The sequence below is a fragment of the Nuphar pumila genome, chromosome 5 (assembly GCF_984573655.1).
Source record: "Nuphar pumila chromosome 5, dmNupPumi1.hap1.1, whole genome shotgun sequence".
In the NCBI taxonomy this organism is placed as follows: Eukaryota; Viridiplantae; Streptophyta; class Magnoliopsida; order Nymphaeales; family Nymphaeaceae; genus Nuphar; species Nuphar pumila.
Window position 1 is genome coordinate 94,965,084 of NC_143253.1, and position 72,089 is coordinate 95,037,172.

At 37.8% G+C, this 72,089-nt stretch overlaps 1 protein-coding gene across 1 annotated transcript; it reads right to left on the minus strand.

The window, feature by feature from the left end:
* Window positions 1–2,872: 2,872 nt before the first annotated feature.
* On the minus strand, window positions 2,873–51,352 carry LOC149837845 (vesicle-associated membrane protein 727-like). The gene is made up of 6 exons (XM_090006221.1): window positions 51,232–51,352; window positions 49,814–50,171; window positions 49,234–49,429; window positions 49,014–49,134; window positions 3,234–3,296; window positions 2,873–3,147 (listed from the first exon to the last, which is right to left on the minus strand). The coding sequence occupies exons 2-6, from the start codon at window positions 50,001–50,003 to the stop codon at window positions 3,004–3,006; spliced, it is 714 nt and encodes a 237-aa protein (XP_089862347.1). The 5' UTR covers window positions 50,004–50,171; window positions 51,232–51,352; the 3' UTR covers window positions 2,873–3,003.
* Between the last annotated feature and the right edge of the window lie 20,737 nt (window positions 51,353–72,089).

The window sequence follows — 72,089 nt, forward strand, 5'->3', positions numbered from 1 at the left end:
TGATACCATACCCAAAACCGGGTCCAAGTCTGGTTTCACCTGGGTTCGAACCAAACCCGACCAGTTGACACCCCTACTAAAAATGGCTATACAGTAGGTTGTCATCCTCTCTCAAGCTCCGCCACCTGAACTGGGGTTTACCCCCATTAAATATCAAAAAAGTGCACCGGGACTTGCCAGTTGCAACCACCAGGGGTGCCACTTGCATGTCAAGTGCCTGCATAGGACAAGTTTTTAGCTGGGTGCATATCAGAGGCAGGACAGCACCCGGGCAGGGACTGGTGGGTCCCTGCACGGGTGTGTCTCGTGTATCAAACACACTCTTAGGGGTGCGTTTGATTGCATGGGAAGCGTGCCACATTCCGGGAACGATGAAACACCATTCCACCACCACACCACCCTCGAACGGCCGTATCACTTTTTTTAAAAAAAATGAGAGGGATGGAAGTATACCCCGACTCTCTCTCTCTCTATCTCACACACACCTGCGCCGAGACAGTTAGGCTGTGACACCACGAGCTCTCTCTCTCCCCCATTTTCTTCTTTCTTCCCCTTGTTTCTTCTTCTTCTCTCTCTAGAATTAGCGATTTTTGAATTATGGTTTGAATTAAATATAAAAAATAAGAAATTTATTTTATTAGGGTTTTGAATAAAAAAAATTAATTAGGATTTTTTTATGTTTAATTTGATTAGGGCTTTTTTTCTTTGATTAGTGTTTGAAATAAGAAATTTCTTTGATTAGGATTTGAATCAAATTTTTTAATTAGAGCATTTTATGTTTAATTTGATTAGAGCTTTTTTCTTTGATTTTCTTTTATTAAGGTTTTTATATTTAATTTTATGGTTTAATTATAGTTTATTTGGTTTTATGGTTAACTTTTTCTTATAACTTAAGGTTTTTTTGTTTATTTATGATTTATTGTCTTATAGATTATGGTTTATTTATGTTTTATTTTTTTGTAATTTATTTATTTTAAAATAAAAAATATGATTTTCTATTTGAGTCGAAACAAATGTTGAAGAATAACATATGTTTGTTTTGTTCTATTATTCTGTCCAATCTTGAACTACACCCTTAGGGTACCGGATCATTTGCTATATTATAATCTTTGATAATAGGTCACCGTACATCATTAGTTAAAAACAAACTTTGCACCACGACTGACCACGGACGTGGTAAAATATACATCAGTAAATGCACTTGGTCAAGAATGACCTGCCTTGATAAAACTGCCGAACTTTTTAGAATCACATGGACAAGATAGAAGATGGGAGATGATTTTTCACACATTTCTCGATAGAAATTTTTTAATATGTAAGATTTCTTTAAATTGATTACAGATGCAAGAATATGTAAGATTATAAGATGAACTTAGGGGCGTACGCTCGTGGACAGGACAGCACATCCTATCCTGTACTGTCGACGGACAGGACAGGACACACTGTCCTGGCCTGTCCACTCACTCCATTTTTTTTGTTCAGTGTGTCTGTGTCTGTCCATCCTCATCTGTTCAATGGGGGGGGGGGGGCACAAAAGAACAAAACAGCAGCTAACACTGTTTTGGCATCCACTGGACGCACCAATCTTGCATCCGCGCATCCCACGTTTGCGTGGGCTTGCTGACGTGTGTGGGGCATCCCACAGATGCACGCAAATGGGGTATCAAACACCCCCTTAATGATTTAGGAAGACATTGGACCCGATATGCTTTTAAAGTGAAGTTGAGAAACTGGTCTACAAAATTCTATGTTGACAATCATTAGGCTTCAAGCCCACAAATTAAGAGGGTATGCTAGCAGATAGAACCAACTTTGTCGAGGTTGCAAATAACTTCAACGACAGAACCATAAGATCTAGAAAAAATAACACCCTGTTTGATTCCCAGATTTGAGGACGATTGTTTGGTGCAAAGCTAAATGGATGAGATGATAGTGAGAGATCATGGGTTCAAATCCCGAGAGCAGCCACTGGGATGGAAGTGGACTGGGGCGGGGGACAAGGTCTCCACCCCTACCCGTCTAAAAATTCTGCCCTTCATCCCAGCCTCCATCCCCACACAGGTTTTGATTTTAACTTCCATCCCCGCCTTCATATCCCCCTTTCATGTCCTCCATCCCTAGTCCAAATAGGACGAAGTAGGATGGGACCCCGTTTTCCCTCAGTCCACTGTCATTCTTAAAGAAGGAGAGGAAGGTTTACTAACGGGGATTGAGGACGGGACGGGGCAGGGTAAAGCATAAGTCTATCCCCACCTCAATCCCCGTATGGGTTTTGATTTTTACCTCCATCCCCACCTCTGGATCCCTGGTCAAAACGGGCTGGTCCACTGCCATCCCTAGCAGCCACTTATTGAGAGGCAGAAGGTTATGACTGTCTCCAGTCCACCCCTCCCCCAGCACTCTAAAGTACGGAACAATGAAGTATGGCCTTTTTTTAAACCCAGCTTTTCTCCGTATGCCTGTCCCTGCGGTTCTAGGCATTGGAGGGAACTGGGAATCAAGATATCCAAGAATCCAGGAATCCTTGATTGAGATATGAGGATTTTGGGACAAATTCAAAGGCTGAAACCTAAAGCTCTCCAAAACAACTCTGACCAGAATAGGAAGAGAAAAATGTAACTGGCAGGGAACTAATGAAATTTCCTCTCAAAATTTGCAGGAGAAAACTGAAGACTGAGTAATTGGATAGGTAGAAACAAACGAGGAACTCAGATTACACTAGTTGAGATTCAAATGCAGAGGTACCAGTGTTCCTGATCCTCTGATCACAAGAAAGAACCAATATCCCCAACTGCCATCGGGAAAACATCAAAGCTCATCTCCCACCACCACATCAATCGGCAAAACCAAATCTGGCCATGAAACAAACAAGTAGGAAAGAGTTATCTGGCAGGCGAGCTCAGCTGCTGGCATTCACTGTAACATCTTAAGAGTTTCCAAACAGTAACATCTTCGTGCATATAAACAGAGCATTACACAGCGCAAAGAGCAGTATGCAACTTTTTAACATTTGAACCCTCTGCATGCAATCAACCATACTATGATTATAAATGCAAGAAGGGATCCCGCAACTATTAATTTCAACCTGAGGTTTTGCAACCACATCTTGCGTCGCAGCTGCCTGCCTTGCCTCTGGAAGTTATCAGCCTGAGACGGGGAGGGAAAAGAAACACAATTTAAAAACAAAGGTGAATATAATGAAATCTCTAAAACCCAAAATGTCATCCTTGTACCTGGAATTGCAAGTTTTCAGTCTTATCCACCAGAAGTTCGATTCTTTCCCCACGATCCAGAACCTATAAATGAACCAGCTAATCAGGTTATTCAATCAACAAGATCATGCAAAAAAAATATATCACATAGGGTATCATAAGCAGTGTAACTTTCTGAAAAAATAAACTAAAAAACAACCAAACATCCGAACGAAATTTCTATCCTTGTTTATGAGCCATTACGCTGATCCATGTATGAAGAACCCCAACTTTTATCAATTGATCACTTAAATTTGTTCAACGACAGCACATTAATTATTTAGTTATAGAACTTGCTATAAGATGAAAATTCTATCCTTGCTTATTAGCCATTATAATGATCTATGTATCAAGAACCCCAACACTTTTGAAGTAATTACTTGAGTTTGTCTAACAATGGTACATTGATTATTTACTTATAGTACTACTTGTTATAAGACTAAAGATTTGTTAAAATATTATGTCTCTTTTAACTGTAAACTGAAATACCCATCAGGGGTATTTCGTGTCAGCCACCCTAATGAGCTAACATTTTTACTTTTTCTTTTTTTATTTACTTTTGCTTTTTACACTTTTTTTTTTCTTTTTGACTGTTGTGAAAGGGACAGCTCCATATAGCTGTTGGAGCTGTGTGACCGTTGGGTGCAGCTCCAACAGTCATATTGAGCTGCACCTGTGGCTTCTTTTTGCATTATAAATAGGCCTTAGTGGCCCTTGTAAACATATTCTTTTTTGTGAGTGCATATGCAATATTGTAAAGCCCCTCTTGGGAACTTATGAATTGAAGTTCATTTTGTTTCATGCTGTTGTGCATGTGTATCCGTGCCTTCGTGCACTTGTGAGTGTTCTCCTTTGTGCCTTTGTGCACTCTTTGTATTTCTTGTATTGTGGTGTTACACACAATCTCTTTTTGTAGAGATTTTCACATGGTATCAGAGCAAGGTTGTTTGGAGAAAGAAATTGGTGTGATTCTTCTCAATATCAAGTGCCTCGAAAAACGTGCCTTCAACTTTTTGGTGATTGGAGTGGAGGCTCTTCTTCATTCAATATTTTAGAAGATTACTACAACAAGAAAAATTTAAAATCTTATTGTAGTACGTATTCTTTTCTTTCTTCTTTCCTCTCTAATGGGTGAGAAAGACTCCCATTTTTCTTTTGGTTTCAAGCTAAATGGCTCAAATTATCACGTGTGGGCCGAAAATATGAAAGCTCACATTAAAGGGAAAGGGCTTTGGGGTTACATTCAAGGCTCGATTCCGGAACCCGAGCCTAAAATTACTTTGGTTAAAGAAAGAGAAATCAAAATCCTTGAGGGAGATGAAAGAACTAATGCTCTTGAGGAATATAGTAGGAAACATGAGCAATGGGAAATGAAGAATTTTAAGATCTTGTCTTGGATTTTCTCTTCCGTTGAGACAAGGATTAATGCCAACATTATAAAGTTTAAAAAGGCTTCTCAAGCGTGGGAGTATCTTGAGAAGATGTATACTTCTAGGGACTTGTCCCATAAGCATTATCTTCAAAAGAGAGCGTTAACTCTTGTTCAAGGTGATATGTCTATAAGAGAGTATTTTGCGGAACTCTCTTCAATTTGGGATGAGCTTGTCATGCTTGAACCCAAGTGGAGTGGAGAAGCCATAGAGCTTCGTCATAAGCAATTAGAAGAAGACCGATTCTTCAATTTTTTGAATGGGCTAAGGCCCGAGTTTGAGCAAATAAGATCTTCTCTCCTATCCTCTTTTACCTCTCCTTCTCTTGAAGATGTCTTAACTAAATTAAGTGGAGAGGAAACCCGTATGGGCATTAGCAAGCAAAATCCTAGTGTGCTTGCAATGTCCACAAATCAAGAAGAATGTGATGGTGTTAATGCCGTTTCTAGACCCGGTAACAATTTAATAGACCTCCTCATTTTAAGAATCAAAATCAAGGAGGAAGAAGAGATTATAGCAAAATCTCGTGTCACTTTTGCAAAGAACCGGGTCATATCAAACCGGTTTGCCCAAAATGGAAGAAACTTCTAGCAATGGCAACTACATCTCAACCATCCAAAGAGGAATCTTCAAAAGAAGCTCTATCTCTCAATCAAATTGTGGAGGCTCTTCAACCTCTTCTAAAGGGAGCTATTTTCGGTGCCGCCGTATCCACCTCTTCTCCTCCAGGTAAAACTTCTTGGCTCTTAGATTCGGGTGCATCCTTTCATATGACCCCAAACATTTCATCTCTTTCCGAGTATTCTAAAAATGTGTCACCTTCTTTTGTTTCGACCGCGGATGGTACTTCTCTAGAAATTAAGGGAATTGGAAATTTTAAAACCCAAAACTTCTTTATTCCAAAAATTAGACTTATACCAAAATTAAATTTAAACTTGTTTTCCGTTTCTCAACTCACGGACCTTGGGTGTAACATTCAATTCTCATCTAATAAATGTTTAATACAGGATCACCGGTCCGGGAGATTGATTGGGGAAGGCTCTAGGAAAGGAGACTTGTACTATGTGGACTTTCTTCAAATTCCTAAAAACACCTTTTGTAATGTGGCCCAACATAAAGACATAAATGTTTGGCACAAGAGACTTGGTCATCCCAACATTACCAAGTTATCCTATCTACATTTTGTTAAAGATCTTTGTAAAAATACTTTATCTTGTAATGATTGTATTCTTGGAAAAATGAGAAGTATACCTTTTGAACCAAGAACTATGTTTAGTACTAAACCTTTTGAAATTATTCACTCGGATGTTTGGGGACCGGCACCTGTCATATCCAAAGGTGGTTTTGCTTACTATGTGATTTTTCTAGATGATTTCTCACGATATTGTTGGATACATTTTCTCAAACATAAGCATTAAGTTTTTTCATGTTTTAAAACATATCATATGATGATTAAAAATCAATTTAATAGTAATTTAAAAATATTTAGGACCGATTCCGGAGGTGAATATCTCTCTAATGAGTTTAAGAAATATCTTGAGGATTGTGGCATTGTCCATCAAAGATCGTGTCCTAAGACCCCACAACAAAATGGTTTGGCCGAAAGAAAGCATAGGCATATCATTGAAACCACTAGAACCCTTCTCATTTCCCAAAATATTCCTAAAAATTTTTGAGCCGAAGCAGCACTTGCTTCCGTCTATCTTATCAACCGACTTCCATCTAAAAATTTAGATAAAATTTCTCCCTTTGAGATTCTATATGAAAAAGAACCTGATTATAATAGGTTGAGAGTTTTTGGTTGTAAGTGCTTTGTTCTTACCGATAAAAATGATAAACTCTCACCAAAAGCCATTCCTTGTGCTTTCCTTGGCTATTCGGAAACTCAAAAAGGATTTCGATGTTATGACTCTAAGAATGATAAATTATATGTTTCAAGGAATGTAACTTTTTTAGAAAATGATAGTGGTTTTGAAAAAAATGAATCGCATTTAGAAAATGCCGATTACTCCTTTCTTTTTGACCTTTTATCTAAGGATGATGATATCTCTAGTGATGATGAATCAACATATAATAGTGAAAATGAAATGGTTGTGATCAACAATAACTCTAACCCTTCTACCCCTCAAGAAGAAAATGTATCTAGAGAACCCATCACTTATTCGCATAGAGATAGAAGCACCTTTAGGAGTGCTATTGAACTATATAGTGAACCTAGTGAGACTATTTCCACTCATGATTCTCATCCTAGGAGAACTGAAAGAACTAGAAGGACTCCCTCTAGATTCGTATCTTTTGATTCTTTCTCTCCTAAATATCGAGCTTGTTTGAGTGTCATTCACTCTTATTTTGAACCAAAAAATTTTGGAGAAGCCAAACAATGTACTGAATGGAGAGAAGGCATGGAGAGTGAACTCAAAGCTCTTAAGAAAGCTAACACTTGGGAATTTCAATCTTTTCCCAATGGCAAGAAAACTATAGGATGTCGATGGGTGTTCAAGGTCAAGACTAAGAGTGATGGTTCTCTTGAAAGGTATAAGGCTCGTCTTGTAGCTAAAGGGTACAGTCAAGAATATGAGATTGACTATGAAGAGACATTTGCTCCAGTAGCTCGTATGGTTACTGTCAGATGTCTTATCACCATTGCTTCAATTCGAAAATGGAATATTTACCAAATGGATGTCAAAAATGCCTTTTTAAATGGAGATCTTAATGAAGAAGTTTACATGGATGCTCCACCTGGTATGAAAATCCCTAAAAATAAAGTTGTCCGTCTTCGTAAAGCTCTTTATGGACTGAAACAAGCACCCAAGGCTTGGCACGATAGGTTTAACAATGTAATGACTGAAAATGGTTTCACTTCATGCTATACTGACACTGCATTGTTTGTTAAGAAATCTGATGCAGGGATTGTTATATTATTGTTATATGTTGATGATATGTTAGTAACAAGTGATGATATCAAAGGAATCAAGAGCATTAAATCTATTTTGACTTCAAAATTTGAAATGTCAGACTTAGGATTTCTGACATATTTTTTGGGAATTGAGGTTGCTTATTCTCAGAGAGGCTATTTTTTGTCTCAAACTAAACTTGCTTGTGAGATTCTTGATAGATCAGGAATCACAGATGACAAGGTCTGCGAAACTCCTGAAATAGTAGGTTCGAAGATGAAGATTGATGATGGGATTCTCTTAAAAGATCTCACACCTTACCGGCAACTGGTTGGATCCCTAACGTATCTCAGCATTACCAGGCCTGATATTTCTCATGCAGTACATATTGCTAGTCAATTTCAACATGCACCTACTACAGTCCATATGAGCGCCATCCTTCGCATCATCAGATACATAAAGGGTACAGTAAACAAGGGAGTATTTCTATCTTCTACGTCTGAATTAAGTTTAATTGCTTATACTCACTCTGATTGGGGAGGTGACACAAATAACCGTCACTCCACCACTGGTTTCTGTATTTTTTTAGGTGAATCATTAATCTCTTGGAGATGCAAGAAGCAGCAAAAAGTATCGCTTTCATCCACCGAAGCTGAGTATAGAGCCATGGCATCTACTACCATGGAGATTGTTTGGATTCGCAACTTGTTGGAAGATATGAATATTCAAGTTCAAGGGCCCACAAAATTATGTTGTGATAATAAAAGTGCAATCTACATTGCCAAAAATCACACATTTCATGAGCGCACGAAGCATATCGAGATGGACTGCCACTATGTTCGTGAAGAATATTTAAGAAAAACCATTGACCTTCCTTATGTTACATCAGAATATCAACTGGCAGACTTCTTCACTAAGGCGCTGTGTTCTCCAAGATTTAACTTCCTTCTTGGCAAACTTTCGGTCGTGACACCCTAAGTTTGAGGGGGAGTGTTAAAATATTATGTCTCTTTTAACTGTAAACTGAAATACCCATCAGGGGTATTTCAATCCTTTTACTCAATAGGTGTCAGCCACCCTAATGAGCTAACATTTTTACTTTTTCTTTTTTTATTTACTTTTGCTTTTTACACTTTTTTTTTCTTTTTGACTGTTGTGAAAGGGACAGCTCCATATAGCTGTTGGAGCTGTGTGACCGTTGGGTGCAGCTCCAACAGTCATATTGAGCTGCACCTGTGGCTTCTTTTTGCATTATAAATAGGCCTTAGTGGCCCTTGTAAACATATTCTTTTTTGTGAGTGCATATGCAATATTGTAAAGCCCCTCTTGGGAACTTATGAATTGAAGTTCATTTTGTTTCATGCTGTTGTGCATGTATATCTGTGCCTTCGTGCACTTGTGAGTGTTCTCCTTTGTGCCTTGGTGCACTCTTTGTATTTCTTGTATTGTGGTGTTACACACAATCTCTTTTTGTAGAGATTTTCACAAGATTATGAGTGTAATGAAATATGCGGAAAAGTAAAGAGTGCTCTAAGCACTTACAACATCCACTAATGAACAAACAACAAGGGCTAATACCCAAACCCAAAGGAGACAACACAACATAAAAATATAAATGCCTCTTATTGAAAGAGAGAGAACTCTCAAGAGTGAAAAATACAAGAGGGGTTCACCCCTATTTATACACAAAAGGAGGAGGGGAGGAGTGGCCATATGGCCTTAAAAGAAGAGCCACCTAGGGGCTCCCATGGAGTCGTTGGGGGCCCCCAACGGTCACCCCATCGACTCCATGGTGGGGCCCCTATTAGGTGGACAAAAACCCAAAAAAATAAAAGATAAAAAATAAAAAAAGAAATATACAAAAAGAAAGAAAAGTAACAAGTACCCCTATCGGGTACTTGTGAAATGACTAAAATACCCCTATCGGGTATTTTAGATTATACAAATATATATGTATATAAATATATACATATATATGAATTACATATATTTTAACACCCTCCCTCAAGCTTTACGGGGATATAACCGAAAGCTTGTTAAGGAGAAACAAAAACCGAGGAGCTGCAAGAGCCTTAGTGAAGAAGTCCGCCAACTGGTACTCTGATGTGACGTAAGGTAGTGTTATGGTTCCTCTTAGGTATTCATCACGAACGTAATGGCAGTCCATCTCAATATGCTTAGTATGCTCATGGAAGGTGTGATTGCTTGCAATATAGATTGCGCTTTTGTTGTCGCAACACAGCTTCGAAGGAGTAGAGATGACAATGCCCATATCACTGAGGAGGCTTCTTAGCCACACAAGTTCCATGGTTGTAGTGGTCATAGCACGATATTCTGCTTCCGTCGAGGACAAGGATACTTTGTGTTGCTTCTTGCATCTCCAAGAAATCATAGTCACCTAAGAAAACACAAAATCCGGTAGTTGAGACTCGGTCATTGGGATTTCCTCCCCAATCTGCATCAGTATAAGCAATTAAATCAAGGGACGAGGCAGAGGAAAGAAAAACTCCCTTAGTTATGGTATTTTTGATATATCTGACGATCCTTAAGACTGCACTCATGTGCACAGTTGTAGGTGCATGTTGAAATTGACTGACAGAGTGAACGGCATGAGCAATGTCTGGCCGTGTGATGGATAAGTAGGTTAGAGACCCAACAAGTTGCCGGTAGGGAGTAGGATCCTCGAGAGGTGTTCCATCTTCCAACCTTAATTTTGCATTGATGACTTCTGGGGTTTCTGTCTTCTTATCGTTGGAAATACCAGATTTGGAACAGATGTCAGCAGCAAGTTTCATCTGAGAGAGAATGTACCCTCGAGGAGAGTACGCCACTTCAATTCCTAAAAAATATCTTAAGAATTCAAGGTCAGACATATCAAAATTTTCTTTCAAAACCTTTTTAATATCATTAATGCCTTTCTCATCACTTCCTATGATGATCATATCATCAACATAAAGTAGTAAAATAACTACTGAAGACCCTGCACTTTTCACAAGCAAAGCAGTGTCAGTATAACATGAACGAAAATCCAAACTTCTTATTACATTACTAAATCTATCATGCCAAGCCTTTGGGGCTTGTTTTAAACCATATAATGCCTTTTTAAGTTTAAGAATTTTATTTTTACCAATACATACTCCTGGTGGGGGATCCATGTAAACTTCTTCATTCAATTCGCCATTTAGAAATGCATTCTTAAAATCGAGTTGATAGATAGGCCATTTTTTCACTGACGCAATAGCAATAAGAGTCCTAACACTAGTCATTCTAGCAACAGGTGCGAAGGTTTCTTCATAATCTATACCATATTCCTGAGCATATCCTTTAGCAACTAAATCTATCATGCCAAGCCTTTGGGGCTTGTTTTAAACCATATAATGCCTTTTTAAGTTTAAGAATTTTATTTTTACCAATACATACTCCTGGTGGGGGATCCATGTAAACTTCTTCATTCAATTCGCCATTTAGAAATGCATTCTTAAAATCGAGTTGATAGATAGGCCATTTTTTCACTGACGCAATAGCAATAAGAGTCCTAACACTAGTCATTCTAGCAACAGGTGCGAAGGTTTCTTCATAATCTATACCATATTCCTGAGCATATCCTTTAGCAACTAACCGTGCTTTATAACGTTCTAATGAACCATCACTCTTGGTTTTAATTTTGAATACCAATCTACATCCTATTGATTTCTTTCCAGTGGGTAACGAAGTTATTTCCCAAGTTTTTGCTTTTTTAAGGGCACTAAGCTCTAAGTTCATGGCTTCAACCCATTGGGGAATATTTTTGGCCTCATTATAGTGTGAAGGTTCATGAAATGAATGCAACGCAATTAGACATGCTCTATATCTAGGAGTTAGGGACTCATAGGAAACAAACCTATTAGGAGGGTTGGAGATCCCACTGGATCTCCTTAAAGATGTTTCTTCAATGTTGGATCCTTAAGAGTATTTTTCTAAGGCACTTATTTGAGTTTGTTGACTGTTAGAAAGTGACTTGAAATACATTGGGTTCAATAATGAACCCATACTTATGCACATGAAGTGCAAATATACTCATTAAAGGGAAACAACATAAGCACATAATGTGCTAACACATAAAACCCATAAAAAGGGAAAAATATGACATAAAGTCATAAGTTGCATATCATTGAAGAATAATGGAGAAGGGGTAAAAACCCCATTACAATGGAGCATAAGCTCCCTCTTGGATGGAAAATACAAAGGGGGAGACCCCTATTTATAACACAAGAAAGGAGCCACCCTAGGTTGCGCAAACCACGAAAAAAAGGGAAAAATAAAAAAATAAAATAAAAGATAAAATTACAAACATATTCCAAATGGAATATGCGTAAAACTGGAAATGTCTAAACTACCCCTATGCCTATAAATAGAGAAATATACATTTTATATATATAATTAGGATAATACATATGCATATATACCATATATGAATATGTATTATACTTTATATATATAAAATATATATAATATTACAAATGTTGAATGATACATTTTAACACCCCCCTCAAGCTTTGCGTGGGGGAACGAAAAGGTTGAAGACGGCAAGAAAAAGAATCTCAAAGCTTCAAGAGCCTTCAGAACGAATGCCATTGTAAATATCTTCCTCCAATGTCTTTATCGATGAGCACCTTCTATCCAAGGGACTTCCTTTTCTCTTATCTTCAAGATCCTGAGAAAAGAAAACAACAAAGAACAAGTAAAAAATACCTTTGCACTTTACTCAAAAAGGAACATTCCTAACAAGGTGCAAAATTTATGTATAATATGATAGTTACTTTAGCATGAAACGAAAAATTTAGAAAACCAAAGTTTCTAAATCATATATTATGTTAAAACAAAAATGAGCGGAAGCACATTATGCAAAAATAAATTGCAAGAATGCATAATGCATTCATAAGGTCCAACATTGAACAAATATAACCCCATAATGAGGAATAACAAAATGATCCACGAAGGGATACCACAAGAAGCCTACGAAGAGGCATAAAATACATATGCTTTATTGAATGAGAGCCCAAAAAAGGCCATAAAGAGCATATGCATATTCATATCATTAAATGAATTAATACTCAAAGAACTCATTAATGATCATGTTTCAAACATGTAATGAAGTGCCAAACAAGAGAAACGAAGTCTCCAAGCATACTTTAGGCAAAATAAACCCAAGAGTTCACAAGGTTTTAAAAATATTTATGAAAGTCACACTTAATTGAGAAAAAAAAAACATATTTTACATATAAGGGTGGCAAAAACCATAAGCACTTAATATATAGATTAAATGGTAAGAAATCAACTTGATATGCATATCAAAAAGATGATTCACTTGAAAAACACAAGTCATGAATGAAATTTTGCAAATTTCAATAATAGTTCATCTATTACAAACAACTTCCTCATTAGTTCTCCAAAAACCCATAAATCAAGTGTATAAGCTACTAGATCAAGAATATAAAGCCATTAAAGGCCAAAGACACACACAAAGGTGTGTAAAAGGACCTCTTGTTTACATATAATAATACTTGAAATAAGTGCATCTACGACAAGAACAAGAGAATACATGCCAACATGGACTAAAAAGTATCTCTTGTCTACGTAAAAAATACACTTAAAACCAAGTATGTTCAGCTACTAGAACAAGAGTAATAAGCCAACCATGGGCTAAAACATAATACATCTCTTGTCTACATATGATAGCACTTGAAATGAATGAAATAAGCCAACCATGGGCATACATCTTAAGCGACTAGAACAAGGACACAAACGCCAACATAGGCTAAAAATCACACACCATGGTGTGAATCAACGTGCCTTGTCTACATATAAAAACACTCAAGACAAGTGTGTTCAGCTATTAGACCAAGAGAGCAAAAGCCAACAAAGGGCTAAAAACACACGAAAGTGTAATAAAATTCTTGTCTACATATGATGACACTTAGATAATGGGCATAAAAGGAAAAGACTTTTGAGGCAATAAACTTGTAATGAAAATAAACCTCGAATAAAACAATACTCCTTTTAAAATGAATTCTCATAACAATAACATGCATTTAAAAAATATCTTCAACAAGATACTATAATCGATAAAATAAAATTCTTGAGAACAAATGTGTGAACATACACACACCAAGAACACTTAGAATACTTGTGCAAAATCACAAGAACACATGTGCACAACGAGCACAACATACGGAATCACAAATGTGCAAATGCACTCATAAGATTCATAAACAAATAAAAGGTTGGGCTATAATCCCAAAACATCTTGATTTTAAATGTACCTTAAAACATTTAAGGTTTCAAATACCATATGTCCATCACATTTACTTAGAAGCATCCATAATATCAATGGCACAAGAACAAACTAGTGACACACTCATATATCAAATCATTCTAGAGTCCCAAGGTGCCCATAACTCACCTCAACCACCATCTATAATATGGTAAGTGGACAATCTAAAAAGACATAACAACGAGTGTCACACTCATAATTAGAGATCATATACCAAATCATTCTAGAGTCCCAAGGTGCCCATAACTCACCTCAACCACCATCTATAATATGGCAATTTGGACAATCTAAAATGATATAACACGAGGTGCCCATAACTCACCTCAACAAACATCTCTAATAAAACAATAATAAGGCCAAAACAATGATGCATTAAATAACATGTGATGGACAAACATAAATGCCACAAAAGAGCAATAAACACATAAGGAATCATTTTCCAAATAAAATTTTTTTACAAAGAGGACCGATTAACAAATTGAATCAAAGGTCCAATATAATCCATCAAAACAATTTTGCATAACCACGAATTATGCTTAATCTTCAAAAGAAGTCTTGTACACCAAAAAAGGCTTACTATGCAACATAACATGAAATATTAAGCAACATCATGTGTATGAACCGATTTGGAACAAACAAGCCTTAACTATGAAAGACATAAGGTGCAATTAAACGGTGAAGTTGGTGAAGTTCAAAAATAACAAACTTAGGCCAATATAGGCATTCATAAAGATGGTGAATTTCGAAAAACTTATGAAATCTACTATTTCAACTTAAAAATGATAAACAATCATGAAATCTTCATAAAAGAGTATATACTCACAAGAAGATTATAAGGACCGAAAGGCTCCTTAAGGAGAGTTTGAACAAACAAACATATACAACTCCCAAAGAAGGAGAAAACTCCATTAAAGTGGAAGAAAATCCAACAAAATAGATTCATTAACAAAACCTTATGATAAATAAGATTGTACTATGGCTTAAATAAAAAGTAAACATTTATTGAGGAAAAATTTAACACTCTTAAGTTTTATCGAAAAACATGACTTAATAGATTATTACCTACTCCTAATGAAATAAGTACACAATAAACATTAGTGAAGACCATAACTTTTGTAATGAAATATGCGGAAAAGCAAAAGAGTGCATTAAGCACTTACAAGATTCACTAATGAACAAACAAAAGGGCAAACACCAAAACCCACAAGAGACAATCACAACATAAACATATAAATGTCTCTTATTGAAAAGAGAGAGAACTCTCTAAATGTTGAAAACATCCTTAAGAGTGTAAAGATGGAAAGAAAATCACCATATTCCATAAGACCATTTTAAAACTTAATTCAACCGGTATTAAAAAAAAAACTTTCTTAATTAAATGTTGCTCATATAAAACGGACACATAATATGGAATTTTTCATATATGCCAAACATTTTTCAAAAAACTATATTTCACAAGCATTTTAATCTTAACATACTTTTCTTTAAAGACTAAACATTCATATAAAGGTTTTTTCATAAACAAGGTTAGGTTTAAAATGTAAATTCAAAGTTCCAACGGTCATAAATTTTTACCGACCCATTAAAGCAAGTTTTGAGCAATCATATATCTAATTTTTCGCCAAACAAGTTATCATTTAAAGTTTTTCAAAGAAAAACATACGAAAACGATTCAATGGAGTAGCAAGAAACTCAAAAAAGACATAATGACAAAAATCACACATAAAGAAAAGAACATATTCCATTCTTCATACAATACTCAAAGAAATAGAATGCATACCGAATAACTATAAGAAAGACAATAGAGAGAAATGAATACTTCACCATTTTTCTTTAACAAACTCTTGAATACCACGCTTCCCGATGCACCAAAGAACAACTCGATCTCAACCTTGCTCTGATACCATGTTAGAAAGTGACTTGAAATACATTGGGTTCAATAATGAACCCATACTTATGCACATGAAGTGCAAATATACCCATTAAAGGGAAACAACATAAGCACATAATGTGCTAACACATAAAACCCATAAAAAGGGAAAAATATGACATAAAGTCATAAGTTGCATATCATTGAAGAATAATGGAGAAGGGGTAAAAACCCCATTACAATGGAGCATAAGCTCCCTCTTGGATGGAAAATACAAAGGGGGAGACCCCTATTTATAACACAAGAAAGGAGACACCCTAGGTTGCGCAAACCACGAAAAAAAGGGAAAAATAAAAAATAAAATAAAAGATAAAATTACAAACATATTCCAAATGGAATATGCGTAAAACTGGAAATGTCTAAACTACCCCTATGCCTATAAATAGAGAAATATACATTTTATATATATAATTAGGATAATACATATGCATATATACCATATATGAATATGTATTATACTTTATATATATAAAATATATATAATATTACAAATGTTGAATGATACATTTTAACAGTTGACCACGCCTAACATATGTTTGGATTGGTCTATTATTCTCATCTATAGCATTATCAAGAGGAATTTCCTCTAGGTCATTCAAAGACTCATTAGAGATTTCCTCTTCTTGAGGAGTCTCATCTTCTTGAGATAGAAGATCAAATAAAAAAGTATATTCACTTTCGTCAATATCTTTAGTTTTCACAAAACCATTTTCATTTTCCAAAAATGTTACATCTTTGGATACATAGAGTTTGTTATTTTTCAAGTCAAAACATCTAAAACCCTTTTGATTTTCTCCATAACCCAAGAAAACGCATTCAATAGCTTTAGGAGATAATTTGTCCCGTTTATGAGTAAGGACAAAACATTTGCATTCAAAAACTCTTAATCTATTGAAGTCTGGTGTTCTTTCAAATAGTTTTTCGTATGGAGATGTATTCTGTAAGGATGAAGATATCATTCTATTTATTAAGTAAGTTGAGGTTAAGGCCGCTTCGGCCCAAAAAATCTTTGGAATTTCTTTGGAAATAAGGAGTGTCCTAGTGGTTTCCATGATATGTCTATGCTTTCTTTCGGCCAAGCCGTTTTGTTGGGGAGTCCTAGGACACGATCTTTGATGACAAATTCCATTTACTTCTAAATAGTTTTGAAATTCATTTGATAAATATTCTCCACCCGAATCGGATCTAAGAGTAGAGATATTACTTGAAAATTGATTTTTAACTATCATATGAAATTTTTTGAAAAACTCAAAGACTTCGGATTTTAAATTGAGAAAGTAGATCCATACATACCTAGTGTAGTCATCGATGAAAGTGACATAATAGGAGTATCCTCCTTTAGACATGACGGGGGAAGGACCCCAAACATCCGAATGGACTAACTCAAAAGGTCTTTTGGACACAAAAGTTCGGTTTGGAAAAGGAGTAGATTTTATTTTGCCAAAAATACAATTCTTGCAAACAAAATGTTTCTCATTATAAAATTTCTTTCCAAATGGAAAGGAGTACATTTTTGAGAAACTTGGATGTCCAAGTCTTTGATACCAAATATCAATATTTTTATCTTGGACATGGTTACAAAAAGAATTAATGGGGAGTTTCAAGTTGCTCATGTAATAGAGATATCCCCTTCTATGGCCTTGCCCAATCAGCTTCTCGGACCGGAGATCCTGTATAGAGCAATCCTTAGTTGAAAAGGAGATTTTACATCCATGATCGCATATTTGAGCAACAGAGAGGAGATTTAAATTAAGTTGAGGTACAACTCTCACGTTTGGCACAAAGAAGTCTTTTGAAAAGTTTAAGGTTCCAAAACTTTTTACTTGTAAAGATGTACCATCGGCAGTTGAAACATAGGAGTTTTTATAATTATTACATAAATCGGAAAGCTCATTTTCAAGGGGGGTCATATGAAAGGAAGCTCCAGAGTCAAGGATCCAAGGATCCAAGACGACATACCTGGAGGAGAGGAGGAAGCTACGGCGGCACCCGAAGTTGATGGAATCTTGAGTAGAGTTTGTAGTGCCTCCGATAGTTGAGCAAGAGAAAAAGAGTTTGTTCCCTTGATTGCTTCCTCTTTCTTTTGAGAAGCTTCTTCAACGGAAGCAACTTTATTTTTTGGTGCTTCATTCAACTTAGGGCAATTAGGTCTTATATGACCCGGTTCTTGACAATGATGGCAAATGGCTTTTCTATAGTTGCCATTATAGTTATTTTGCCTTCCAAAATGTGGAGGTTTGTAGGTTTTCATATGGTTGCCGGGTTTAGATACGGCCAAGACATCATTTCCTCCTTTAATCATGCCAAGACGGGTTTCTTCTTGGCATATTTCAGCAATGGCATCTTCCAAAGGAAGAGGCTTTGATCTATGTAGGAGGGAGGATCTAACTTGTTCATACTCGGGCCTAAGCCCATGTAAAAATTGGAAAAAGTGTTCTTTTTCCATTTGTTCTCTCCTTAATTCCACATCTATACTAGAAACCCATTTTGGTTCTAGCAAGGATAACTCATCCCATAGAGGGCCAACAGTGCTAAAGTATTCCCTAACACTCATTTCTCCTTGTTTGATAGTCCGGATTTTTTCTTGAAGAAAGAATTGACAAGCAAGGTCTTTTTGGGTAAACATACCTTTCATGAAGAACCATGCTTCATTTGCCATCCGAAATTTGGCAATGTTGGCGCAAATCTTAAGCTCCACATTGTTCATGAACCAAGCAAGAATCTTGGCATGCTTACTTTCCCAATCTTCTATTTTAGATTGGTGATCTTCAATGGCCTTCATGCGGGCATCTCCTTCAAGAGCTTTTTCTTGATCGCCTTCCATCTTAGTTAGTTGGAGTTGTGGTTCTGGAATGGTGCCCATAACGTATCCCCAAAGCTTTTTCCCTTTGAGGTTGTTTTCCATGGCGGCGGCCCACATCATGTAGTTGGATCCATTGAGCTTGAAGGAGAGATCAATCTTTTGTTCTCCTTCCATAATAATCACACTTAAAAGGATAAAAGAAGAGAGAAACAACAAGAAACAAATATAGCTACACAACTAGCTATATTAAGAAGAAGAGCATACACAAGGCTCTGATACCATGTAATGAAATATGCGGAAAAGTAAAGAGTGCTCTAAGCACTTACAACATCCACTAATGAACAAACAACAAGGGCTAATACCCAAACCCAAAGGAGACAACACAACATAAAAATATAAATGCCTCTTATTGAAAGAGAGAGAACTCTCAAGAGTGAAAAATACAAGAGGGGTTCACCCCTATTTATACACAAAAGGAGGAGGGGAGGAGTGGCCATATGGCCTTAAAAGAAGAGCCACCTAGGGGCTCCCATGGAGTCGTTGGGAGCCCCCAACGGTCACAAATGTGACCGTTGGGGGCCCCATCGACTCCATGGTGGGGCCCCTATTAGGTGGACAAAAAACCAAAAAAATAAAAGATAAAAAATAAAAAAAGAAATATACAAAAAGAAAGAAAAGTAACAAGTACCCCTATCGGGTACTTGTGAAATGACTAAAATACCCCTATCGGGTATTTTAGCTTATACAAATATATATGTATATAAATATATACATATATATGAATTACATATATTTTAACAATGAGGTCACAACCAAGTGCCATAAATCAACAAAATGACTGATAAAACAGGAAATACGAAGAGGTAAAAAAAGAGTTTCCACAAAATGAATTTGGAAATTTCCTTCAAAAATTAATATAAACTGAAGCCTTGATCTTAGAACGACTAGATGAAAAATAGGCAAACCATCCAGAGAAATCAAAATGGAGAAATATTGGCATTCTTTTGTATTTCTCCCAAAACAAATAAAAAGCAAAAGTTGTGACCACCAAGTTGCAAGCAAAACAGGACCGATCAAAAGGAAAAAGAAAAAGTATGCAATGTTTTATTAATCGTATTCATCACGCATATCATTAGGAGACTCCTGTGTGTGTGCATAAAGTGCATCGACATTAATTTTTGTTAGAGAGGAACACTCCTATCCTCATCATTTTTCAATAACATATGCCTAGATAGATGTCCAATATGCATGTTAACATTCATAAAAATGAATTATAGCTTCGCGGAGTCAACCTAACAAAAGGCAGAGTGACAATCTAAAGCATTATGCATCAGATTGATCATGATGATGTCATATCTCCATTCACAATGGTTCCAAGAAATAACAAATATCAGCGGTATTCTGAATTTATCACAGAAAAAAATGCAATAAAAACTTTAAAGAAACAATACAGTTTCTAGGCAATAAATTTAATATATCATCGCTATTAAATTTATCACATATTTATCATGATTTTTTGAGAAAAATGTGAAAATTTTGTTAAAATAGAAAACAAAATTATCTTTTTCTCCCTCTTTTTTTTTTCTAAAGATAAGAAGCATTAAATGTTGCCCACATCATGTGGGCAGGTACTTTTGTAATGCAATGGAAGGAAGCCCTCCTTTTATAATTTGTGGGAGGGCCTCTCCTCCTCATTCTCCTTGATATGGGACTAATCACATAAAAATCTGTCACATAGGTGCGGGTGCGGGTGCAGCGATGCGGCACTTTTAAAAAACTTGTGTGCGGGAGTGCATGAGGGTATATATCATTATATATATAATTTTTAACAGTAACACTAATGAAATAAAAAGCCAACCCTGGGTGCGGCACTTTCATATTTTTTTTTTTAGTCCAAAATGGATAGTTATGACCCTGGATGCGTTGACTGCACCCAGGGTCGGCTTAACCGCACCAGGTGCCGCACCCGCACTGGCACCCTAGTCGAGTCGCGTCAACGTGGGTGTGGCTGACCGAATCCCTATGACAGATAAAAATAAAATCTTGCACATGACCCCAACCCTCCCTCTCTCTCTCTCTCAATTATGGTAACTTAAATTTAAATTTAATTATGTTTTTATTTCTTAACTCCGCCTATGTATAACTGTTTAGTTATACACTGCCGGTCCCAAGCCCGGATAAAGGAGGAGGGTTGCGGTAGGCCAGTGACAGCCAGCATAAAAACTTAGTCATACCCTATGAATATGAACCAATATGAGAATTTCGTTGGGGCGTTCCCTACTGAGCGACGCGCTATACTCTATAGGCCCGGAGGCAGTGATAAATGGGCAAGGGTTGCTAGGTCGTCGCCCAGAAGCGACGCGTCACACCGGCGCCCGGGTGTGGTGTCAAATAGGCAAGGGTTCCCTCACTTTGTTGGACAGGTGGGGGTAAAGAAGTTAGTCCAAGACCATAAAATTAGGTTAGCCACATGGAACATAGGGTCTTTAACTGGTAAGTTGGTAGAGTTAGTAGATGTTATGTGTAGGAGAAATATTGATATTTTATGCCTACAAGAGACCAAATGGGTAGGTGAAAAAGCAAAAGTGATAGAACCTTGGGGATATAAGATTTGGTATACAGGAATAAATAGGAATAGGAATGGAGTAGGGATTGTTATGAGTCGTGAGTTTATAGATAATGTAGTTGAGGTCCGTAGAAAGGGTGATAGGATTTTACTTATTAAATTAGTATTAGGTACGGATATTATTAATATTATTAGTGTTTATGCACCTCAAGTAGGTTTAGATGATTCCATTAAGCGTCAATTTTGGGAAGATTTAGATGGAGTGGTACAAGGGATATCTTATGGAGAAAAGCTTTTCATCGGCGGTGACCTTAATAGACATGTAGGCATTAGTAGAGATGGATTTGAGAGTATCCATGGAGGCTATGGTATAAGAGAAAGAAACAAAAGTGGAGAAAGGATTTTAGATTTTGGTTTGTCCTATGATATGATCTTAGCAAACACTTGGTTTAGGAAGAGGGAGTCTCACCTAGTAACATTTAAAAGTGGGGTTAATATGAGTCAGATAGATTTTTTCCTACTTAGAAAGAGAGATAGGGGTTGTTGCATCGATTGTAAGGTTATACCGGGAGAAAGTATAGCTACACAACATAGAGTCTTAATTTTAGATCTTACAATTAGACAATGCCGCAAAAGGGATAGACATAAGATAGATCCTATAATAAGTGGTGGGCACTGAAAAGAGCTAAACAAGGAATGTTTGTAGAGCAGGTAGTTAAGGAAGCTGATTGGTGTTTCGAGGAGGATTCAGAATCAATATGGAATAAGATAGCGGGTGGCATGAGAAAGGTGGCTAAGGAGGTATTGGGTGAGTCTAAAGGCGGTACACTGCTAGGTAAGGATACATCATGGTGGAATGAGGATGTCAAATTAGCTATTAAGGTTAAAAGAGAGTGTTATAGAAATCTAAGTAAGAGTCGTGATAATGAGAATTTGGAGAAGTATATGATAGCAAAGAAGGAAGCTAAAAAAGTAGTTCGAAACGCGAGGGATAAGGTATATAAGGAGGTTTATGACAAGTTGGATACCAAAGAGGACGAGAAGGATATTTATAGGCTTGCAAAGATAAGAGATAAAAAATCGAGGGATCTGGGTATGGTTAGATGTATCAAAGATGAAACGCAAAGGGTTTTAATCAAATATGAGGAGATTAACGAGAGATAGAAAGATTATTTTGATAAGCTATTTAATGGAAGTCGTGCTCAGGATCTTGGAGACTTCTCCATTCCTTTTCATGAGATGAATCGTGACTTCATGCGCAAGATTCAAAAGAAAGAAATTGCAGAGGCTTTGAAGAAAATGAAATCAAGAAGGGCAGTTGGCCCAGATGGTATTGTTAAAATATGATGTATATTTATATATACATATCTATATATATATAGATTACGACACATATACATATATATGATATATATATGTCTATGTGTCTATCTATATATATAAATATATATATATATATATTTATTTTTGTAAAACCCGATAGGGGTATTTCTGTCATTTCACTTATACACGCATATCATTGATATGCTTTTTCTTTTCTTTCTTTTTCCTTTATTCTTTTTCCTTTTTTGCTTTTTTAGTCTTTCTTTTTTAATCATTTGAGAGGGGTCCACATAGAGTCGTTGGACCCCTCCAACGGTCATAAATATGACCGTTGGAGGGGCTCCAACGACTCTATGGGAGCCCCTCCTTGGGTCCCTTGCTGTGTATAAATAAGGGGCACAGCCCCATGTATTTTCTAAGCTTCTTGTGAAGCATTCTATGAAGTGAGATATATTTTTTTCCCTCTTTTTGTGCTTGACCACTTTTGTGGTTTATTTTGCCCCTTTGTGGCCTCTTATGTGCGTGCTTTCGCTTGGAGACTTTGCCCTTTTTCATTTGGCACTTCATTACATGGTATCAGAACCTTGGTTAAGAAGGCTTCATCGGATCCTCCCTTGACAAGTAATACCTCTCCTCTCTCTTGTCTTATTAATTTGTTTTCTATAAATGGCCAACAAAGATGCAAAAATCGATCTCTCATTTAAATTGGATGGGACCAATTACCGCATGTGGGCCGCCGCTATGGAGAATAATCTCAAAGGTAAAAAGCTTTGGGGTTACGTATGTAGAACCATTCCGGAACCACAATTAAAGTTAACTAAATTTGAAGGAAGTGAGGAAAAAGCTTTGAATGAAGAAGAAAAGGAAAAGGCTATTCTTGATTATTCTTCTAAAATGGAAGATTGGGAAAGTGAACATGCTAAAATCTTAGCATGGTTCATGAACAATGTCGAATTGAAGATTTGTGCAAACCTTGCAAAATTCAAAAAGGCTAATGAAGCATGGTTTTTTATGAAAGGCATGTACACTCAAAGAGACCTTGCTAGGCATTTTTTTCTACAAGAGAAGGTAAGAGCTACCAAGCAAGGTGATATGAGCATTAGGGACTACTATAGTGCCTTATCCTCTTTGTGGGATGAACTTGTCCTTCTCGAACCACAATGAGAAGGAAGTGTTATTGCTATGAGACAAGAGCAAATGGAAAAAGAGAGGTTCTTTCAATTTATTCATGGGCTTCGTCCCGAATTTGAACAACTTAGAGGATCTCTACTTCATAGGGCCTCTACCCCTCTAAGCGATATTTTGGCCGATTTATGTCAAGAAGAAACCTGTTTGGCCTTGAAAAGAGATGTTGATGAAGTGCATGCCGTGTCTAGACCCGGCAACAATGTTAGATCATATAAACCACCACATTTTTGGAAGAATAATGGTGGTGGAGGAAGAAAAATCATTTGTCATAATTGTAATGAACCGGGCCATATTCGTCCCGATTGTCCTAGATTCAAAAAGAAGGTGGCTTCCGTGGGAGAAACTCCTCCAATCATCAATGAAGATTCAAAGAAGGATGGTGATATAAAGGAGTCCATCGCGCTCATCTAACCGAAACTCTTCAACAATTTATAAAGATGAATGCCTCTACATCATCCTCTTCACCTTCCACTTCCAGTGCCGCCATCTCCTCTTTTCCAGGTATGACTTCTTGGATTCTTGACTCGGGGGCCTCTTTCCATATGACTCCAAATGCATCACTTTTATCAAAACCAAGTCTCAATAAATTTAAATCATATGTATCCACCGCCGATGGAACATCTTTAAATGTTGAAGGCATTGGAAACCTTGAAAAAACTTATGACCAAAACAAAGAATTTTTTGTTCCCAAGATCCGAATTATTCCAAAACTTAATCTAAATCTTTTTTCCGTCTCTCAAATTACCGATTTTGAATGTAATGTCTCTTTTTCACCCACCCATTGCTATGTGCAGGATCTCCGGTCCGGGAAGCGGATTGGGCAAGGTCATAGAAGAGGGGACCTTTACTATATGGATTTTTTGTCTTTGCCATCCAAATCATTTTGTAATCATGTTCAATCCAAAGATATTGAGACTTGGCATAAGAGACTTGGACACCCTAGTATTTCCAAGTTGTACCTTTTTTCGTTTTTGGAAAAAATTTGTAATACAAATACTTTTACATGCAATGATTGTATTCTTGGGAAAATTCACTCTCTTTCATACTCTCATAGCAATTTTGTGTCAAAAAGACCTTTTGAACTTGTGCATTCCGATGTATGGGGACCGGCACCCGTTATGTCCAAAGGAGGCTTCTCTTACTATGTTTCTTTTATTGATGATTTTACTAGATACACATGGGTTTACATTATCAAGAATAAATCCGATGTCTTCATTAATTTTAAAGAGTTTCACGCTCTTGTTCAAAATCAATTCCAACATAATATAGCCACTTTTAGATCCGACTCAGGAGGAGAGTACATGTCTAAAGATTTTCAAAATTATTTTAAATCAAATGAAATTTTGCACCAACGCTCTTATCCTAAAACTCCGCAACAAAATGGTCTTGCAGAAAGGAAACATAGACATTTAATCGAAACCACAAGAACTCTTCTTGTGTCTAAAAATGTTCCTAAGAACTTTTGGGCCGAAGCTCTTCTTACCGCAACATATCTTGTGAATCGTATGCCCTCTTCTTCTTTAAAAAATGTTTGGCCCTTTGAAAAACTATTTAAAATTACTCCTGATTTTAATAGACTAAGAATCTTTGGATGCAAATGTTTTGTACTTAGTCTAGGACAAGATAAGTTGCCACCCAAAGCTATTGAATGTGTGTTCATTGGCTATGGTGAAAATAAAAAAGGCTATAGATGCTATGATATTCGAAACAATAAATTATATGTGTCGAGAAATATAAACTTTATTGAAGATCAAAATGGTTTTGATATCCACACATCTAAGGAAGACATCGATTATTCTTTTCTATTAGACTTAGCTCCTAGGATTGAGTCTCCTGAGGCAATTACTTGTGATACTAGTTGTGATGGAATTTTACATTATAATGATATACCACAACATGATAATACTTCCCAAAATGAAAACTTTAATGATATAAATGTCTATACCCGGCGGATAGGAAATGAACATCAACCTGCTATTGACAGATACTCTCAAGACTTCTCCTTAGAAGAATCTATTGATAACAATCCACCTAGGAGATCTTCTCGTACTAGTAGGCCACCACTAGGGATGGCAGTGGACCGGGGGAAAGCGGGGCCCCGCCTCGCCCCGTTTGGACCGGGGATGAAGGGTATGAAACGGGGATGGAGGCGGGGGTGGAGGATAAAATCCATCCCCGTCGCGGAGGCGGGGCGGGGGTGGACGTGCACTTTTCCCCGCCCCGCCCTATCCCCGCCACGATCCCCGCCTAATCCCCGCCCCGACCACTTTTCCCCGCAATATCCCCGCCCCGCCCCGCCTCATCCCCGTTTGGACCGGGGATGAAGGGTATGAAACGGGGATGGAGGCGGGGGTGGAGGATAAAATCCATCCCCGCCGCGGAGGCGGGGCGGGGGTGGAGGATAAAATTTTGAGGCGGGGCGGGGGTGGAAACCTTGTCCCCCGCCCCGCCCCACTGCCATCCCTAGCCACCACAAAAATTTGTGTCTTATGAATCTTTTTCGCCGAATTATAGAGCCTGTCTCATGTTAATACATTCGTATCATGAGCCTACCTCATTCAAGGAAGCTAAAGATCACCCACATTGGATTGAAGCTATGAAAATCGAATTAGAGGCTCTTAATAAGGCCCAAACCTGGAGCATTATTCCTCAACCTTTAGGAAAAAAAGCATTTGGGTGTTGATGGGTATATAAAGTCAAAACCAAATGTGATGGGTCTCTTGAAAGATACAAAGCTCGTTTGGTTGCAAAAGGCTACGCCCAAGAATATGGGATTGATTATGAAGAAACCTTTGCTCCTGTAGCCAGGATGACTTGTGTACGAACCCTAATTGCTTTAGCATCCATCAAACAATGGCCAATATATCAACTTGATGTCAAAAATGTGTTTTTAAATGGAACTCTGTGTGAAGAAGTTTTTATGGACCCTCCGTCGGGTCTTGAAATTGGAAAAGGTAATATTCTAAAATTAAACAAAGCTCTCTATGGTTTAAAACAAGCACCAAAAGCTTGATATGATCTTTTTAGCAAAGTAGTTCTTGATAATGGTTTCTCCTCATGTTACACAGATACTGCTTTGTTTGTTAAATCTTCTAATGAATACATAACAATTTTGTTATTATATGTTGATGACATGACTATCACAGGTAATGATAAGAAAGGTATTGATCTCATTAAAAATATTATTAAGAAAAATTTTGATATGTCTAATCTAGGTTTTCTAAGGTATTTCTTAGGAATTGAAGTTGCATACTCCCCCAAGGGGTATGTCCTATCTCAGATGAAGCTTGCCTCTAACATTATAGCTAAGTCTGGGTTGACAGATGACAAAAGGGTGGAGACTCCAGAAGTGATCAATGCCAAGATGAGAGCCAATGATGGCACTCCTTTAGCAGACCCCACGCCTTATCGTCAATTAATTGGATCCTTAACATATTTATCTATCACCAAGCCTGACATTTCACATGCAGTTCATAGTGCAAGCCAATTTCAGACTGCTCCTACCACTACTCACATGGCAGCAGTAATGAGGATTATCAGATACTTAAAAAATTTCATAACTAAGGGAGTATTCTTATCCTCTTCTTCACCTCTTACTTTACTTGCGTATACTGACTCTGATTGGGGGGGTAACCCCGATGATCGTATTTCTACCACAGGTTAGTGTGTGTTTCTTGGGGAGTCACTTATCTCCTGGAGGTGTAAGAAGCAGCGTAAAGTTTCTCTCTCGTCTACCGAAGCAGAATATCGTGCGATGGCCACTACCACAACTGAGATTATATGGTTAAGAAGCTTACTTAAAGATATGGATGTCTCATTCTCAACTCCTTCAAAGTTGTGTTGTGACAACAAGAGCTCCATCTATATTGCTAGCAATCACACTTTTCATGAACGAACGAAGCATATTGAGATGGACTGTCATTATGTTCGAGATGAGTTCCTACGCGGCACCATTCAACTCCCATATGTTCCTACCGAATATCAGTTGGCGGACTTCTTCACCAAAGCCTTGCCCTCGCCTCGCTTCTACTTCCTCCTTAGCAAACTCTCGGCGATTTCACCATGTGTTTGAGGGGGGGTATTAAAATATGATGTATATTTATATATACATATCTATATATATAGATTACGACAAATATACATATATATGATATATATATGTCTATGTGTCTATCTATATATATAAATATATATATATATATATTTATTTTTGTAAAACCCGATAGGGGTATTTCTATCATTTCACCTATACACGCATATTATTGATATGCTTTTTCTTTTCTTTCTTTTTCCTTTATTCTTTTTCCTTTTTTGCTTTTTTAGTCTTTCTTTTTTAATCATTTGAGAGGGGTCCACATAGAGTCGTTGGACCCCTCCAACGGTCATAAATATGACCGTTGGAGGGGCTCCAACGACTCTATGGGAGCCCCTCCTTGGGTCCCTTGCTGTGTATAAATAAGGGGCACAGCCCCATGTATTTTCTAAGCTTCTTGTGAAGCATTCTATGAAGTGAGATATATTTTTTTTCCTCTTTTTGTGCTTGACCACTTTTGTGGTTTATTTTGCCCCTTTGTGGCCTCTTGTGTATGTGCGTGCTTCCGTGCTTTCGCTTGGAGACTTTGCCATTTTTCATTTGGCACTTCATTACAGGTATACCTATCAAGGCTTGGAAATGCTTGGGAGAGAAAGGTTTAGAATGGTTGACAAATCTTTTTAACAAGATTTGGCGGACAAATAAGATGCCTAATGAGTGGAGGAAGAGTACTTTAGTGCCTCTATATAAGAATAAGGGTGATATACAAGATTGCACAAACTATCGTGGTATAAAACTCATGAGTCATACTATGAAACTTTGGGAGAGGGTGATTGAGTCTAGGTTAAGGAAGGTTGTCATGATATCGGAGAATCAATTTGGTTTTATGCCTGGAAGATCAACTATGGAAGCTATACATCTTCTTAGACAACTTATTGAGAGATATAGAGAGAGGAACAAAGATTTGCATATGGTTTTTATTGATTTGGAGAAGGCATACGATAGAGTACCTAGGGACGTTCTCTGGTGGACAATGATGAAGAAAGGTGTTTCTCTCAAGTATATTAGTATAATTAAAGATATGTATGAAGGAGTAGTAACCAATGTCCGCACTTGTGGAGGGGTGACAACCAATTTTCCTATAACGGTTGGGTTACATCAAGGATCTGCTTTAAGCCCTTTCCTATTTGCTATAGTGATGGATGAGCTTACGAGATCAATTCAAGAAAATATGTCGTGGTGTATGTTGTTTGCTGATGATATTGTTTTGATTGATGAGTCTAGAGCTGGGGTTAATGCTAAGTTAGAATTATGGAGACAGACATTGGAAGCAAGAGGTTTTAAGTTGAGTAAAAGTAAGATAGAATATATGGAATGTCGGTTTAGTAAGCAACGAAGTAGTGATGAGAGTGTAGTGAAGCTTGGTGAGCAAGAAATACCGGTGGATGATTGTTTCAAATATTTGGGATCTATCATTCAAAAGTATGGAGAAATTGATGGAGATGTAAATCATAGGATAAAGGTTGGGTGGATGAAATAGAAAAGTGCAACTGGAGTGTTGTGCGATCGTAGAATGCCATTGCGGTTGAAGAGAAAGTTTTATAGGACGACTATTAGACCCGCTTTACTATATGGTACGGAATGTTGGGCTGCTAAGAGACATCATATTCAAAAAATGAGTGTAGCTGAGATGCGTATGCTAAGATGGATGTGTGGAAATACAATAAAAGATAAGATTCAGAACGAGGAGATACGTAAGAAGGTCGGTGTTGCACCCATTGAAAATAAGATGAGAGAGAATCGTTTACGGTGGTTTGGACATATTCGGCGAAGGCCTAATGATGCTCCAGTTAGAAGGATTGAGAAATGGAAAAAATATATTAGTTAAAAGAGGTCGAGGTAGGCCTAGGAAGACTTGGATGGAGATGATAGGAAAGGATATGAATGCTTTGAACCTCACCGAGGACATGGCATTGGATAAAAATGATTAGAGGAGAAGGATTCATGTGGAAGACCCAGAATGATTTTATTTTTTGGTTCATATCACCGACCCCAATTGTTTTGGGATGAAGGCGTAGTTGTTGTTGTTGTATGTTTTTATTTCTTAACATGCTGAGATATCCCCAAATTTTTTCTGAGAATTTTTTTTTAAAATATCCCAAAAAAGAGTTGTGACTACAGTTTCAACCAAATATCTGTAATGAAATCAAGAACTTTTCACACCTCAAACAAGAGGCAAATACAAATCCACACAAAGGGGCAAGAGAACAATAGCCACTTAGGGGTTTAGAAAAATAAACGCAAGCACAATAGCGACTTAGGGGCTTAGAAAAACACAATGTAAAAAATAAAGTCTTTATTGAGAACCAAATGCACACAAAATTCATTGAAATACAAGGGGCTTAAGGCCCATAATATATACACAAGAGGGGAGTGAGGAGCTCCCAAAATATGGTTGTTGGCAGCTCCCAACAAGATTTCTAGCCATTGGGGAGCCCCAACGGTTATATTGTCAAGGGCAAGAATGCCCTTGACTTAGTTGTCAAAGGCGCACCGCCCAGGGGACCTAGGTGCAGCCCCCTATATTACCGCCTAGGCTTTCTTTTTTTTAAGAAAATTTTGTTTTTTAAGATGGGAAAGACATATCATTTGTTTTCTTCTTCGAGGTGTAGAAGAAGACATGCTATTTGTTTATTGTTTGTATTATGTCTATTACTGAGAAGAAGAAGAAGAAGAAGACATTATTTGTCTATTGCTTGTATTATGTCTATTGTTGAGAAGAAGACATAATCTGTCTATTTCTTGTATTATGTCTATTGTTGTTAATTTTTTTGTATACATGATTTTATTTGTTGTGTATTGTTCATTCACATTGTTAGTTATATGGTTTGTTTATTCAATAGTTAATTTATTCTTAATTTGTTTGAGCATGCTAAGGTTATGTTACACATAATTGCTTTATAGTGTTCAACGACATATTATTTGTCTATTGCTTATTGTTGATTGATTTTATGTTGTATACGTGTTTCTTATTAAGTTTTTATAATTTTTTTATTTAAGGTACCGCCTAGGCCACTTGTTAAGAATATGTTGGTTGGTTGGATAGGATCTGGATCCATCATGATGTAATATATATATATATATATATATATATATATATATATATATATTGTAAATACCCAATTAAGTGAAGGGTATTATTGTATATTCAGCATTTAAATATAAATACAGAATCACACCACCCACAATGGGTGATGTCTCATTTGGGAACTCCATCTTTCCCCTCTTTTTCTTTCTTTCTTGTCTGTTGCTTGTGCAGGAAAACCTATTCCCGAAGCGTTCTCACATGGTATCAGAACCGGCAAAAAGGTAAGTCCTATTAAATCTTGGATGCACATATTCTTTTTGTCCTTAGATTCCTTGTCTCTCTATTCTCTAAATCAGATCTGATTTCTGAATCAGACCATCTCTTCTCCTTAATTTTCATTGTGTTTTCTATATTGGATCTAGTGCGCATTTACCAGATCTATACCTTTTTCTTTCAGATATGTTCAAAATCTGATCGAAATAAGATCAGACCTATCTTTTTCTCCACGTCGATCATCAAGATCTATAGTTTTTCTCTAAATATCTGATCGAAAACGTATCAGATCTATTTTTCTGCACCGCAAATCATTTTTTCACAATTTCTCCTTTTCTGTCTCTGCATTAAATCAGACCATATCGAAATCTGATTTGTTTTTTGTCCTAAAAAAAGGAGAAATATATATATCCCTATTCCTTTTTCAAAAAAAAAAAGGAAGGGAAAAAGGAACAGCTTTGTGATGTCGCTATCCAGACAGACATCATCGCCTGTCCCTGATTAAAAAAAAAGAATGTTACTATTTCCTTTTCCTGTTCTCGTTTGCAGTCTTTCTTTCTCCTGTTCTTGTTCTTACAATGGCCGGGCTCAATGCTTCTTTCCTCAGCCATCTTGTCACCAAAAAACTCAATTCCACAAATTTTACTACCTAGAAAAATCAAATTATTCCTATATTGTGCAGCTATGATTTAATGGGACACCTTGGTGCGTCGATGCCTGTACCTTTGGAATTTGTTTCCCAAACAACTTCAGTGTAGGAAAGAAGTTCAGGAAAGACAGTGAAATCCCAACTTCACAATTCTAATTTTATTGCTTAGCAGAAAGATGATCAAACAGAAGTTGCATTCATCACTGCCACTCTTTCGTGTGAAATTCTATTGCATATTCCCTGTGGCATTCCCGCGAAGGAGTTGTGGGATGTTTTGCATCACCGGTATGAAGAGATCTCTACTCCAAAGGTATATCAATTGAAAGTCGAATTTGCATATTTAAAGAGAGGTGATTTCTCCATTGTTGATTACCTTTTAAAAATAAAAGTTATTGTGGATCAACTGGCAGTCATTGGTACCCTTTGTCTGATGAGGATATATGAACAAAAATTATTCGAGGATTGGGGGAAGAATATAATATGTTTATCACCGTGTATACAAGCATGACAACTCGTCTACCTTTTGATCGCCTGCGTACTATATTATTGGAGCATGAGGCCATGTTCGGTTTGTGAGCTAGACCTCAAAAGAATGAAGTAAATCATGATATATTGCTTCCTCTGTATCTAGAAGAAGAGGCAGAGGGCATGGGAGTAATTTTGGTGGTGGTGGTCGAGGTACAAGTATTTTAGCCACACCGAAAATCATTCAAATGTCTTATACCAAATGTGTAAAAAGAAAGATCATACCGCTTGTAACTGTTACTAGCGATATGTCCCTACATTCAGACCACCTACAGTGCCTATACCTCCTCGTTTTCGAGCATTGGCTGCAGCTGGTCAATCTATAGTTGGTTCACAACCACGTGACTCAGCTAATTTTATACAGAGCCCTTACACTGCAGCAACTCCATTAGTTACATCTTCCTAAGACATGGATACACTTAATGTTGGTTTTGGACAGATAACAGATAAATATTCAACAGCCTTGTAATCCTACAAGGAACCCTTGGGCAGCACATTCTGGCATGTCACATTCATCAGGGTCTCATCAAGGGTGGTTCTTGGACTCTGGGGCAGCAAACCACGTTACTGGAGATTTAGGTAAACTCTCTTATTCTAAACCCTATCATGGAAAAACATCACCACATTATTCGTGTGGTCACTACTATCATTCCTACTAGTAGAGGTCCTCTTCCTTTCTCAAATATTTTTCACGTTCCTAATCTTCAGAAAAATTTAATTTTCGTTTTTCAGTTATGTCGAGATACTAATTCATGTGTCACATTTCTTCATCTTTGTTTTTGTGAAGGGTATTCACACGAATCAAACGCTCGTTGAGTTAAGGAGATGCGGGAACCTGTACCTACTTGATGAAGCCCCGACTGCGTCGGCTACTTTTTCAGCTAGTTTTGCCTTGTTTACTTCTTCAAAGTTTGTTGATTGTCAGGATGTCAATGTCTAGCATCGTAGATCAAGGTATTGCAATTTCAGCGTTATTGATATTTTGTGTAATAAAGGTCTCATTGATGTTGAAGACCAAATTGTCTCTTCTTGTGTCAGTTGTCGAGTTTGTAAGAGACATGAACTCTCTTTTTCAAGATCTAATAAAAAGGCTTCATTTCCTTTTGAACTCATTTATTTTGATGTGTGGGGTCCTTCTTGATGCAACGAGGAGTGTGATATTTTCATGATAACGGGTACCCACGCTGCTGCTCATCGATCGGCTGCCAAAACACCTTTGATGCAGTGGGAGGATCGGTTTGCACTCCCCCTGGTGATGGCTGACGAGACACGACTCTGTCTGGGCTGACGCGGTCAGGGAACCGTGGCGTTGTGTTTTCGATGAGCATCGCTTGTAGTCGCTGGGTCGGTGAAGGAATATTTGACGTCCCGTTAAGGGCTGCCTTTGGCAGCACTCTGAGGCAGTGAACAGGAATTGGCAGTACAACACTCGAGTGAGGGATGGAGAGTCACTATCTTCACGTCGTGCCACGCACAGCAACGACCAATTGAATACCACCGACCCAACAGTGTAAACTTTATTTCAATGTAATTTTGATTGAACAAATGGCTGAATTGAAATGATGATTAAACAAACTAACGACAATGCAAAGAATCTAATAAAATTAAACTATGACAGGAAGAAGACAAAGAGGAAAAACAAAAGACTGCTGAAAGGGGAAAACAGTTATTAACTAACAGAAAATAAAGAATGACAGAGTGTTGGGAAGGAGGAAGAATAAAATAAAACTGACAGCAATAGGCGTCAGACTGTAAAGGAGAACAATAAAAAAAGGAAAAGAAAACTGCTGAAGAAATGAAGGAAAACTGCGGCTGTGCTTTTCTGAAAAATTCTCTCCCCCTTGGGCATGCAACCCTAGAGGGGTTTTAAAGGCTTCAACCGGGTCCGGGTCTTGGGTCCGGTTTCTGGACCCGAAACTACTCGTGAGCGTTGCTGGATCATGGATGTCCTGGACCTGCTGTGCATCATTCTCCCCTGGTTGGAAAGAAGTCGGCTTTGATGACTTGTTATCACCACGGTATGCATATAACTCAGACACATTGATGATAGGCAATATGTATCGATATTCCTGGACGATTCCAAATTAAAGCCTGTAGATTGGTTTTGAAATTGACCGTCTATACCATCTGTTATGGCACCCCAGGGAAGCACAAGCTGAATTTTTGTCCCTCTAGCACACGGTCTTAAGGGTTTGGCTAGAATCCCAACAATACAAGCATGCTTACCAAAAACTAAACCACCTTCTAAAAACTTCACTATATCTGCCTCGAATGCATAGTGGCTCTGCTCACCGTCCATAGAGAAATCCCCGTTCAGGATCTTGTTCCCAAAAGCAAACCCAAACGTCTTCAAAAGATCAATTATTGCTGGAGTGTTCAATGTTCCGTAAAGAGGCTCGTCATTCCCAATTGTCGAAACCATAATAATATTATTTGCAGTCAACTCCCAAACCGTTTCGATCAATGGAAGGTCTAAGTAATCAGGTCCACCAATACGCAAATTTAAGACATCCATATTTGTTGAAATGACATAATTGAAGGCATCAAGAAACCATGATGGATATGACACCACCTGCTGGATGGTCACGCGATCAACATCCCTGCGCAGGCCTGCCTCAATGTCATCTGGTTGCACGTCGGGAGCCTGCAGGCCCGACCCACCTTGTGGCGTGAGCTCCCCAGCGCGAGGCCACGAGCCCAGGCCTGGGACAGGACCCAGCATAACGCTGTGGTCCTGCAGCTCGGGCCCAACCTGTGATGTAGTCGCAGGGGCTCACTGCCATTGCTGGGGTGCATTCGCACCTTGATAGTTCGATTGGAGGGTACCTGGACATGGGCGACCCAGGGTCGCTGCTGATTTGAGATGGAGGGAAGGTACCGGATGGGTAGAACTGCCGCAACCTGCATCCCTGTGCAAGGTTTCCTCAACGCCTTCAAGTCGCGCCGTGTGCTGGAGCGTCATCGGGGCTGGATCAACAACGATAGTATCAACAGGGTTAACCGCGCGAGCGCCTAACTGATTCAATTGCACTGCGTGCGCATCCACCTTGGATTCAAGCGCATCCATCTGTGCTTCGACCCCATCCATGCGCTTCGATAGACCGGCTACCTCCTTTTCTAGGCATAGCATATCTTCCTGCATCTCTGTCAACTTGTTAAGCATCTGCTTCATGATCTCCTCTCGCGCCTTTCCGCTCATAGGATCGTTCCTCGCTTCTTGCGTCATGCCATTGATGAAGGAGAAGGGGCTGGGGCTCTTATACCATTTGATGCAACGAGTGTGATATTTTCACGATAACAGGTACTCACGCTGTTGCTCGTCGATCGGCTTCCAAAACACCTTTGACGCAGTGGGAAGATCGGTTTGCACGCCCCCTGGTGATGGTTGATGAGACACGACTCTGTCTGGGCTTTGACGCGGTCAGGGAACCGTGGCGTTGTGTTTTCGATGAGCACCGCTTGTAGTCGCTGGGTCGGTGAAGGAATATTTGACGTCCCGTTAAGGGCTGCCTTTGGCAGCACTCTGAGGCAGTGAGCATGAATTGGCAGTACAACACTCGAGTGAGAGATGGAGAGTCACTATCTTCACATCGTGCCACGCACAACAACGACCAATTGAATACCACCAATCCAACAGTGTAAACTTTATTTCAATGTAATTTTGATTGAACAAATGGCTGAATTGAAATGATGATTAAACAAACTAATGACAATGCAAAGAATCTAATAAAATTAAACTATGACAGGAAGAAGACAAAGAGGAAAAACAAAAGACTACTGAAAGGGGAAATCAGCTATTAACTAACAGAAAATAAAGAATGCCAGTGCGTTGGGAAGGATGAAGAATAAAATAAAACTGACAGCAATAGGTGTCAGACTGTAAAGGAGAACAATAAAAAAAAGAAAAGAAAACTGCTGAAGAAATGAAGGAAAACTGCGGTTGTGCTTTTCTGAAAAATTCTCTCCCCCTTGCGCACGCAACCCTAGAGGGGTTTTAAAGGCTTCAGCCGTGTCCGGGTCTTGGGTCCGGTTTCCGAACTCGGAACTACTCCCGAGTGTTGTTGGATCATGGATGTCCTGGACCTGCTCTGCATCACTTCTCCTATTGTATCTTTGTTAAAATCCAAATAATATTTAATCTTTGTCAATGACTATACTCGTTTTACTTGAATATTCTTTTTGAAATCGAAAGATCAAGTCTTTTCTATGTTTCGTCAATTCAAATCATATGTCGAAACCCAAGTAATGGTGGTGGTGAATACATGTCAAATGAATTCACATGTTTCCTACATGACAATGGTATTCAACATAAGTTGAGTTGTCCTATAACTTCTCAACAAAACGGAGTCGCTGAATGCAAGCATCGACATATGGTCGAAACAACCCTAGCAATAATGTATGATGCCAATTTACAGGAGGGTCTATGGACGGAAGCTTTTCACATGGTAGTCCACTTAATAAACAGAATGCTCTTATCCACCCTTGGAGGATAGTCAGTTCATTTTATATTGTATGGTGTGCATCCGGATTACACAAGGCTAAAAGCCTATGGTTATCGATGTTTTGTTCATATCAATAAGTCTCTAAAAAGCAAACTATCTCCCAGGGCAACTGTATGCCAATTCATTGGGTATGATGATTTTATGAGCTATCGTTGTTTTGATCATGCTGCTAACAAGGTTATTATTTCACATGTTTTCGATGAGCATATATGTGGCAGCCAAGAGAAACCATCTAATTTTGATCTCTTGCAGTTGTTTTGGCCTCACGAAATCATGATGTCGATGTCCCATTTTCATCCAGCACGATTGTTGATCCGGATTCTCGTGCACCAAAGACAAGTCACTTTCCCTTTTTCGGCCAGGTTTATGATAGAAGGAAACCAGCATATCAGTCCAACAATGCCATCACGATGCCGCCACATGATGTTGTCCTTTCTCCTGTTTCAGACTGGCAAAAACAGCCCACAGAAACACCTCCTAAAGATACTAGTCTTACAGCAAATGCTCCTGATAATCTAGACTTAGGACCTTTAGCAGATGCTCCCACTCGTATGAGTACTCGAGTGAGGAATACGCCATCTAGATGGGTAAGCTATGAATCATTTTCAATAGATTTCTACACATGTTGCAGCCCTTGAACATGTTTAAGAGCCCATATATGTCTTTTGTTGAGGCAAGCCTCGATTCTTGTTGGACAGAGGCTATGAATGATGAAATCGCTGCACTTCATGAGTGTCATACATGGGAAGTGGTTTCTAAGCCATCAGACATGAATGTTGTTGGGTACCGATAGGTATATAAAATTAAACGGAAGTCAGATGGCAGCATTGAACGTTTTAAAGCTAGACGTGTGGCAAAAAGCTATAAGTAGGAGCATGGCTTGGACTTTGATGAAACTTTCATTCATGTGGTCAAAATAAAAACTATTTGAATTGTCTAATCATTGGTTGTGTTACATTGATGGAGTTTATTTCAGTTAGATGTTAAAAATAAGTTCTTACACGAGGACCTGTGTGAAGAAGTGTATATAGAGCATCCACCTAGGTATTCAGAAAGAGACCCAAACACCTCTGTGTTGAGACTAAGAAAGGCTATTTACGATCTTAAGGAGGCTTCTCGAGCATGATTTGATACTTTTAGTACTGTTGTGAAAACTCTTGGATTTGAAAGAAGTCATTGTGACTATTCTTTATTCGTGTAAAAGATACAGTCAAACATCACTATCATTTTGGTCTATGTTGATGACATCATCATTACGAGAAACAACATTGAAAGAGTTAATGAGATAAAGTCACTATTGTATAAGTCTTTTCATATGAGGGACTTAGGACCTTTCTGATTCTTTCTTGAAGTAATGGTGGACCAGTAGTTTGATCATCTCATTCTTTCCCAACAAAAGTATGCATGTGATATTCTACAGCGCAATAGGATGTTACAATGTAAGCCCATGGATAGGATTGCTGCTCACATGCATTTGAGTGCAAACTCAACAGATGATACCTACTTGAAAGACCCTGAAAAATACCGGAGCATAGCTACAGTACTTGACTTTCACTAGACCTGATTTAAGTTTTGTTGTAAATCATGTTTCTCAGTATATGCATAGGCCTCAAACAAAGCATATGGAAGCAGTAAAGCGAATTCTTCGGTATATCAAAGGCACTCTTTCTGATGGATTTGCTTACATGAAACTGACTGGTATGAATACCTATCATTCCATCAAAGTGATTGCATACATGGATGCTGATTGGGCTCATGACCCAACTACAAGGAAATCTATTACAGGTTATGGCGTCTATTTAGGTTCTCATATCATCTCCTAGGCAAGCAGAAAGCAGAAAACCATTGCTCGATCCAGTATCGAGGTAGAGTATAGGGCCATGGCAGCTGTGACTGCGAAAGTCACTTGGATCAAACACATTTTATGCAACTTACATGTAAAAACCCGAGAAAAAAAAAACCCTTGGATTCGGGTCGGATCCGGACCCGACCCGAGGCCACCGCCTCTCTATCTGCCTTTTAAAGACAACGAGGCAAAGGGGGGAGGTTTCTCGAAACCCCCTTTCCCCTCTCGCTCTCTCATCTCTCTCTCCCGCCGACCCCCTCTCCTCGCGTCTTCCGAGTAGCGGCCACCGGCGACCCCCCTTCCTCCGACGAGCTTCTTCCGGCGACCTCCAGGTACGCTCCTCCTCTTCTTCTTCTCCTTTTCCTTTCGTCTCTCTCTCTCCCTCACTTCTCCATTTGCGCAGGGAGGGGCTGATCCACCTCCCTGCCTCCCTCGATCGCAAGGGAGGGGCAAAGCCCCCTCCTTGCTGCCTTAAATTGCAAGGGAAGGGCAGAGCCCCCTCCCTGCGATGTGTTTTGCGAGGGAGGGGCCCAGCCCCCTCCCGATGCCTCGGTTTGCAAGGGAGGGGTCGAGCCCCTCCCTGGTGCCGTATTTGGCAGGGGAGGGGTCGGTCCCCCTCCCTGCGTCTCCTTTTGGCAGGGGAGGGGCCGAGCCCTCCCTGTGCTCCCTACGGCCAAGGGAGGGGTCAAACCCCCTCCCTGCACCATCTTCAACGGGGGAGGGGTCGAGCCCCTCCCTCCTCCCTACTCCATCTTTTCTGGCATCAGGCAGGGGCTTCGCCTCCTGCCTGTTCGCATGTTCGTCAAGCAGGGGTTAGGCCCCTGCCTCTTTGCATATTCGGCAAGCAGGGGTGAAGCCCCTTGCCTCCCCCTTTGTGGCTAACGGGCAGGGGCCTAGCCCCTTCCTCTTCCCCGGCATCAGGCAGGGGCTTCACCCCCTGCCTGTTCACATAATCGCCAGGCAGGGGACAAGTCCCAGCCTCCTTGCATGCTCGACAGATAGGGGCGAAGTCCCCTGCCTCCCCTTCGTTATTGACAGGCAGGGGCGCAACCCTGCCTACCCTTGCTTTCTGAAGGCAGGGGTGCAACCCCTGCCTCCTCGTAGTTTGCTGATAGCAGGTCAGCAGGGGCTCGCAGCCCCTGCCCCTGCTTCTTGCGCTTATAGCAGGTGCGCAAGGGCACGATGTCCCTGCCTCTGCTTCCTTCACGTTAGGTCAGCGACAGTGCCCCGACCTTCTGTTTTTGGTGTTAGCTTGCTAAGACTGTCGCTTTTGCAACTCGTACGGCGGATCGTGCTCGCGCTCCGCGACCGGAGCCGTCAATCGTTTACACCCACAGGCGCCAGCAAGCTTGCAACTCTCCAAGGTAGGGGAAGATTGCACGGATGACTTGGACAATTGAATTGAGTTCAATTAACTAAAAAGAATAATTAAATAAATATATATGCATATATATATATATATTTATATGAGTACGCATTTAACTCAAGAACTCGGTTTCGCGATCTTTGTCCTTTACTTTCTGTCATGTCTTTCCTTTGTCGTTACGCTTTGCGCCCAGGCTCTTGCTTTTGCAAATATTTCGTTACTGCTTTGTCATTGCAGATAACGCTCAGGTTTTCGCTCATTGCATGTGCTATAAAGGCATCCTCGTGGAGGATGCAAGGGGTATTTACCGCTCTCCCTCTTGCGATTAGAGTTGAGTCGGGGCTTAACGATACATCATCGTCTAAGAAGAGGGATCCCTAGCAGGGATCCTGGCTTTTCGAGTGAGAAGTCCTGCAAGGTAGACTTGAGAATTTAGGGAGTTGCGCAAAAGCATCAAAGACTGCCCAAATCAAAGTATTTGAAAGAATGGGTTTTGGTTGGTTCTGTTCGTCTATCCGACATATCTCAGGTAACCCCGAATTGGGGCTTGAGCGAACTTCTTAGCGGGGGTTCTGTTGAGAAACACGTATCCCGTTCATTGAGGTCAGTATCGAGTCATGTGAGGCATGTAGATACCCCAATAGCGGATGAGATTCTAGAAAATCGCATGACAAATGTTGGCACAAGTTGTTGGCTGTTTCAAAAGATAAAGAATGTCAAAAGTAAAATTTAAGAAACATTACATCTTTGCGAAACACTTTTGTTGAGGCTCCTATTGAGGAACTATACCCCTTTCATCCTAGAGTACTTGTAGTCATGCACTACACGCTAGTACTGCGATGATCGGATGAGACGGTCGTGCGACCTCGAACAGTGTTAAATGCACAATGTTGTAAACACATAAAAATGGGATCGCCTTCATAGGTAAGATGCTCATTTGGTCAAAAGACCATAGCATATAGAATGAGTAGTCAGTTAATTTACCCTTGACGCACTCATTCGCTTCTTGTAGTCTATCAAGGGAGAGGACAGAGCGGTACACACTCTAATGGACATGTTAATAACCACCCCACGGGCAAAGATCTGGCCTCCCCAGTCATTGGAGTTAGGGGAAGGAACTACCGGACATTATCTTAGGTGGTAGATCCCATGGACTTCTGAAGAAATTGGATGTATCTGTTGTCAAGTACCTGCCTTTAGGGAATCCTCTCTCGGGTAAAGTCGTCCCCTTAGGAGCGGACTCAACTAGCTATTCGGGTTATTGAAAATACATAGAATAACAGACGCCCGAACTAGTCTCAGTTGTTTCTACGATTTGTCTGTGCGTACCCACAGGCCAGTAATATCGAAACATAAGTTTGTTCACACTAATTGATGGGTCATAAGACTTTCGTGTGTTTTGGGTACATATTTTTGTCAAATAAAAGCTTATCGATGAAATTACGTATGACTTTGGTGTCTCCGAGATTCTTATGATTATGATGCTTATTCTGATAAATGACATGTCGTGCCTACATAGTTGTATTGCAGAAGATTGCATTATGATTGTTTGTGTGAATATATCATACCTATATAACATGATTGATAAGTATCATGAATATTTGATTAAAATGTCTTGAAGATATGTGCGTGAGTTACACGCTAGAAAGGTCGAATGTGATGTGCTTTGAGATAAGAATTGTGAATGCATATGATGATGCAATGATTCGAATATTTGCACATATAACTTGAATCCTATGTAAATTTATTGAACTTCGTAGGAGTTAAATATGTTGATGTTTAGTTGATTCATATTATGTAATTTGTGTGTTCTCATGTGTATAGAACTCATGCTTTGTTTATGCATTCTTTGAGGTCCTATTTGAGGAATGCAATGTTTCTTGTGGCAATGATATGATGCGTAGTATTATATGCTTCTGTATGATGTGATCGAAATGTCACATGATAAAAAATGTTGAAAGCATGTGATAAATGTTCATGGTTCATGGAACCTTATTGGAGGAATGTGTGATCTTGTGATTTGTTTTACCATGTGAAGTGATACGATGCATATTGTTGATATACATGTGTGTGCCCATATTGGTGGCTACTGACCCCAAGAGCGGCCAATTGTTCGGAGTAGTCGATTGTATTGATGCATGTATCATTGAGTATGGTATCTGCTGAGGACCTGATCTCCAAAGGATTATCTGCGAGGGTATGTATGATCAAGATCTGGTAACCGGCTAGAGTGGTAGATTCTCTGTGAGGATGTACACTGTCCAAGAGCGGGTAGCCGCAAAGACAATGAACTCCTGTGAGGAAGTGTATGGTCTAAGACCAGGTATACCATCTAGGGCGGTAATTCCTTGTGAGGTTGTACATTTCCCAGACGAGGTGATCCGGCGTTGATCTTGTTAATTATAATAGTGGCTATCGACCCTGAGAGCGGTCATTTGTGTTGATGTGTGTATCACAATAATTTTTATTGGATATGGCATTTGTTGAGGACCGGGTTCTCAAAGGATTCTCTGTGAGGGTATGTATGATCAAGATCTGGTAATCGGCTAGAATGGTAGATTCTCTATGAGGATGTACACTATCCAAGAGCGGGTAGCCACAAAGATGGTGAGCCCCTGTGAGGAAGTGTATTGTCCAAGACCAGGTATACTATTTAGGGCAGTAATTCCTTGTGAGGTCATATATTTTCTAAACCAAGCGATCCGCCGTGGAACTTGTGATTTTTTATTACCATAAAAAGTTATGGTGAGCTGTGATGATCTTCTGAAATTGATTGAAATAGCCAGTTATGAATCTATAGATTTGACTTTTTGTTTTAGCATAATTATATGTTGAACCCAGATGTGAGAATCAGATCTTTGTTAATTTTTTATCATGATATATAATCATGTTTTGGACCTTCTATAGAAGGGTGGGCTTTTCTGAAAAAGTATGACGCCTTAAGTGAGTCATAACAGGTGACAGTTGGCCGCGTAAGGCCTTGAGAGATGGGAATAAATTAAGGTTTTTCAGGACAAAGAGTTTGTTAGAAGTAGTGAGAGCGTCAAACGATGACCTGATAATGATTAAATGCAAAGACCCTGTTCAAGGAACGAAAACAAGCTAGAGCAATGTCTCTTTGTGTCTCTTCATCCGTGTCGAATCAAGTAGAAGACAACATTTCTTATAGTCTTCTGCTAAACCCTTTTTATGGCTCTGTATAAACTTTTGCGAAGACAAAAGTTTAATCACACATACGTTTTGTTCAATCGAGTTTTGAACTGCTTACCTGCTTTGAACTGCTTACCTGTTTAATTGTTTATCTGCTTTAAACTGCTTAGCATGCTGAATTAAATGTACTTAATTCAGTTACGTGTAGTCTCTCTTGTGCACCTACTAGTTTTTCGCGAAATTAACCCATTCTATGGGTACAGGTCATGATTTGGTACACCACGGGCGATGGCGCGATGACAAGATGGCTTCAAGATTTCCTTTTTCCTGCTCTTAGCTCGCATCCTGGACATTTTTGGGTTTTGTCATAGGTTTTCCTTTGGATATCCGAATTTTGTACTTTTTGGTTCTTTTAGCTAACGTGCCCAAAGTTGTCAGCTTGCCTTTCTAAATTCAACAAAAGAATAGTCTTCCGCTGATTTCATAAACAAACTCTAAAAGGAAAGAGATTTTTTCTAGTATCTTGCCTGTTTTCTGAAAGGTTCGCAAGTTTGAAATTTTGGGGCATTACATTACATCAGTCTATCTCCAGCTCCCTAGTCTACTGTGACAACCGCAATGCAGTTTCTATTTCTACTAATCCAGTTCAGCATGGAAAAATGAAACACGTAGAGATAGACCAATATTTTATCAGAGAAAAAGTTGAATCCAAGGAGATTCATCCTATGTTTATTCGCAGAGAAGACCAGGTGGCAGATTTGTTTACCAAGGCACTTCCAGTGAATCGGCACTAGGAATTAAAATCCAAACTGTCTATGGTTCTACACCATGTTCATTTTGAGGGGGCGTGTTAAGAATATGTTGGTTAGATTGGATCTAGATCCATCGTAATGTAATATATATATATATATATATATATATATATATATATATATATATATATTGTAAATACCTAGTTAAGTGAAGGATATTATTATATATTCAGGATTTAAATATAAATACAGAAACACGCCACCCATAATGGGTGACGTCTCATTTGGGAACTCCATCTTTTCTATCTTCTTTCTCTCTTGTTTGTTACTTGTGCAGGAAAACCTATTCCCGAAGCATTCTTACACTGCCTAGGCCTTTTAAGGGGCTCACCGCCTAGGCTCCACCTAGCGCCTAGTCCAACTAAGACCCTTAACAATATAACAAATGTTAAACATGCCCCTAATAAAAAAAATTAGTTCCCCTATTGGGCTATTCCTATTTACACATGTCAAAAGACCAAAATACCCTTGAAGGATAAAACATATTACATATACAAAAAATATGTATATATATATATATATATGTGTGTTGGACATATATATATGAGAAACGAGAAACTAGAATATGTAAATCAGTGTAATATGTAAATTGTTGGTTGATCCGTCTGATCTTCAATGCAATCCCTAACCCACCCATGTTCTCTCTCTCTCACACACACACACCGGAGGACCACAAGGGCGACAGGGCGGAGGAGGCTAGGTGAAGTACAAAATTGAGAGGGAGGAGGCGCGTTGGGCTGGGTGAAGCACAAATGAGAGGGGGTGGAGAGGTTGTCCATGTTAAAATAGTGTATATATTTTTATACCTAACTGATAATATGTATATTTATACAATATACATATATCAAGGGTAATTTGGTCATTTAATGGCATGCAATATAGTACAGTCCAATAGGGACTGTAGATGACTGTTGGAGAGCGTTGAACTGCCTCCCTTTCATTGTATGTGAGGCTCTATAAATAGAGATTCAACACTCTATGTAACACAAGCTTTTCTAAGCTTACTGCCTGTTATATAAAAATCAGTTTTTTACATTGTGCTTGTGTGGAAGTTGTGTCATTGTGCTTTTGTGGAATTCGTGTTTTTTGTATATCTCTTTTATGAGATTGTTATCGGTCCATTAGAGGCCATATTGTATTTGTGCACTTATATAGCCCTTTGTTGGCATTGTGATTGTGCACATCTTGTTTCATTAAGTTACTCGAGTAAAAATGATAAGCAGACTTTGTCCCTTCAAATTCGAGCCTAAGCCCATTTATGAAATGATAAAAATGCTCCGAGTTGATTTGCTTTTCGTAGAACACTATGTCAAGTGGACAATGTCACTTAGACTCTAAGAGAGTTAATTCATCTTATAGGAGAGAAAGAGCATTGTAGTATTCTCTTATGCTCATATCTCCTTGGGTCATTGTTCTTTCTTTCCTTTGAAGATTATCTATATGAGCTACATCCCTTAGAGAATACATATCTAGGAGATATTTCCAAGCATCACTAGCAAATTCAAACTTTGCTAGACTAGAACATTTTTTTATTTCAATACTATTAACGAGTCATTCCATGATTTTGGAATGACTCATCCTCCACTCCTTCCATCTCTTTTCATATTCGGCAATGGCTTTATTCATCTCTTCTCCTTAAAGTGTAACTAGGAAATTTTTATCTCTTGATCATCCAGTTTTCTAATCTTCCTAACAAATGTTTCGAAAAGAAAGGCTCTTACCAAGTTGGGCGCAAAACTATTCACCACTTACATCACAATCATGAATCTTGAAAGATAATCATGGGTGTCAAGAAGAGAAAGAAACATAGTTTTGGTCCTTTTGATTAGAAGACATTGATTTGATCAGCGCTACACTTGCCACATAAGAGAGGCATTTAAACCATCCATGAATTAATTCTCTGTAATTTTTTTCTCAATTTTCACAAAGACAATTTTTCTCATCCCCGATGAAGCGGCCTTCAAAGATAATAAAGCTTAAAGGACAATTGAACGTCTGGGAAAAATTTTGCAAATTGGTCGTATGAAGACAAGTGATTAGCACGAACCCGCTACTAATTACTTTAGCATAGTAGGTATCTTAGTAACCCAAGTGTGCCAAAATTGTCAAAAACATGCATAGCCAGCATCTGCAGATTGCACATGAGGGAAGGAAAGTTCGAAGCTTTGATAATTGATGCCATCCAGAACATCATCTAGTGGTACAATCGCATCAACAGAAATAGTTTCTTGCATAAAGGGACAGCATGGGGCAACTCCTCACCCACCTAGAGGGAATACAAAAATGTATACCTGACATAATCAGCCAAATGGAGAAGAAATAACTTTAGAGCCATAAATGGATTACAATCCAAATTGACATTTCATGCCTTTTCTAGTGTAGATATCAAACAATAACAAACCTTGTAAGGTCGCAACCAGTGTTATTAAAAATGCGCCTCAAGGCACAAAAGGTGCTCCTCGCCCCAAGGCGAGGCCCATTGTGCCTTGAGGCACAAGTAAAAGGCATAAAATGCGCCTCATAGCTATGAATGAGGCATACGCCTTAGGGCGAGGTGAGTATTATTGGGTCAAATCACGGTTGCCAGTTGAGGAAGCGGGAAGCGATACGGGAAGTGGGAGCGGGAAGCGAGGCACTTTCAAAATTTTAGGAAGCGAGAAGCGTGGGACCACTTAGGAGCGAATCATGAATCGTCTCGGAAGCGACCTAGGAAGCGAGGGGGAAGCAAAAAAAATAAAAATAAAAAATACAAAATACAAAAAAAATGAAAAAATGGGAGAAGCTTGATGGGAAGTGCGCTTCCCATTAAAGGGAAGCATGTTTCCCATAAAAGGGAATCGCGCTTCCCCGCGCGTTTCGAAAGCGCGATGTTTCGTGCTTCGGGGAAGTGCGCTTCCCCACTTACCTAGGCGCTTCCGCTAACTCTGGGTCAAACCCAAATTTGGGGACAAAGAGGAGGTCTTGACCTTAATTAGGGTTGGGGCCTCCCTCTCTTTCTCTTTCCTTTTGTATCTCTCGTCTCTTGTTGTCCCTGCTCTCTCTCTCTCTCTACAGAAAAGAAGAAGAAAGTTGTTCTCTCCCTCTCCCTCTGCCGATAGGTACTCTGTGTTTTTTGTTCTATTTTTTTTGAATTTTTTTATGTTAGTTATTTTTTTATTTCTGCCAACAGGCCCAACACAAGGAGTAAAAAGAAGATTGTTCTCTCTCTCTCTCTCTCTCTCTCTCTCTCTCTCTCTCTCTCTCTCTCTCTCTCTCTCTCTCTCTCGACAAGTAATCTCTTTCTGTCTCTTGGTTCTATTTTTATTTTGCATTCTTTTTTTTATGTTAGTCATTATTTTTTTTAAATGTTAGCCTTTTTTATTTCTACCAACACTGATTTTGTACTCTCTTTTGTTTAGATAAGATTGCATTTTTTTGTGCCTACATGCACATTTATATAAAGGCAGTAATTCAGGAATACAAATTACAATAAAGATAAGAATTAAGAAATAATAGATTTTATATATTTTTGTTGTAAAAGTATAAATAATTAAAAAAAATAATATAAAAGAAACAAATACTTAAAATACACAAAAAAAGATATTCATATTCTCTTCAATCTTTCTCTGGCATGGTTTCGGTTGTGGGTTCTGTTTAGTATTGAGATTGGGAATTTTATCATGTTTCTTTTTTATCAGATAGAATTTTAAATGCAATGCCATGTTATGTGCTTAGGGTATTTTCAAGTTCAAAGTGTTATACAGATCTGATCTGATCTGATCACTTGTTTATGTAATATATGGTGATTATTATTGATTATGAATTTGGATTCATTGGATTATATAAAGCATTGGCTTAAGTTTTTTTTTAATTTATTTTTTGTTATCTACCTCCATATTTGTGTTTTTATATGTAATTGTAATTGATTGCTTGTTTTCATAACTCTTTATTTATGCTTTATATGTAAATTGTAATTGATTCTTTGTTTCTAAAACTCTGATTTTTATAGTCTTTTCTTATTGGTTGTTGTTTCGTCAATATTTATTTGAGATTTTCTATTTCTTATTGGTTGTTGTTTCATAAATAAAACATCTCTTCTATTTATTTGTAGTTTTAGATATTTTTTAAAGTTTTTTTTAAGTTAAAAAAAATGAGGCTTACGCTTTACGCCTCACTTTGGTTTTTGGTGAAGCACCTCGCTACGCCTCAATGCTTTTCACAACATTGGTCGCAACCATAGTCACCTATATCATTCAAGGTATTTTCTCGAAGAGATTTTCAAAAGTTGGAAAATCTTGAAATTTTAAAATTATTGAAAAAATATATAAATAATAAGAAAATAATAGTCTTGCAAGATTTTTCTTGCAAAAATATAAAGAAATAAGTTTTAGAAGGTTTTAAAATATAAAAGAAACAAAAAATAGAAAACGTACACTTAAAATATTAAAAATGAGTTTTTCCCCAAAAATATCATGATAATATCGCGACATTTTAAGTATTGGCAATATTTTGAAAATATTGTGGTAAATTGCAGATAATATCAACTGACTTGACATTGCTGATATTATCGTGCAATATTTTCAAAATATCGGCGATATTGGTGACATTGGTTGTAACTGTGAAACGCAATGTCACCTACCGAATGAGAGCATTTGAAAACATGTATTATTAATGGCGAGACACAATCATCGGCAACTGAGGAATCTTACCCTTGAATCAAATTTGACTCAACATGTAAATCCAGCTTGTGGCTAAGATTCAAAGTCATTAGATTGTCACATCAAGTGATAATTCTCCAATATGATTCAAAAACATTAAGTTTATGACAACAGTTTTATCCAGAGACACATATGATGTATGGCCATGGTCCAATTTTTTAACAATAAAGAATACTTCAGAGTTCAGAGATAACATATGCTCATAGTAGCAAAAGCTAGTAACCACAAAATTAATCACCCTAGATAAGGATTTTAATATGGTGTAGAATTATACATAAATATGAAAGAAGGAATACCAGAAACCAACTACCAAGTTGACATATAACTATCAAAAACTCAGAAACTCTTCAGGGGAAGATTAACAATCATGATACCTTCTCAATGTTGTCGATCATTATCCCTTTCACCTCAGTTATTTGGGCATTCAACTTAGATAGCTTGCTCATCTCTTCTGGATGGCTCATGCAATAATTCATGTGCTCCTTAAGCCTAGGCCTGAAATAAGAATAAAAATCAAAACCACATTAAAAGGAGGAAATAAAAACAAATAAACAGAAAATATTCAATGAATAACATCATCTTCCCAAACACAACCCAAATTCTCGATCGAGATTGTATGCAATATTAAATCTGTCTCCAAACAAATCATCCTCATCTTCATCTTCGAGGGGTTGAGAACTAGCAGCTGCAATACTTCCTCCATAGCGCTGTTTAAAATCATCTCTCACACGTTCTAGGAAAACAAATGGCAGAGACCTTCCAACAGCTTCATCAGCTACCACAAGAAAAACTGCAAATGGGCAACAAATAAACAAATAATCCATGATATAGTTTCATCTTACTCAAGGTACTAGCAGATAGAAGAAAGGTTGACAGCTGTAACTTTTAGAGTGCTCAAGGAACCCAACGGTCCTGGCTACTCTGTGATAGAACCCACCAAGTCCATGCTACAGTAAGAAGATTCGAGCCACCAATCTCCTGAACCAGCTCAGGCTTTTTGAAATCAACACATTGATTGAGCAGAAAAAAACTTAAGATCAATGGGCTTCTTCATCTGCTTAATGTTTGGTGGAATTGCAGCAGTCCAAGTTTATATTACTCAACACTAGTCTAAAGCAATAGCATGCATCTAGAAACATGCCCGATAAGATAAAGAAAATATTTTATGTCATACCAAATCCATTATCGACAAGATAGTTGAAGGTATAACCATCACAAGAGTAAGTGAATTTGTTGCTGTTTGAAGGAAGTTTCTGTAGGCACTGGATTGCAATAGTACTGAAGTTTCCAGTGAATGATGTATGCTCAGCAAGTACCACCGATCCCTTTGAAACGAAACTGTATATCAAACCTCGCTGACTCATGGCTTGTTTAAGGGCCTCAAGTGCATTCAAGAACAGTCCCAAAGCTCAAAAGTGTTGAGGAAACTAAACAAATTTAGCAACAACAATAAAAGCAAGAGTAGAAACTCAATGGATCATGAAACCATGCATTCTCCATACGAACAGCACTGGCGATTCATTGACCAATATCTGTAATCATAACACAACAACAAGAAGAACGAATGAAAAAAAGGGTAAAGACAGCAATGATACAACAGAAGGCAGTAAAGGATGCAGGGACCCCAACAATACTAACATGCTCAAGTAACATCTCGTATCATGAACACTATAATAACTCTGCCAAGACGACTAAAAATATAAACAAAGAGAAAATGCAAAACAGTTTTTTCTGCATGACCAAAGCATGGAAAACCCGACAAAGTCCATAATTGACATCAACGGTGCTCGACAAGCTGTGGAATCCACCACTATCCCACAAACAACAATATTCAAAGCATGCTTGTAGTCCGTTTCGCTATTGCCTCTCTAAGTTTTCTCACTTTCTTTCTCATAATTCACAAAATATAGCACATACCCCACGGTCCCGGGCATCAATCAAGTCGGAAACAGATGGCACTAAACATTATGATGGTTGCATATTGCCTCGTATGATCACCCCCCATCGTTGTAGAGTGTTTCATATTAGAGAAGCTAATAGAATTAAGGGTGGATTAACTAAACAAAAATAAAATACATACTGATCAACAAAAAAGTCCAAATCATATGAAAAACACAGGAATAACTAACATCTAAATTCAGGGGAAAAAAAAGGAAAGCAAGCTAGAAAAGAAGAGACTTTTAAATAAGATGAACCAAATAAGTACTGCAAAATTTTCGATACAAAAAAAACATCAAAATCATCTTTATCAATCAGATTGTCACTTTGAGAACAACAAATCAGATAGAATTTTCTTTTTCAATTTGAAGAAAGAAACCTCGAACCTTAAATCTCCTTGACGAAGCTTATACAAAAGATCAAAGACAGAATTTTTGCCCTAAACGACAGATCTAACGAGGCGCGAATAAGAAAATCTAGAGGAAAGAAATCCATCCAAATGGAACCAAGGCAGTGAATTATACCGAAAACTGAAACCCTAGGTCGGGAAAAGTCCCGAAAGAACGCGAAATTGACGCACGAGAGCACGAATTCAGGGATCGGAAATCACGATTTTCTGGAATCAGAGAATCAAGGAGATCAATATGTCCGTACCATGAGAAAACCTTAGGTCGCTTATCCCCTTCCTTTCGATTGCTTCGGGTTTGAGAGAGAGAGAGTTCACCCTTTTACCAGAAAGTCGGTTGGATCGAAGACGATTTGAAAAACACGCCAACATGCCTGCGTTCCCTAAAATGACGTCGTGATCTTTCCATAATGACGATCATAGTCATTGACCGTCGGTTTTGAAAATCGATGGTGGATCGGGTCTAGGGTTGTTCGGTATCGGCTCGTTCTGTGTTTGACTCCTATATTGAACGGAAGAGCAGAACATAACAGACAGAACACATGTTATGTTTGTCAGCGTTTGTTTCGACCCCACATGAAGTTGTGTTGTAACCGGTGTTTTATTTTTACGTTGTGCTAACATCTTGGACACAAATGGATAATAGGTTGAATAACTTCCTTTTTAATCTTACGATTCAATCCGCCCTACCATATGTGTGTTTTAACCAATGTTGTTAGTATCGGCCGATACTGACCGTATCAACCCAAAATAGATATGATACTAACCTGAATCAGCTAGTTTTTAATAAATATAAAAAATGCTTAAAGTTATTTTTTAATATTATTTTAATAGTTTTAACATGTATCACATTTTGGTTGACATGAAATATTTTTTAATTGTTTTTTAGCCGATTCACTTGAGAATCGGTATTGGCCGATTCACCTGAATCGCTGGCCAAACGACTCAAGGTTGATACTGACACTAATGACATTGGTTTTAACATGTGTATTATGGATGTTAGCCCTAGATATGAATCTCGGATTGGATCTAAATGCCAACAAAATGTTCAAAATTTAGGTAATTTGAGAAAAATATGAATTGATATTTTTTTATATATAAATGTTTTAATTGGTGTCATATTGGATCTAATTATAAAAGTTTATCAATAATTTATATATTCTATCTCTGAATGTGGATCTCAAAATGGATCCAAGTACCAAAAATTATTTAAAATTTAAGTAATTTAAGAAAAATAAGAATTCATATTCTATTATATACAAATACAAAAACCATAAATAAATCATAAAACTCTAAAATGCAATAAAATAAATCATAAAAAAAAAACACAAAACTCTAAACTACAAGAAAACTAAATCATAAAATTAAATATAAAAAACCCCAATCAAAGAAAAATGACCCTAATCAAATAGAAAAAAAAAAACGTTAATCAAACTAACTATAAAAAGCTCTAATTAAAGAAAATTTATTCAAAATCCTAATTAAAGAAAACCAAAAAAAAAAACTAATCAAAGAAAAGAAAAGTCCTAATCAAATAAACTATGTAAGCCCTAATTTAAGAAATTGAATTCAAAGCTTTAATAAAAGAAAATTTAAAAAAAAACTTACTCAAGTCAAAGATAAAGTCTTAATCAAATTAAATATCAAAAGCCCTAATTAAAGATATTTGATTCAAAGCCATATCAAAGAAAACCCCTAATCAAACTAAATATAAAAAAACCTAATAAAAAAGATTTGAATCAAAACCCTAATCAAAGAAATTTCTTATTCAAAACCTTAATCGAAGCCCTAATAAGAAATAAGAGAGAGAGAGAGAGAAAGAGAGAGAGGCTGAAGAAATAAGAAAAGGAGGAGCGAGAGAGAGACCAAGGTGTCGTCACCAACCTCTTGCCACCCGACCTCTGCATAGGGGTGAGAGAGATGTTTGGGGGTAGAACATCTTCCCTCCGACATTTTTTTTAATAATTTGTGTTTCCCCATCCCCGTTCTCAGTGTAACCAGGGGGTGGAACGGTGAATCACTGTTTTGCGCATCCAATGTTTGATTGTCGTGGTTTCTCACTTTACATGCAATCAAACACACCCTAAGGGTACATCCTTGCTCGGGATCGGCTCGGGAACTTGTCATGAGCTGATTAGAGTCTGGGCTTCGCAAGTTGATCATGAGTTGCCTCATTTAAAAAAAATAAGTATTTTTATGTTTGATAATATGTAAAATAGATATAATATATACAAAATATATGTAATATATAACATGTATAAAATATATATTATATATGTATAAAATATATTATATATATATATAATATATAATATATAAGTTGAGTTTATACGAGTCGAGCTTGTCATGTTTATGCTTGGCTCATTCACCTAAATAAGTTGGATCGTATCTCGATGAGCGGTCTCATTTCCTAACTCTAGTTGGCATCACATTTGGGCACTAGGAACCACCTTTTGTGGACCCCAGAATGTTTGAAGCATAGTGACAAATTGTTTAGAATGGTGAATAATGCCTAACATTTTTTATTGTTTTTTATTATTTATGTTTTTTGACAAAATATGGAAATTTTTAAACATAAAACCAATTCAAAAATAACAATAAAAAAGATCTTTTAGCAGTATTTACTACTATTTACATTCTTTATTAGCTAAGTAATTTATCATTTTTTGTGGTTTCTAAAAAAAAACTGCTACTTGTCACTATGGTTTAAAGTGGAATGCAGATGTTGGGCAATGGAGCCATAGGAGTGCTGATTGGCTTAGCACCAAGCATGGATGTCCGATTTAGAATGTCAAGAACATATTTACATTGCGAGAGAAAGAGATCGATTATGGTGTGAACGACTTTGATGCCCAAGAAGTAAAGCAGTGGCCTAAGATCCTTTAAGGCAAAACTGTGCTTGTAAAAAGAATGTCATCAACATAGACCAAGATGTAAACAATTAAATTAGGTCTATGCAAAATAAATAGTGAAGCATCTACCCTAGATTCAACAAAACCATTTGCATAAGTGCATTACTAAGATATTGGTACCATGCCCTAGGGACTTGTTTAAGCCCATAAAGAGTTTGATCAAGCTTATACACATGGTGGGGAAGCCGAGTATCTAAAAATGCTAGTGGCTCCTCCATCTAAACATCATCATTAATAGATCAATATAGAAAAACATTCTGAACATAAAATTGATGGATAGGCCAACGTTGCCGGAGGGCCACAATGAGAACAACACGGATGGTAGGAGGTTTGACAACAAGACTAAAAATTTCATAGTAAATATCTTCTTCCTGATGAAAACCTTTGGCAACATGACGAACTTTGTATCGTTCAAGAAATCAATTAGCCTTTCGCTTGATACGTTAAATATGCTTACATCCAATATGATTCTAAGATAGAGCTGAGGGACAAGAGTCTAAGTTTTATTTTTGAGAAGGGTTAAAAGCTTTGTTTGCATGGCATCACACCAATTAGCTTGGGATTGAGATTGTTTGAAAGAGGTAAGTTCAAGGTTGGTAAATAGCTCAGTAATAAGAGCAATGAGTAGAGGATACTTGGTGGAAGAGTTTGGGTTTAAGGGTCCTATCCTGCACACAAGTAACCATATGCCGAATGTATGGTGGGGGACGAGGAGGAGAAGGGGTAGGTGCAGTTAGGATAGGAGGGACAAGTGGGAGAGTGGTCCCCATGTCAGCTGAGAGAGGAGTCACAGAAGAACTAGATGAGCATGAAGAGGGATTTGGAGCAGTAGCAGGAGAGGTAGGAAAGTTGGACTCCCGACTGGGAGGTGGTGGGATGATAATGAATAAAAGGAGTGGCCAATTGAGTTGGTTGTTTGGGAGGAATAGGTTGTTGAGTTTGAAATGAAAAGGAATCTTCATAAAAAATGATATGACCAGATAAAAGGACTTTTTGAGTTATGGGATTTAGGCAAAGTTAGCCATGGTGATTAAGGACTATAGCCAAGGAAAATGTGATGTGAGGACTCATAGTCTAATTTGTGGGCTTGATAAGGTTGTAGGTACGGATAGCAAGCACAACCATAAAATTTAAAAAAAAAATGTAGATTGGTGTTTGATGAAAAAAAAATTCAAAAGAAGACTTACGACTAAGGTTGGTTGTGGGTAAATGGTTTATTAAATATACGATAGTGAAAAAAGTGTAGGGTCAAACTGGGTCGGGACATAGGCATGATCCATGATAGAGAATCTGGTTTCGACAATATGTCAATGTTTGTGCTCAGCTGATCCATTATTTTCTTGTGTGTGAATATGAAATATGATGCCTAATCATAGATTTTGCAAGAAATTGACCACGGGCCTTAAATTCTTTTTATTTTTGTGTAAACAATGTTCTCAACATGTATTTTGAACTTTTGAAAAATAGTGGTCACATCAGATTTATTTTTCTTAAAAAATATCCAAGTAAATCGAGAGATTTCATCCGCAAAGCTAAGATAATATCATAAACCTTAAGTACCAGAAATTGGGGTGGGCCCTCACACATCAACAATAAATTATATCTAAAGGTTAAGAAATCTTATGCATGCTTTTAGATAAGGAAAGTTTATGGTGTTTCTCTCTTTCACAGGCATCACAAATTCTAGAATCAACTCTATTAATAAAAAGCAAACTAAATTTGGAAATAACTTGTTGAATGATCCTTAGTGTTGGGCGACCCAACCAACAGTGCCACTGAGAAGTAGTTGTTCCTTCTCCAACTTGAGTTTCTTTATTGGGAGTAAGGTGTACGTGGTATAATCCATTTGTGGGCGTTCCTCATAGAATTCCTTTTCTTATTACTGAATCATTAACACAATAGTTAGACGTGCGAAACTCAAAAACAATATTATTATCTTGGGTAAATATTTCAACAGATAATAGTTGTTTTTTGAATTCAGCAACATGTAATATATCTTGTAAGGCAAATTTAGTTTCAACGTTAAAAAAATAAAAATCATCGATATGAGTTATAGGCAAACTTGTCTCATTACCAACTTTAACTGTATCACTTCCTTGGTAACTAGATTGGAGAGATAGAGAATTCAAATATGGCATCATATGGTAAGAAGCGCCTGAATCTGGAAACCAGCCTTTACTAGAATAAGATGATGCAAATGCATGATAGGTCATGGGCGACTGTTAAGAAGAAATCTCTGTCTAAAGTTGGCAACACTGATGGGCCATGTGATATGGTTTTTCACACTATTGGCATGTTACTGTTGGAGTATTCTGCTGGTTGTAGGGCCATCCACCTTGGTGCCCACGACTGCAGCCCTTGAAATGACCTCCCTACTACAAATTTTTGTCACATCATTGGCAAAATTTGTTGTTGAAATTATTGTTGAAACACCAGTTGAAGTTTGCTTCTAGAGCAATATCATGATTAGCAAGAGTGGAATCGGTTATAGAAGCAAGCTATGTAGTTGATTTATGGAGATGAGATATGAACGAGTGAAAACAGACACTTGGAAGGCTACGATCAGAAGGAAGTGCCTATAAAATAAACAAAATCAAATCTTCATCTAGGACAAGTTTATTTGCCATGGCCAGCTGGTGGGTGGTGGATTTTTCTTTTTGAAAAAGCTCATCAATATTTTTTTCACCCTTTTTTAAGTGTATGTAGTTGATCATTTAACTGCAGTACACAAAATTGAGAGTGGGCAACATAGTTTCTCTCAAGGATTTTCAAACCTCATATGATGTTTTCAAACCAACGACCCATGTATGAACATATTTAGTTAAGGAGAAGATAAGTCAGATGAGGAAGAGTTGGTCTTGGCATTGCCACGTAATGAGCTTGGGATTAAGTATTAGTTTTTCATATTGAGTAACAAATTTGGTTGGTCATGGCCTTGATCCATCAATGAATCCATATAGATCATACAAGTTTAATAGTGAGATGAATTAAGAGTCCCACAACAAATGGTTGTCACCAGACAAATTTGGTGTGTTTTTCTTTGCCACTAAGCTCGTCTTCAAGACAACTTAGTAGCAAAGAGGGGCATCTGTAAACACCCCAAATTTTCCACACTCATTTCAGACAACCCTCCTCGTGCAGTGCCAACCCTGTTAGGTCAGTGTAGGAGCCCAATCCTGAGTCAGTTTCAAAAAACTACTACTTTACCCATTCTCATTAGGAAAATTACCATTTTACCCCTAGGACATCCCGGACCTCAGTCAGTCGAAGTCAACCAAGCTCATTGGTCAGTTCAGAACAGTTAGAATATCAGTCATTTCAAGCTCATTTGAGCTCACAGTGAGAAGGTCATTTTCATTTTTGACCATTCTTGCCAAAATAGGATCATTTCTTCAGAAACGAGCTCATTTCTCACTTAAATCCAAGTCAATTGTCTCTGAGTCAGTCAGTCATACTCCCCTGAGTCTAGCCTGAGCTCACCAGGAGCTCAAGTGCTCCAGTTTTAGTTCAAAACCATTTCCAAGTGTCTAGGAGCCCATTTTAGCCCGTTTCAGCTCTTTCAGCTGAAATTGAGCTAAATCCAGTCAGTTGAGCTAGTGTTCGAGCTTTGATTTTAGTTTATGTCAGTAATACTGATCTTTGTTCTAGCTCAAACCCAACTCAGATTCGTAATTCACTTCACTCCAGTGACCATTCTGTACTGTTTCTCTAAAAATGGCAGCTTTTCTTGAACATTTAGTCGGAAAGGTCAGTTGAGTCAGTGTCTGGTCAGTTCATTTGAGTTCTGAAACTCTAAAGCCCAGCTCATTTTAGTTCAATTCAGCTCAGACCCTAATTTCCAGTGTCACTCTAGCTCGGTAAGGCCTGAAAACCATTTCTTCAACCATTTTGCAAATTTTATCAATTTTAACACTTTTTGAAAGATACATTTGTCAATCAGAGTCAAATATCCAAATTTCTTCATTCGGGGTTAGCATTTCGCACAATATTTCATATCATTCCTCATCATTTCATATCATTTCTTAGCATTTCATAACATTTCATTTCATTTTCGAAGCCCAGAACTCCAGTTTTATAAATTTCAATCCAGATTGAATTTTAAAAGTTTTTAGAAATCAATTTCAAACCCTGGGTTTCCAAAATTAACATTTTTACCCATGGGATTCTAAATTTGGAAATATTTTCTTAAGAAAAATAATTTGGATTTATTTCAAACTCAAATTTTCAAATTCTACACTGGATTTGCTTTGCAACGAGGTATTGAACTTCAAAATCCGAGCTCGTTTCAAAAACTGCCAAAAATAGCTCATTTCGTCTGGAAATTTTCTAAAAAGACTATTTTACCCCTCTAATTATTAAAATGAATTTCAAAAGTGGAATTTGGACCCGCTTTGAGATGGCCCATCCATTTGCATTTGTCTTTTAATTTTTATCTATATATATAAAAGAAGAAAACTTTATTTTATTTTACATTTTTTATTTTATTTTTATTTATTATTTAGTTTTTTTTAGGTGGGACCCACAAGGGGGTCGACCCCCCTAGCCCCTCTCTTCCTCTCCATTTCCTTTCTTTCTGCCTCTCCTTTCCTTTTTCTTCTTTATTTTCTTTCCTTTTTTCCTTATTCTTTTCCTTCTTTCTTTCTTTTCTTCCTTTCTTCTTCTTCTTTCTTTTCTTTCTTTCTTTCTTTTTCTTCTCCTTTTCTTCCATCTCCTTTCCCATTCACGTAAACCTCTCCAGCCCCTCTTCCTTTTCTTCCTTTCCCTTTTCTTTCTTGCTCTTTTCTTTTATTTTCCCTTCTTCCTTCTCTTTCCTTTCTTTCCTTCTTCTTTTCCCTCCTTTCTTTCTTTCTTTTTTCCTTGGTCCAGCCACCTTAAAAACCTACTTTTTCTTACTATTCCCCATGGATCACCTGTTGAAATCCCCCATACGGCTGAACCTCTCTCACGTACCTCTCCCCTCTCACTAAGGATTTTCCATTGAAAACTTAGGGAAATTTTGATTTTTCCCTAAGTCTTGAATCCAAGGCTATCACACGCTCATCCCCAAGCTCTCTCTTCCAGCATCTCTCTCTCGCTCAATCCCTTTCATACCCTCCTTGGTTGCACCACCTGCAGGGCCTTAAACCAACCTTCCTCCAACACCAGCACCTCCAGCCACACCAAGGTGGCGGCATACCAGCACCACCGACTTCAGTTGACGCCATCTTCACCTTCATCAAGAGTCCAGCCATGCCTTGGGAGCATCATCGTCAAACTCTGCTCCAGCACCTCCAAGCAACTGTATCCATCCCATTCAAATCCTCTTGCTGCAGTCTCCACAGCAGCCGTCATCATCCTCCCTTTGTAGCAGCTTCAACGCCACCACCAACACCTTGTGTTTCAGCTTCATCATAGCAGCAAGGTATCTCTACCTCCAGCAGCACCTACCTACAGTCGCCTCTACCATACCTTCTTGGTTACAGCCAACCTCCAGCCACCTTGTAGCCTTCTCTTCCAGTCGATTCCAGCATCATCGCCTCTCCATCTCCAGCCTTTGACTCCAACTCTATTTGCCGCAGCCGAGACCACCAAGGTAAATTACTATTCTTTTGTTTCATGGTTTTCATTAATTATTGCCAAAATCCGTATGATGGTCACCTATGGAATCCATTGGCTAGAGATCTTTAAATTTTATTTTATATAAATGCTATGGAATCAGACCGAAAGTGGATTTACCGTCACATAGAACCCCCTTTATCTGGTTTTAAATCAAGCAAATATGGTAAGATATTCATCTTACCCATTGAGGCCAATATGGATTATGGGAATCATCCATCGATTGGATCGAATCTCCCATTTTTCTAGGGCCAATATCAAAATAGGTCATGCACCCCTCGTGATGGTTTTAGTTTTATTTTCATGTTTTATATAATTTCATATTTAAAAATTGTACTTAGTTCAATTTCATTATGCATTTTGTTCATTTTATATCGTTTTATTAGTAGTTGATTTAGAATTCATCGAATTTCGATTTTGTGCAAAGTCCACGCGTTATTTTATGTGAGTTTCTGCACCAATAAATTTTGTAAATTTTAGAGTAATTGGGTTTACATGTTTTTGTTTTTATGCCAAAATTTGGATTTCAGTTGGGTTTCGTAACCCTCTCAAATAAACTAAATCCCAAGCTGGGATTTCACGAGTTCCAGAACTTCCAATTGTTGTTTTAGCAGACAAAAGCTTCCAATATCACCTCCGTGGGAAATTCGGATCCTCTCCTAAAAATTACAGTAGATTCAGGTGGAATCTACTAATTGTCTGGGATTTTTGAGATCTTTACAAGTAGATTTAACCTCTGTTAAAAATTGATTTTCCCAGACCTTTGGGAAAACCTCATTTTTTCTTTGTCAGGGTATAGACTGACACTAATGTGCTGTGTCTGTTCAACCCGTAGCCCGAATGCGAAAACTTTCAACACAAAAGTTGTTCCTAACCTCGTTTTCTGTCATTTACCAAAATTTGGGAATTTTTTGGACTGTCCCAGTATTTGTCCCAAAATTATCTTTTCTGTCTGACAGATTCCAATACCTAGAAATTCCAAAGATCCAAGTCTCTGATAACAGTGTTTCCATTTCCAAACCGTAACCCGAATCCTAATATTGTAAAAATATCAAATTTTCCTATGTTTGTTAGGGACATTTTCCCACAATTTCAGAAATTTTCCCATCTGTTTGCTATTTTCCCCATATTTTCTCCCGAAACATGTCTATTTGCTCTAAACCCTAGAGTCGTCAGATTCCGATCTGACTTGCCAGAGTTGTACAGCTCCGACCATAGGTCAAAACTAGAATGTGTAAAAGGAAAAAATATTTTTCCAACTGTCCTATGTCACCCCATAAAATTTGGGAAATTTTTATGGAAGTTTGATATCCTAAATCCCATTTAGAATCAGCATTTTAGGCAAAATTTTGAATTTGTTTTTAGATTTTAGCTATTTTCTATATTAAGAAAATAAAAAAAATAGAATTTCGAGCTCCATTATGTTTTTAGGGTTAGTCTAGGTGTCCATGCCAAATTTGGCTCAATTCCAAGTTCATTTGCTTTGTATGTTAGGTTATTTTTAAATTCAAAGGCGAAAATCGAGTTAAATTTGATATTTTATGATATTTCTGCCATTTTTGGGTTTTATTCATGAAAACAAGCATGTCATGTCATATTAGGGTTAATTTTAATCTCATTTGCATTTCAATTTTCTATTTTTGCAAAATTTATTTCAGAAAAAACCTAGTTTCAAGGCAATAGTCTTGTTATCAAGGGCATTTTGGTCATTTTGACCATAATTTCGAAATTCTAAACTTCAATTTTCCATAAATTTTCATGCATATCATCATATTTCATCATATTATGTTTGATTTATTTCTTTTGATTTTCAAAATTCCAAAATTTACAAAAATTCTTTCAGAAAACCCTGATTTCAAGGTCATCAGGGGCATTTTGGTTATTTTGACCTCAATTTCGAATTTCCAAGTTTATTTTCAAAATTGATTCATTATTTATCATGTTTATATCAAATAGGGTATGAATTTGGGTTTATATCTGAATATATCCGATAATTTCCAATATTTTTGGATAAATTCAGAAAAACCTACATTTTTTGTGCTAACAGGTTTTCTAGTTTTGCAAGAACATTCAAGAGGAAGACTTAACCATTTTATTTATTTGTTTTATTCAATTCAATGTAAAAAGCAATGTAATATTTGGAATAAGAGTTACTTTTTCAGCTTAGAATAGGACTGCATTGTATATAGTTTAATTTCTACAAAATTTCAATATCTGATGTATGATTCATGTGCATTTATTTCAAATCCACTATGGTTGACATGAATGGCACGTGCACAAGCTCTTATGGAGTTTATAAACTTGGTGGAATTTGTATTTTTGGCCATAGTCAGAATACGAATGAAAACTAGATTTATGATCTTCATATTAGCCACATTCAGCCTACACTCTTCGGCTAACTTCAAAAATGCACTGCATTTCTCAAAATTTCAAAAAGATTTCCCAATTCCTCAAAGAATTCTCTTTCAAATTCATTCATTCATTCAATTTGCATCATTTTTTCAAATCCATTTTCCCAATTCCATTTAAAAAAAAAAAACAATTTCCTCAGAATTTTCCAAGTCTCTCTCAGGATTTGATTTTCTCAGAATTCTGAATTTTCAAATGAGATTTCAAAGTATTTTCCAAGTTCAAATCCAGATTTTCACATTCTCAAGTTCATTTTCAAATCTCAAAAAAACTGTTTTTCTCAAAGTCCAAGTTTTTCTAAAAATCCATTTTCCATTTCAAAAATCATTTTCCAATGAATTTCCTGATTCTCTCAGAATTCTCAAATCTATTTCCTTAGAAAAGCAATCCAAATCTCAAAAATTGTTTTTCCCAAAGTTCAAGTTTTCCTAAGAATTCATTTTCCAATACAAATTCCTGATTTTTAATGAAATTCAATGATTTTCCTAAGCATTTTCAAGCATTTTCCAAAAACATTTCAATTTTCCAAGCAAACATCATTCTTTCAAAACTTGCATTATTTTCAAAATCCAATAGCACAAGCCTGATTCTCTGTGCATTCTAGGAAAATAGAGCATAATTTAGATAATTTAACTTAGTCAAAGCGCACAATTGATCCTTCGTTTGATTACCCCTGGTAAAGGCGCCAGGAACGGTCGAACCTCGTACTGACAGGCGGATCCCATTCCACAGAATTTTCCCGTAAATTTTCAAAACGGAGGCGAGTAATTTTCAAAACCAATTTTTGAAACTTTGGTCAAGTTTGACTCGCAGGATCGTTTCTCTCAGTCTCGCAGAGGGAGGGAGAAAAATTTTGCGATGATAACAGGTTTGGCGACCGTGATGGGACTTGTCTTCGTCTGATCAATTGTGTGCTGGACTTAGTTTAATTTTCTAAATCATGTTATATGGAATGTCAGCCTTTACTTTCTGATATCATGTGAACCTAGGAGCCTAGACTTGAACCCAGCTGACATGAATTACATGTAGACTAGGCATGGTTTGGTAGGACCATATTGAGGAGAATTATTCATGCTCACTTAGACTTAGGTCTGAAATACAACACTCCTCAATCTAGGATTTGTATGAAAACAATGTTTGCTTCTTCAAAATTTTTAAAATTCTATCTCTTTAGAACTTAGAGCCATCTGTTTGTCTGCATGTGATCATTTTTCAAAAAACCACCCCACCTATGTCTACTCAGTCTTCACGTTGCTGGGCTCTCTTACAGAACCATAGTTCGGGACAGAGCCTCACAACTGGGCCACTTATTTGGGCGAACGCCTCCCTGCCACGTACCAAGGGCCATAGTTCAATGTATATCGGCAGGCGCTCAAGGATGTTGGGAAAACACAAGCCTAGAACCGGAGATGAATCTTATGCCACGTACATCAAGCCTCGACTTGAGTATATCGACATAGCATGATTGAACAAGTTGATCTGAGCCTAGAGTCAGGATAAGGATCCTAAAGCTCTTTCAAAACTTGATGCATTTAGAGTCAGCTTCTTAGGGAATGTTGTATGTGCATAATTGTTTGTGATTGAATGTATGATATTCATTTTCATCTTATTTTTCCATATTTTTCTCAATTTTTCCAAAATACTGGACAATTTTCCAAAAAAACTTATTTTTCATCTTTTGCGAAATATCTTCTTTTTCTCAAAAACCCTGGACAATTTTTCCCAATTATCCACCTTTTCTTCAAAACTCCAGGTGATTTTTCATTCTTTCATTCCTTTGGACTTCGAATTTTCAGCTTTTTATTTTATCCTGCCTGCAATTTTCAAAATTCTTGTACTTTTCCAAAAGTCTAATTCCAATCTTCCTATCTTTCAGTCCAATGGCATCCAGTCAGCTCGACTCTGTCTTTCCTGCGGTCACATATCCTACGAGGTGTGACAAAGTCTTCCTGAGCATCGAGCTCTCAACACCGGACCTTTCTTTTCCTGGTGGTACTACATTTGGTTCAAAAACTTCTCTCGTATGTTTCTGGACCACTTGAGCGATTGCGGGTTGGAACTGGCATCTGCAGTAAGAAAGTTGATAGTCAACGACAATCTGATCCACGCACTGGCAGAGCGGTGGAATCCGCGCACTTGCACATTTTGGTTCCCATGGGACGAGATGACCCTGTTAATGGATGAATTTTCAGAGATCATGGGATTGCCCGAGCCAGCCGGTCAGCCTGGAGATCCATTAGAGCAACAATTTTTTATTAATGTTAAGGTCTGGACCCTAAAGATGTTGTAGCTCGCATGACAGGGCGTAAGTCTTGGCCACTGATTGAAGAAAATGAGAACGAATATGTGAGCCTGATCGAGATCTACCGACAGTACGGGGCATTTGCAGAAGTCAGCTTGTTGTCCAGGACAGCTCGAGAGAGAATTCAGCATGCGATGGCTCTATGCACTGTGGGACTTACTTTCTTTTCAGATGGACAGAATTATGTGGATGTCAGAATAGTACAACTTCTGAGGAGATGAGGAAGTCGACAGACCAGCTGTCTCTCGATATCCATGGCCACACTTGCTTTTCTATACAGAGGATTGACATGCTTCACGCTTGGAGAGTCCATTCTAGTCGAGAGATGTACTTATGCACTTCAGTCTTGGTTCCTTCAGCATGTACCGACCGGAGCTAGTTTGTTCAGATATAACGACAAGGAGCTCCTTCCAGTTGCACGGTACCGGTTCTTGATTGATCATCTGCAGAAAGAAGAAGTGGTATATGACTATTTTGATCGAGAGTTATCACCTCCCAGATACACCTATGCATATGGCAAGAGATTCAAGCTACTTGGTTCATTCTTCTGCGCTTATTATCATCCGGAGTGGTGTGTTCGACAGTTTTCTCAGAGACAGAAAAACATAGAGATGTGGCTGCTATCAGGAGTCGTGCCAGAATTCGACCTTACATTAGCAGAGTGGTCCAGAACATACCATTCTGCCAGATATGGCTGTGACTCTTTTGTTACTCTTTCACTTTTTTTCGGTCCTCGTGTCTCTGCTAATTATAAAGAGTGGTGGCAAATTGTCTGTCTGCCCCCTCTTTCCCAAGTTTATTATTGATGCAATCATGTTTTCCTTTCAATAAATAAAAATCTTGCAAATTCTTTAATTCTTGGTTTGACGACCTCGCCTAGGTAACAAGGTTTAATTTTCAGTTGTTTATTTTCTTTGCAAAGGAATGATAACGCAATTGTCGCGATGACTCAATCCCTAGTAATGGGATATTCTTTCAAATTGTCTACCAAATTTCTCAGCAAATATTTTCTTCCAATCAAAATCCCTCTCAAAAACCTAATCCTCAACTTTGCTCTGCAGAGAGCGTTCGTGATATTCAATGGTTCAGACAAGGTCAGGAAAGAAGATTGCAGAATACTCAATGGCTTTAGAAGAGGAAATGGATTTCTTGCGGTCATTTAAAAGTCAAGAAAAGCAAGCAGATGATGGCATCAATCCTTAAATATATGCCATGTTTAAAAAGATGATGAGCAAGATGCTGGCAGAGCAAGCTGAAGCCAGTGCAGAAAAAAACCAGGTCAAGTAGAAAGCAAAAGGCTGGGTAGTCAAAAGGGTTTTAAAGTTTTCCAAGAAGCATGTTCAGAATACTGATACGACAGATGAAGAGGAATCAGTAGAGGACACTGATGAAGAATATGAAGCTCAACAAGCGTTTCAAAGATCCCCTCATAGACAAGGGACAACCTATAAATTGAAGAGTCAAGCAATGGATGATCCAGTCCAAGTACAGTTGAAGAAAATGGCTGAGGTGATTAAAAATTTACAAGACCGTGACATGGGCAAGAAGGTCTTCACGAGCAAAGACCTCTACGAGGGCATCACTTTTGTCAAGAATAATCAAGACTCAAAAAAGAAGATGATTTTTGCCTTCTTCATCAATGCTAACCACGATGATTGCAAAGATAACAAAGGCAATCATACAAATCAGTAAGAGAAATCTTCAAAGCAGAGTGAAAAATTGAGTCAACAGAAAGAGAAGATAAAACATGACAGTTGGGGTTACGATCGTGAATTTACCCCTCTAGATCAGCCCCTCGAAAAGATCCTTGAATTCATGCTGGTCAAGGAAATGGCTGAACTCCTAAAGATTGCTAATCCTCCTGTCGCAAAAGGCAAATGGAAAGATTGATTCTGCAAATTCCACCGAACAACGGGGCACGATATTGAACATTGTTTCGTCTTCAAGAACATCGTCCATGACTATATCGATAAGAATTTCTTCGTTGAGGATGAGAAAGAATGCCAACCAGTTGTCTCAGCCAAGTCTCAGCAGAACTCAAGCACTCGACAAGAGGTACAACGTGACAATCGAAACCAGGACCATAAGATGGCCCCATTGGATCAAATGCTTGAGAGTTTCTTGGAATACATGCTCACAAAAGATATGGTCAGACCTCCGAAGGCATACTTCACTCTTTCTGCCAACAATAGCAAGGGTAACCAGAAAAATCATGATGACCAATCAAAAGGATCTGAGGACCAAAAAGAAAAGATCTCCAACAATGATAAGCCTCTTCAATCTAGTCCTCAGCATAAAGAGAAAGATCAGAAGAAACTAAAACACAAAGACTGGAGCACTGCTCGAAAGTTCACTCCTCTGGACTAGAAGCTCGAGACCGTTCTAGAAAATTTGCTTGCAAAAGACATGGTTCATTTACCAAAAGTCATCGATCCCCCGACAATCATGGGTAGGTTCAAAGAACAATTTTACAAGTTTCATCGTGCAATAGGACACGACACAGAAAATTATTTCGTCCTAAAAAACATTGTCCAGGATCGCGTTGATAATAATATTCTAGAGGAAAACAAAACAGCAGACTAGCCGGCTATCCTGGCCAAATCCCTTCAATCCTACTCCCAGCAGAAGGCAAACACTCAAAAGAAGCCAAAACATGAAGGTTGGAGATGTGATCGCCAATTCACCCCATTAGATCAGACACTCGAGAGCATGCTCGAGTATATGTTAGCCAAAAATATGGTCAGACTTTCAAAGGTTGTCGATCCAGTTGTCATTTTGGGGAAATGAAAGAATAAATTCTGCAAATATCACCGAGCATTGGGGTATGACATAGAACATTGCTTTGACTTCAAGAACATCATGCAAGATTACATCGACAAAGGATTGCTTGTAAGGGATGAGTCAGAAGATCAATTAGCTATCTTACCTGAACACAAAGAAGAATGATGATACTAATGCTCCCATCCTTTCCATCTTACTCTTGTCATTTTGAAAAGAAGATGTAGCCCCAATTCTTCTATCAGTTTATTTTTCCAGTACATCAATAAAACATCAATTTGCCTTGTTTCTCTTGCAAGATATCTCTCACAAGGAATGACCTATTCCAAGTCCCTCCTGAAACAATCAAAAGTCAGAAAGCATTCTGCAAATATCAATTACTTATCCTTTCATCCAACCTCTCATTCCCCACTTACACTAGGGCATTATTTTGAAAATTGTCTTCAAAACGTCCTGTATGCAGGCAGAATCAAACAAATCTCTCATTTTGCATGCATGTGCATTCATTCACATCATTTTGCATTTATTCACATACATTTGCATTTATTTGCATTTATTTACATTCATTTGCATTAAATTCATTTCCCCTTCAGGTTAAGGGATAAACCTGAACTACCCATTCAGGATAAGGGATAAATTCTGAGGCCCCCGACAGTTGTCTAAGTCATCATAAGGGTGAAGACTGAAAATCTTCTATCAAAATCAATTGGTAATTTTTCAAAAAACCAGTGTTCGTGCTGGTAATTCTTCAAGACCCAGTGTTCATACTGGTAATTTTCAAAAACCCAGTGTTCGTGCTGGTAAATTTTCTTCAAAATCCAGTGTTCGTACTGGTAATTTTTCAAAATTCAGTATCCGTGCTGATAATTTTTCAAAATCGAGTGCTCGTGCTGGTACTTTTTCAAAATTCGGTACTCATGCTGGTATTTTTTTAAATCCTGTTTTACTGGTTGAAACTCTTAAATCCAATTTATATTGGTTTAATTTTTCCTTCCTTCAGATCCTAGAATTGGTCTAAAAAATTAGAGTTCGATCTCAAATTTTCTTTCAAATCCAATTCAAATGTCTAGAATTGGTCTAGAAAATTAGAGTTCCGACTCAAATTTTCTTTCAAATCCAATTCAAATGTCTAGAATTGGTCTAGAAAATTGGACTTTCAACTCGAGTTTTCTTTTAAATCCAATTCGCTTAGCTTTCCTTTAAAGGTTTGAACTCCTGCTCAAACTTTTTTTTGCAATTTAGTAATTGGTCTAGAAGATCCAAGTTCTAACTCGAATTTTCTTTCAAAACCCAATTCATTTAGTTTTTTCTTGAAGATTTGAATTCCAATTCGAATCTTCCCTCAAAACCCAGTTTAGCACTTGGTCCATTCAAAAGTCACAAGTTGAATCCTTCCTTCTTAAATTATGGTCCTTAGGTTAAATTCCTATGAAATTAATCGTTTGTAGGCTGAATCCCTACTAAACCGATATGATCCCTAGATTAAATTCCTATGGAATTGATAGTTCTTAGGTTGAATCCCTATTGTTCCCAATAAACCAATTCTCAATTTCGACCTCCAGGTCATCCAATTTCCTATTTCCAATTTCCAATTTCCAATTTTTCAATTTTCAATCCCAATTTTGACCTTTGGGTCAATCAAATTCCAATTTCGGCCCTCAGGCTATCCAATTACCAATTTCGGCCCTCGAGCCATCCAATTACCAATTTTGGCCCTTGGGCCATCCAATCACCAATGTCGACCCTCAGGCCCTCCAATTACCAATTCGGCCCTCGGGCCACCCAATTTCCAAATCTCTAATTCTGACCTTCTGGTCACTCAATTTTCAATTTTGACCTTTGGGTCACTCAATTCCCAATTTCAACCTTCGGGTCAATCAATTTCCAATTTTTAATTTTCAATCTCCAATTTCTGAATTCCAATTTCGACCTTTTGGTCACTCAATTTCCAATTTCGACCTTCGGGTCAATCAATTTCCAATTTCCAATTTCCAATTTCCAATTTCCAATTTCCAATTTCCAATTTCCAATTTCCAATTTCCAATTTCCAATTTCCAATTTCCAATTTCGCCCTTTGAGTCAATCAATTTCAAATTTCAAATTTTCAATTTCCAATTTTGACCCTTTTGGTTACCCAATACCAATTTCAGTTATTTTCTCTTGCGAGAGACCCTTTTTACAGAGAGAGTTCAAGGGAGCTCATTCTTTTCGCATGCAATCCTTTGTTTACTTAGCCTCTTTTTAGGGAGAGTTTGAAGGAACTCGTGTCTTTGTGAACCATTTGCAAAAAAAAATTCAAATTTCATACAAGGAACCCTTAGTTCAGGGAGAGCTTCGACGGAAGTTCGCTTTCCTTGTAACCACAATTTCATACTAGGTCATTTCATCATGGAGGACCCTCTTTTCAGAGAGAGTGTGATGGACTCGCTCCTTCATAACCAATTCACCAACCTCACTATTACCGGCCCCCTTTCCATGAGAGAAGCCTAATGTTAGGAAGTTTTGACGAAAGTTTAATTTCTCTTCGAAAGTTCATTTTGCAAACACCTCCTCTTCAAGGAAGAGAGGAGTAATTTCTATTTCCCATTTCTGAATCTTCTCCTTTGGGGAAAGGAGAAGAAAATTTTTGTCATGGATGCGTTGAGTCATGCTTCAGATGCTCGCTTTCACAAAGGATTTCGAGAACATTTTGTCAGCTTGTCGTCAAATACTTGTTGATTTCAAAATCTTTATTGCACAAAAACATTACTTCAGAATACCTCCAGTATTATTTTCGAAAGGATAAAGCTTTTGCGAAGAAGGATTCAAAATTCAAAATCTTTCTATTAGCCAACCAAAAGGATGAAGAATAAATCCTTGATATGGCCAGCAAAAGAAATTCAATGTTGTTGCAAAGCCATAAGTGATCGGTATTGATCGCAGTCAATGACATATTTTTAAAGATCATTCTTGGAAAATAAAGCAGTCGAAATATCCTGGGTGACACAGAAAAATTCATTCAATTTCCATATCTCCTCAATCGTTTAAGCTGCAATTAAATATCTGCAAAAAGGATCTCTCAATTGTCGTCAAGATGAAGACGAATTATGCGAGTTAGACCCCTGAGGCTAAAGAAGATTTGGATCATCTCCGAGATGAAGGAGTTTGTGACGGATCCTTCCAGGAAAAGTTCAGATCACCGTCAAGATAAAGGCGACTGCGATGAACCTCCCGACAAACCCTAAAGGATATTTAATTTTTGCTATCACCAAGAGATTTCCAACCAAAGAGTCAATAACCGTCAATATAATCCCTAAGAGAAAGAAGGATCGGAGCATCTCCAAGATGAAGAAGTTTCTTATGTACCCTTCCAAAAAAAGAGAGAAAGAAAAGTCAGGACATCTTCAAAATGAAGGATGATGTAATAAAATCCCTAAAAAACCCAAGAGAGCTCCAATTCTGCCAAAAAGAAAAAGAGTGCAGAAAGATCATCATGAGAAAAGAATCCCAGGATATCAGACTGCCAAATCTACCAAGAATCCTCTTTAAATTTTGTGAAATTCTATTATCAATATTCTCTCACCAATTGCTTTCACAATATCAAGAATACTCTCTTTTCTGATCATATCAATGAAATTGATAGCTTCCTTGAAAGAAAGTCAATTGCAAACAATTTGAATTTGAATCTTGATTCTACGAAGTCAAGCCCAATCGGAAGTAATACTTCAAGTAGAAAAGAGGGAATATTTTCGCACCAATGTGCATCATTTTTTTTTATTTTGAATCAACAATAATTTTTAACATTTGGACAATATTTTCTAGTTATCCTAGCATGAAGCAAGAGCTTGAGGTTCATATTTGGCGCATCCTGACACCAATTGTTATCCCTTTTAGGACTTGATAACGGGAGTTTTCATGATTCCTTCCCTTCTTTTGGTATAATCTGAGTGCCTGGGCTCTCAGATTCGCACACTTTCTTGTGTCCCCACTGTCCCACCATAGACAGTCCAATTTCGGCTTTAGGTTAAGCCACCAATCATTTTCTCGCAAAAAGTCATCAATTTCAAAAGTTATTTAGTCTCAGCAATGTGGTGCCCAAAATCAAACCCCTTTTCAAGCTTTAGGGACCTTAATTTCATCCTTTTGCAAAACCCCTATCGGATTCATTGTGCGGAAGTCCGAAGGTTCCATCATGGGTTCTTCTTTCGAGAATCCCATCATTTTCAATTTCCCGATCAGGTTAAGGGTTAAACCTGAGCCTCATTTTGATGAGGTATTTCATTTTCCCGGTCAGGTTAAAGGTTAAACCTGAGCCTCATTTTGATGAGGTATTTCATTTTCCCAGTCAGGTTAAGGGTTAAACCTGAGCCTCATTTTGATGACGTATTTTATTTCCCCGATCAGGTTAAGGGTTAAACCTGAGCTTCGTTTTTATGCGAGGTATTTTCCGTCTCATCCAGGTTAAGGGCAAAACCTGAATCTCACTTCTTCGAAGCAAATTTTTCTTCTTTATTCTCCATTTCATTTCATCAGGGCTAATTTCTTCATATCCAGTCAGATCCTTCTAACTGGGGCATTTTTATAGCCCAAATTTGGTGTATTTTTCTTTGCCACTAAGCTCGTCTTCAAGACAACTTAGTAGCAAAGAGGGGCATCTGTAAACACCCCAAATTTTCCACACTCATTTCAGACAACCCTCCTCGTGCAGTGCCAACCTTGTTAGGTCAGTGTAGGAGCCCAATCCTAAGTCAGTTTCAAAAAACTAATACTTTACCCATTCTCATTAGAAAAATTACCATTTAGCCCTAGGACACCTCGGACCTCAGTCAGTCGGAGTCAACCATGCTCATTGGTCAGTTCAAAACAATTAGAATATTAGTCATTTCAAGCTCATTTGAGCTCACAGTGAGAAGGCCATTTTCATTTTTGACCATTCCTGCCAAAATGGGATCATTTCTTCAGAAACGAGCTCATTTCTCACTTAAATCCAAGCCATTTGTCTTTGAGTCAGTCATTCACAGTCAGTCATACTCCTCTGAGTCTAGCCTAAGCTCACTAGGAGCTCAAGTGCTCCAGTTTTAGTTCAAAACTATTTCCAAGTGTCTAGGAGCCCATTTTAGCCCCTTTCAGC

Coding starts and splice junctions, on each gene's coding strand:
- LOC149837845 (XM_090006221.1), bottom strand. CDS start 50,003: ATGAGTCAGCGAGGTTTGATATACAGTTTCGTTTCAAAGGGATCGGTG. Junction 49,135..49,233: donor AATCTCGATCGAGAATTTGG/GTTGTGTTTGGG, acceptor TTCTTATTTCAG/GCCTAGGCTTAAGGAGCACA. Junction 3,148..3,233: donor CTGAAAACTTGCAATTCCAG/GTACAAGGATGA, acceptor TCCCCGTCTCAG/GCTGATAACTTCCAGAGGCA.